Source organism: Protopterus annectens, chromosome 6.part0 (genome assembly GCF_019279795.1).
Source record: "Protopterus annectens isolate FY-2018-M chromosome 6.part0, PAN1.0, whole genome shotgun sequence".
Lineage (NCBI taxonomy): Eukaryota > Metazoa > Chordata > Ceratodontiformes > Protopteridae > Protopterus > Protopterus annectens.
The window spans coordinates 280,947,547-281,019,635 of record NC_056737.1 but is presented as its reverse complement, the minus strand read 5'-3'; positions in this window follow the sequence as shown (position 1 = coordinate 281,019,635).

Genomic DNA, 72,089 nt, shown 5'->3' with positions numbered 1-72,089 from the left:
TCCGGAATTAATTTTATTTTGAGGTCCCAGGTTTAAAGAATTTAATTTTGCCAATGATATGTAAACTAGTGATAAAAAACAGATTTGTACTTGCAATTATTTTCCAATATTGGGAATATAGATATCATTCAGTACTGTTCATCCTGCATGCTATTTTATTGTTAGTAACCAGGTGCGTCCTGCCAGACCAACAGTGTATGCGTGTTTGGCACAAGAAGCCTCTTCAGCCTACGCCGCTAGCCTGAAGCCTGTACAGTTCATTTTATTCATTTCATAAACTGGTAGATGTTTAAATGAGGGCAGTATAAATCAACAATTTACATTTCATTTAACAACACTTTAAGCTATTAGTGCCAGTTTCCTGGGCAGACCTAACATACAGTAAGCATAATACATGTATGAAACTGCATACAGTAGGCAAATGAAAGCACAGTGACATTTTCCATACATTTGGTTAACTCTGTACATGTAAAGCTCATGACTTAAAGAGAGAACAGAAACTAAGTCAGTGATATCAGTGCATCCGACATTTTAGCTGCATAGCTTGCTAACCCTTTCACAGGTTTCTAAACGTAAAAAAAATAATAGTAATAACAATTTCTTAGGACATGCCACTAGAAACTCCTATAACTGCACTAGGCCAGGCTGCAGACCTTGCAAGTAAGGTAGTTAATGATAGCATTGTGTGCAAAAACATTGATAGTAAAACAAAAAAAAAAATAAGTAGCAACACATTGTGCATCACTAGCAAACACAGGGAATGGAAAATAATAATTATATTTTAAATGTTTCTGCAGACCCAACCTAGCTCAGTGCAGTGGAATGGATATCTACTAATACCCATTTGTTAACCAGGTAGGCCCACTGGATGCATAGTTCCTTTTTAGGGGCAACTTGGAAACAATGCATGGTTAAGTGACTTGCTTAGTTTCATACAGTAAGTGGGCAACTGAGGGTTGAGGGAATCAAACCTTGTACCAGACGAACTACAGCTCACAGCCTTAACCTTCTTCACCAAAAGCCCCTCCTATTCTCAAACAAGTATAAATACCCTAACTACTGGGATCTTTGAAAGTATAGGCAGTATACTAGCTGGATGAGGTGTCTAGAAATTATTCAGAGAATGGAATCATAGGACAGAGAGACCAAAGTTGTTGTTTGTCTTTTTGGCTTTTCCGGGTTAGGGGTCGCCACAGCGGAACTCCGGTCTGCTAATGATTGGCAGTTGATTTTTATGGTGCCGAGTTGCCAGCCCGACGTCCAACCTTCAGCGAAGGCACACACATTCACGCATGTCTTTCGGAGGCCACTTGACCACAGGGAGGACATGCAGACTCCACACAGAAGGCACTCCAGCCGAGAATCAAACAGGAGAACCTCTTGCTGTGAGGCAACAATGCTACCGCTGTACCACCACAGCTGACAGGACATAGAGACCAAATTAGTTTGCCTATATTTCAGGAATGGGCAAAGAAATCGATGTTCACTGTTCAGGAAATTTAAATAGTGACTTGAGAAGCCATCCATTATTCAACAATCATATCTAAATAAATATTCTTTGTCAGTGCAGGACATAACATGTGCCAAGTTATCTAAATAAAATGGATAATAATACAGAGTTTGGTCTCATCAAGCACTATATTCAAAATATATGGGTGAGATATGTTTTACAGCAGGTAAAATATAGTGTCTCAATAATGTGGCACCAATGCACCATTTTATTCAGTAATAAATAAAAGAGGGATCAGTAAGTCATACTTCCACTGTGCCATCAGACTGCGAGCTCTAGCTATCAAAACTGGTTCAAGGCAAGTAATGTTATATTCAGCATTGTTGTATGGGTTGCATGATGATGTACAGAACCATGAGAAAAGGACACTCATAAGTGCAGCCATGCAGTCAAAGGAGATTGGAGATTGCACAGGTCAGAAATTAAACCATGATGAGATGAAGAGAATGGGATAGCATACTGCACTTTTAATAGCTGTAGTCATCTTAAAAAAGGAGTCAGAAACTTACCATCTCAGAAATGCAGTCTTCTGAGAAAAAAGACACAATGCTGCATGTCAAAGCTGCATCCACATTGTCATTGTTGACAGAACAATACACGTGTCTTAACTGCATCTATCTGAGTAAAAGACAGCACATTGCACATGTCACAACTACATCCATCTGAGAAGGAGACAACAAGCTACACATGTCACAACTACAGCCATCTGAGAAGGATAGAATGTACTGCACATGTTAGAACTACAGTCATCTGAGAAGTATATAACACACTGCACATGTCCCAACTACATCCATCTGAGGAGACAACACACTACACATATCACAACTACATCCCTTTAAGAAAGGAGACAGCACACTCCCAAAGTTGCAACTGCATCCATCTGAGAAATGAGATATCACACTGCACGTCACAACTACATCCATCTAAGAAAGGAGACAATGCATTGCACATGTCACAAGTACATCCATCTGAGAAGGAGACAACAAGCTACACATGTCACAGCTACAGTCATCTGAAAAGGACACAACACACTGCACATGTCACAACTACAGCCATCTGAGAAGGATTCAGCACACTACACATACCACAACCACATCCATTTAAGAAAGGTGACGGCACACTCCCAAAGTCACAACTACATTCATCTGGGAAATGAGATATCACACTATATGTCACAACTACATCCATCTAAGAAAGAGGACAACACACTGCACCTGTCACAACTACATCCATCTGAGAAAGGATACAACACTTTATCAAAGTCACAACTACAACCGTCTAAGAAAGGAGGCTACATACTGTAAAAGTCCCAACTATATCCATATGAAAAGAAGGCAACACATGGCACGTCACAACTACACACATGTAAGAAAGGAAACAACATGCTGCACATGTCACAACTCCATCCATCTTTGATACAACACACTGCAAATGTCACAACTACAGCCATCTGAGAAGGATACAACTCACTGCACATGTCACAACTACATCCATCTGAGGAGGTGACACACTACACATATCACAACTATATCCATTTAAGAAAGGAGACAGCACACACACTGTACGTCACAACTACATCAATCTAAGAAAGGAGAAAACACATTGCACATGTCACAACTACATCCATCTGAGAAGGATACAACACATGCACATGTCACAACTAAATCCATCTGAGAAGGAGAAAACAAGCTACACATGTCACAACTACAGCCATCTGAGAAGAATACACTGCACTGCACATATCACAACTACATCCATTTGAGAAGGAGACAACAAGCTACACATGTCTCAACTACATCCATCTGAGAAGGATACAACACACTCCACATGTCACAACTACAGCCATCTGAGACAGATACAATGCACTGCATATGTCACAATTACATCCATCTGAGAAAGGAGACAACAAACTGCACGTCAGAATTACATCCATCTAAGAAAGGATACAACACTTTATCAAAGTCACAACTACATCCGTCTGAGAATGGAGGCTACACACTGCAAATGTCGCAACTACATCCATATGAAAAGAAGACAACACACTGCACATCACAACTACACACATGTAAGAAAGGAAACAACATACAGCACATATCACAACTCCATCCATCTTTGATGTTAGCTGAGAGTGTTCATCTCAGCATCCACAATGTGTCCAGATTTGCCTCCTTCTCTAATTCATAAATGGATATATGTTTTGGTAGTATATCTAAGTATGAATGTAAATTCTTTATTACACCTATTCCTCCTACTACTATTAGAACTGCCTGGGAATCTTTCTTCCACATTGCGCTCATTTCTGCTTGCAAATCCTGGTATTTTATGACTTTATGTGTTTCTGTATATAAGACATTGTAGTCACTGGGTCTAGCAATCTCAATGATCAATTCTTCTTTTGTTTTTTTTTATCATGGACTACTATATTAGTTTTGTCACATTCAGCTTTTGAACTTTTTGTAATGGGTGATCTCATGTGATATAAACTTCATCATTCTCTATAATGCTATGTGTTTCAATATTCAAATGCTTCTCAGTTACATCTCTGTTGAAGTGTTTGCACAATCCCCACTGATACAGTCTGTCTACATTATTGTGCCTTTCAGTATACAGACTGTCTACCATGAATGTATCACACTCTATTGGTCCATTGTAAATTCAGTTTCCCTATATTACTCTAGCATGTCCAAAGGTCAGTCAATGGTTTCCTCTCCAGTCCAGCTGGTGAATCTGGGAATTTTGAGGCAATGATACAACTGTCTCATGTACACGGACAACCCTCTCCTCCTCCAAACAGGTTCAAATATATGTGAGAGATGCAACTATTTAGCCAAACTGGAGGCTGAGCTCTCTCATCTCAAAACTGGTGTAACCAGTCAGGAGGAGAAGGTAACCTCACACAACACAATTCCAGTATCACATAGTCACACCACATCAGCAAACCAAACACATAAATACACAAAAACATACTCAGAGGCTCTAAATAAAAATCTACCTAAGCAACAGAGACCTCCAAAGCAGACATCCAAGCAAACGCTACCTCAAAACAAAACACACATAACACATAGCCCACAAAGTCAGTGTGCCAAACAGCCACAGCTCTTAAGGCTGAATAACACACCTGATACTCTTGTAATAGGTGACTCTATTGTCAGACACACTGACATCCCGCTCACCAGGCTGAATAAAGAGAAGGTCATGGTGAGCTGCCTGTCGGGTGCTAGGATCCGCCACATAACGCAAGCACTCAGGTCACTCCAAAGCAAATACAAATATGACTCAGTCATTGTACATGCTGGTGTGAATGACCTGAGACGTACCTCCCTGGACTACATGAAAAGAGACATAGAGGAGCTCTCTGATCATGTAGCCCAGGCTGGTATGACCCTGACCTTGAGCAGCATCTTACCCTCACCTAGAATGATGCCACAGTACAAAGACAAAATGATCGATTTTAACAACTGGCTAAAATTTTGGTGTCATTCAAAGGGGATCCAGTGTCTGTCAGCCTGGGAGGACATGCTCGACAAGCCACGTTGCTTCGCTAGGGATGGCTTGCACCTGTCACCACTGGGCTTTCAGATATTGGCAAAGGCTCTTGCCACCCCCATAGTGCCTTTTTTAGGCAAGGCTCAAAAGTCAAACCCACCCCCATAGACAGCACAAGGAACAAGAAACTAAGGGTAATGCTGCTTAACGCCAGAAGTCTTAACCTCAAGATGCACGCACTTGAAGCTCTCCTCAGTATGGAGAACATCAATATCTGTGCAGTGACAGAAACCTGGTTCAAGGCTCCAGAGAGCACCCCAGCACTACCAGGCTATATCTCATATCATGCTTTTTGGCCCCAAAACCCGGACCGAACCACAAAAGGAGGGGGAGTTTCCATATTTATCAAGGATATCCACACCTCCAGGTTAGTGGCATTGCATGAAGTATTGGAGACCATCCATGTGCAACTAACAGGGGGCAAGACTGCTTTTCAGTTTATAGCATCCTACAGACCACCCTCTCAAAGTCAGGAATCCCACTCGGCTTTCCTGAAAACATTGGAGAACATGAAGATCTCTCCGAACACCATTATATTGGGCGACTTCAACTACCCAAACATTGACTGGGAGCACTACTCAAGCTCCAGCACCTTAGCCCAAAGGTTCCTGGAAATTATAAACTCAAATGCTATGGAACAACTAGTCACCACTCCCACAAGAGGGGACAACATACTTGACCTGATCATTACCAACATGGGGACTCTATGCTCCACACCAGAAGTATATCCCTCATTGGTAAGATCAGACCATAAATTAATTTCACTGGATGTCCACATCCCGACCCCACCCCCAGCCCAGAAAACCACAGTGAAAAACTTCTCAAAAGCGAACTTCTCACTTCTCAAAACTGAAGTGGAATCCTTCAAGGTCCCAGGGCCAGTGGAAACTACGGCCCAAACTGCAGAATCCTATATAAACTCATTCTATGGACATCTCCAGGAATGCATGGATCATGCTATCCCAAACAAAACCAAGACCCAATCATCCAAAGGCAGGCGTCCAGTCTGGTGGACCCCTGCCATAAATAAACTGTACAACAGAACGAGGAAGCTACTACATGATAGAGCAAATTCCCTAATAGGGAAGGCATCTCTGATCAGTACTAGCAAAAAATTACGATCCCTCATAAAATCCTCCAAGGCCAGCTTTAAGAGAAAAATTGCACAGGACACCAAAGACAATCATAAGGCTTTTTTCAGTTATGTTAGGAACCTGGGATGCAACTCCCAGACTTGTTCTGAGTTGATTCTAAATGACAAAAAATACACTGAACCCACAGACATTGCCAATATCCTGGCAGACAGGTTCAGTGCAAACTTCTCCCCCCCCAAAAAGAGCAAGTATCTATCCCAGCAGAGGGCTGCCTCCCAAACATCTCTGATGCTCAGGTGAAGGCTGCCCTCTCCAAAGCAAAAAACACTGCTTCCATGGGACCAGATGGCGTCCCAGGTTGCGTCCTACATGAACTCCAAGAGGAACTAATCCCTCAAATAAAACAGCTATACAATCGAAGCCTCACTATAGGATATGTGCCCACAGAATGGCGTACAGCAACAGTGGTCCCACTCCACAAAGGTGGAGCCTCTATGGATCCTGGAAACTATCGCCCCATAAGCCTGACTAGCTTAGTCTGCAAGGCTATGGAGAGGATCATCATGGAGCTCATAAACAAAGACATTGGGGACCTACAGACACTAGATCCTACCCAGTTTGGCTTTGTCAAAGGCAGATCCTGCATTTTGAACCTGGTTGACTTCTTCGAAACAGTCACCAAAGCCATAGATGAAGGGAAGGTAGTCCACACAGCCTATCTGGACCTTGCAAAGGCATTTGACACAATACCCCACTTGGGCATCATAGATAAACTATCCAGCTTAAATATAAACCCCTATGTCACAAGATGGGTCGCAAACTGGCTCAAAGACAGAACCCACAGAGTGAGAGTTGCTGGAGCCATGTCAGACTCGAAACCGGTCACAAGTGGCATCCCACAGGGTTCTGTCCTGGGACCACTCTTGTTCAGTATATACTTTTCCGAGGTACAGGCAAATGTGGGAGGACTATGGCTCACCAAGTTCGCAGACGACTGCAAACTGGGTGCCATAATTGACTCTCCAGCTGACACAAAGATCCTTCAAAAAGGTCTCACAGAGACAGATAACTGGTGCCAGCGCCATGGTTTAAAGCTAAATGCCAAAAAATGTATAGTCATACCCTTTGGCAAAAACAATGTGCCCACAAATTACCACATAGGTGGAAACCCATTAAGTACAGAGAAAGTTATTAGGGACCTGGGGACCCAAGTTGATAGCAATCTCTCCTTTGTAAACCACATTGCCAAAGTGGTTAGAAAGACCTTCTACATAGCCCACCTCATCACGAAGGGTTTCACATCTAGATCAAGAGAGGTAATCATGCCCCTTTATTCATCCCTCATCAGGCCCATCATAGAATACAATGCCCCTTATGGGATGTACCTTACCCGACACCTGCAGCAATTAGAAAGACCCCAAAAGTATCTCACCAAGAGGATCAAGGGTCTCAAACAGATGCCATATGCTGCTCGGTTCTCCAGCTCTACTCAGTTGCATACCGCCTACTTCGAGGAGATCTATGCCTGACATACAAAGCTATGTCAAATCCAGAATTAATGGACATGCTCCACCTCAGTAAATCTAAATCCCTTAGAGCCACACGCTCAAGGGACTTGAACCTCAGCACAGAAATAAATAGAACTTGCTGGAGGGACAGGTTCATAACCCAGAGGCTCCCTTCGCTCTGGAATAGAATTACAGTTCATGTGAGGCAGAGCACCTCACTGAATCTCTTCAAGAAGAATTTTGATAGGTGGATGGGGGATCGTAGGTTTGTCCCAGGGATTACTCCAGTGTCACTATTAGACAGAGGCACAGTAAACTAAACCTTAAAAAGGGCACAGTATACTCAAATCAAGGGGTGGCGTAAGCCATACAGAATCGGGCTAGGCTTATAATCGCCCCAGGGCAGATAGCCTAGTATGAACCTATGAACCTATGAACCCAATGACAAGGTGTATGACTGAATCCAGTTCTTTTTTACAGAACCTGCATTTGTCTGTTTCTCCCATTCTTTCAATGGATTTTGTAAGCCAATGTGCATGTAGTCCACTGTGCTGAGTTTCCATCATTAGCCTTTCATCTTTTGGGTTCAATTAACCTCTCCTAAACCATTCCTGTGTCAAAACTTGGCCAACATGGGGGCTTGGCCAGGATGAGCCTTGAGAAGTAGCACTTTCTCTCAGCTCTGCCTTCTCAAAACTCTTATGACAGGAAATTTTGATTATAGCTATCTGAATAACAAATTGTTTTATATATTTGGATTCATCTAACAGTTTATTTAGATAGTATCTTGATATTTTTTTTTCCTGTCAAAATATAAGAGATAAAATTCTGACACCTGACTTCAGTATGAGCTTTACAAAATCTTCTCACCAGGAGGCAACATTAAAAAAGGAGCTCCAATCTTTACTATCTACCATCCAAGAACTATCAACAAAAATAGACAGAATGGACCTGAAACGTGATAACTTTAAAGAAAAATGTTCAAAACAAATGAGGACATTACATCAAGATCTCAAACAGCAGAAAGAACAAATTACAGGTATAGAAACATCATTAAATGACATGGACTGTAGAATTCAAGAAAATGAACACAATTTAGAATTTCTTTTAAAACAAAATTCCCTTCTTTAAACAAAAATTGATGATCTGGAGAACAGACCATGAAGAAACAACATCAGGATCTTTGGGTAACTGGACAATATTGAAGAAAATAACATGGAGAAATTTTTAACTTCATGGTTACCTGAGATTTTACAACTTCCTGAAGCCTTTTTCTTTGGTATTGAAAGGGCTCACAGATCCTTGGTTCCATCTAAAAATGGTAAAAATAATTCTACTAAATCTGTAATAGTCAAATTTTTTATCTTCACATGATAAGGAAATTGTATTAAAGTCAGCATGGTCCAATTCACCGATTAAATTCAAAGATAACATCATGCGTTTTGATAATGACTATTCTTCTTCTGTTATTGCCAAAAGAAAACTATTTTTGCCACTGCTCAAACAATTTAAAAAAACACAAATAAAAACACATTTGTTTTTCCCAGCAAGGCTGAAAATCTTCCTTCAGGATGGTCTGAAAATATTTAAAGAATTAGATAGATTTATTACATTTATCAAAACAAATAAAATATTGGAAAAATAGGTGAAATGGATTGGGCTACCTCTAGTCTTAAAAGAATTGTAGAAAATAGATCCTGGAAAATGCTTGAGCACAAGAAGAAACTCAAGAACAAATAAATAAATAACTTGAGTTGGAATATATTATCTTTGTTTTTCACACATGCATAATTCTTTTTTTATGTATAGAAGTCTAGTGAGATGAAAATGGTTCAACAGGTGAGTGTTGATGTTACTTTTTCTTAATGTTTCTGGCTTGTGTTAGTTATTAATTAGTTCATACTCTTTATTCCTTTGTTGTTAATACCTTGCTCTATTTCACACACTTATTAATAATCTTTAGTTTATTCTCTCTTTATAAATTTCTGAATATAATGTATAGTTCATTCTCTACAAGAGCAAGGTTTGAGAATATACTGTTTATCTATAGATAGCCCGTTTGTTGTCCTGTGTTTGCTTATTCTATTGTTAACATTGGCATTAATGCTTAGATAATATAAAGATTTTAGTCACTATAAACATATTTATTGAATTAGTTATCTACTTAAAGTACTTGTTATAATTTTTTTGATAAATAGATTTCATTCATAGTGATTTAAAGCTTGCTTTTGTTCTAGTCTGCTGACTCTGTTCTTTTGGTTTGATGTGCAGCTTATTGTCTTGCAGCTTTGTGTAGCAGTGAGGAGTTCCTGGTGGTTTGGTGGGTGATATATTGCTTTGGATAATAAATGATATGTTTTACTCTTGTTGTTTGTTATTTTCTTTTTATTGGCGTCTATATGGAGTGGTTGTGGTGCTGGTCATATGGTTCTTCTTTTAATTTTGGTTTTGTATAAGGGGATTGTGTGCTGGTGCCACCAGTTTGTGTTTTATTTTGATGGTAAGCTTCTTTTGTTTTATGTTTTGGTTAGTGGCTTGGTAGTGAGACAGGCTTGGGAAATATTTTTGCTTAATATACTTGCTAAAGCTCTGTATCTCTTTGGGTTGTCTCGTGCACATTACAAGGCACCCTAAATCTTTAATTATTGTCAAAATAGTTTACCATTTCATGATGGAACTCACAGAACCTTTTTTTTTGAGGGCAGGAGCTCGGCGATGTGTTCCTTTCATAACTATGAGTCTTTTGTAACTATGAGAGTTATGGAAGTTACAGATCCTTATTCATCTCTTCATTTAACTGTCCTGGGAGCGGAATAAGCTGCTATCGGTACAGCAAAAAGAAGCAATTGATTGTAAGAAATTTCAAAGCCAATTTCTGATTTTTTTCCCCCAAGCATGATTTATATTGATAATTAGCTTTATTATTATTAGAAACTTTCAAACTAAACTAGACAAAGCACGGACTAGGTCACACCCATGCTGGGAAGTGTGCTGTGAAAAAAAAATGCAATGTCTGATTCCCGTTGTTTTTTTACCTTTTTAGTAATACATTTTAATATGCTGAAAAGCGGATCCCATCCAGAAGATTTTCTCTTCTCATTAACTCACTTAATACTCTTATTTTGTTTATAAAGTAAAGAAGTGATTGGTGGAATATTCAGTTACATACATATAATTCCCAACTATGCATGTTTTTATATAGACATATTATATCGAAGAAAATGGTTGTGCTATGCTAGAGAAAGAAATTTTACATTTCATTTACAGTATTCTGCTGACATTAAATATTGGTAGTATTATGGTTTTATATATATATATATATATATATATATATATATATATATATATATATATATCTATATATATATATATATTTTTTTTTTTTTTTTTTTTAAGTATCTTTCTTATATGTTTTCCAGGTCAGCTGTTCTATTAAGTTAGTTTATAGTCACACTACAAAGTAATTATATATTCTGATCTATACTCCTAATGTAGTTTTTAATTTAATAATATTTGATACCAATGATCACTGACATATGAGCTCAGTCTAAGATAGTAAGTGCACTTATAAATGGTATGCTTTTTGATTGAGTTTTTTTAGCTAAGGAAAAGCAACCTTATCATATCTTAGTATATTTACTGTTACAAATTAAGCATTGTTTTGAGTATTTTCTTGTTAAAAATAACAATGGTTTATTTTTGATTATTTCAACATCACCAACATTATATTGTGGTTCTTAAGAAATAAAGGTTTCTGAGAAGGATGGAGAAGAAAAGGGAAAGGTTAAATTTAATGGTAAAAGAATAACAATAAATAAACAAGGTTAATGGAAATTGGTTACAGTAGTAGAGTGGAATTATTATGGCAGCAAAAAACAGTCAAACTGGAACTCAATGTCATAGCACATCCATATAAGCTTCATTTAGAAAAGTGTCTTTTATAATCTTACTCTCCATGCAGACATTCTATCAAGAAATATAATTATTTGAAGATTGATATCCCAAAATGTTGCTGATTATTTTAGTGTCTAAGGGGACTTATTTTTATGATTATTATTGTTGTGTTTATAATTCTTTTCCTAATGTATGGATATTAATGATAATATACAAATGTGATTTAACTGCTCTTAGTATATCATAGTTGGTTTCTAGCAATTTAGGATAGCAAATAGCTTTATATTACTATATATTGCTGAAAAACAATTTTTGACTATAGGAGCAGAGAATTAATTAATAAATACTTGTGTTCAAACATATTATTACAAATACTATTTTACATTCTTCTCCCACTTACAAATACACTTCTTGCAGACTTTAATAGTTATGTTTCATATGAAAACATATAATTAATAAAATTGACTTCCTAAACTTATTATTTTAATTCAGATTTATCTATAACATCCAGTTTATGCTAATCTATAGTTTTGAAGAAACTAAACCTCTATATAGTAATGTCCTATGTTATTAACTATTATAATTTAATACTAGTTAACATATTAATAGTCTTATAAATATATAACCTAAGTAAATTTATTTCTATACATAGAAAAGGTAATTTCACTTAAATGCTATACTTTTAACTATGAATCAATTTATAATTAGGCCATTCCTGATTAAAACTTGCTGCTAGTTAGAATGTTAATTTGAATGATTGATGTCACTCAAATTAGGAGTTTATAACTCCAGATGGGTTTTGGGTGTTTTTTTGTTAATAGATTCTGTTACAATTCTTTGACAACAATGTTTTTGATGTTCACTAAAATTTGCATAGCCGAAAGCTATTTAAACATATCTCTTGTTATGTAAAGTAAAAAAAAATACCTTCCTTACTAGAGGCTTCAGTCTACCAGGAAAACTGCATTTAAATGTAAAACACTTGTAGTCCAAAAAATGGCAGGTAGTTCCAGTGGTAAACAACTCTTCTTTATTCAACCACAGAAGTACAAGCGCTTTCACAGATAACTTCTGCTTCTTCAGATATGTATCTGAAGAAGCAGAAGTTACCTGTGAAAGCGCTTATACGTCTATGGTTGAATAAAGAAGAGTTTTTTACACTGGAACTACCTGCCATTTTTTGGACTACAAGTGTTTTACATATCTCTTGTTATATTTCTTCTTTATATTTCATGTACAATAAACAGTTGTATTCCTTACATCTATCTATTATTTTCCTATAGACAAAAAAATTAATAAAAGCTACAGTCAACATGCATTATTAGCTAAATAAATTACATCATGACTTCCTTACGTTCTATTGCACCTAACATTAATGGTCTAAATACTCCTAATAAGATAAGATCTAAATAAATCTGGGCGACGCAGTGGTGCAGTGGTTAATGTTGTCGCCTCACAGCAAGAGTTTCTCCTGTTCGGTTCTTGGCTGGGGTGCCTTCTGTGCAGAGTTTGCATGTTCTCCCTGCATTCGCATGGGTTTCCTCTGGGTACTCCGGTTTCCTCCCACATTCTAAAGACATGTGTCTGGAGCTTTCCTCCCCGGGCCTCCACTGACAACAGGCTCTGTGGAACCTAGTCAGACTTTCCCAGTCAACAAATGTTGAATAAAAATAAATAAATGAAAATAAATATCTCAAATTACAAAACTCTCAATTAATATTTCTTCAAGAAACTCATTTGATATCAGATGATATTTCTAAATTAGACTCTAAATCTTTTTCTATTCTGGTTAGCTCTGAGCATTCCCAAAAAAGAGGTGTTGCAATACTATGGAATAATAAACTACCTATACCTAAAATAATAAACACATACAAAGATAACAAAGGTATGGTAGCTTCAATTATTATAGAGTTTAACAACACAATATTCACTTTATTCAATGTATACTGGATTCTTGGCTTTGGATTTAATTCAGCACAGCAACATATAGATCATATTACACATTTTTCTAAAGGCAATATCATATTAGCTGGAGACTATATTTGCATTTTTGACAGCACAGATTCTACCTCTATTGGTAAAAGAAGGATCTCGACTAGGGCCAATACTACTGAAATAATTTTCTGACTCTGTTTTGTTAAAAGACATTAACAACTATGAAGACTCTAAATTACTTTTCTATGCATTTTATTCATACAGACATAACTCATACTCAAGGATAGACAGATTTTTTATTTCCAATAATTTAGCAGATTCTTTAATTAATGCAAATGTGATTACATGTCCGCTTTCTGATCATAATTCCATAACCTTTGATATATATATATATATATATATATATATATATATATATATATATATATATATATATATATTAATTCAGTTTCCAATGTTCAGATAAAAAGGATTCCAGCATATATCACTAAATTAAATGGTTTTAATACCTTCATTTCTACAGACGTACATAGAACTTAACACTATTAATGATACATCTAAACTTTTCATTTGGGATGCAATGAAGGCCAGTTTATTCGATAGAATAATTGATTGGTACAAAAAGAAAAGAATTTCATGGGATAAAGAACTAAAAGAAATGCAATCTAATCTTGATGCATTGAATCTTGATCTTTCAAAACACAAAGGAGAGAAAGATAAAATAAAAGAAAGAAATTATTTAAATAAGAAGTATCTTGAGATATTAAATCATAAAACTATGATTAATTTAGAGAAATATAAATGTATTAATTTCTTAATAAATCCTAGATCCATGAATATTCTAGCTAATAAAACTAAAAGACTGAATAAATTCAATCACATTAACAAACTTTATTCACCACAAAAAAAGAAAATGGTCTCTGGTTTAAATAATATATTAAACAAATTTAGAGAATTTTTTTCAAACTAAATCAATCATCTGAGTTAATAAACCCCAAAAAACATATTCAGGCATTTATTAATAAAAATTCAACAAAAAGGTTAACAGAAGAGCAAATTAAACTACTAGATAGCCAAATTACTTTTAAAGATATTCAGGAGCAAATTAATAAACTAAAACAAAATAAAGCACTGGGCAATGATGGCATTATTCCAGAAATATACAAAATTTTACTTATTAAGGCTCTCACAATGTTACATTCTGTTTTCAACATAGTACAAAATAAAAATACTATCCCACCGTCGTGAACATATACCTTTACTACTCCTGTTCTAAAACCTGACAGAGATCCCACTAAATGTAATTCATATAGACCTATTTCCTTATTAAATACGGACTATAAAATGTTTATTCTATATATGCAAATAGGCTTAAAAACCTTCTTCCTAAATTAGTGGAAGCAGACCAAACAGGCTTCATAATAAATAGAATAGAATAAATAGAACATCTTATGACAACATTAAAAGAATAATAACCTTAATTGAATCAGTAAAAAAACTAATAAAATAATCTAACAATAGTTAGTTTAGCTATAAATGTGCTTTTGATACAATTGGGAATATTTATTTATTATTTTAGAGAAACTTAATTTTTCAAAAAATGTTATAAATCTCATTACTCAATTATACAGTGATTATTAAAAGAGGTCCTAATGTCTCTCAGTTAATACCAATTATAAAAGGTACTAAACAAGGCTGTCCATTATCTCCACTTTTATTTATTTTAATTATGGAACCTTGGGCAAATTTGATAACAGATAACAGTAACATTAAAGGATATGAAGTGGGTTTTAATGAAACATCAAAAATTCAAATATTTACAGACGATATATTGATTACATTGGATGGCAAGAATCCATCTCTACAAGATTTATTCAATGACATGGATAATTTTCAAAAAACTCAGGCCTTAAATTCAATTACAATAAAACACAAATCCTTTTAGCTTGTCCAAAAAATTTTAATATACAAGATATTTTTAAAAAATATATAGCACAATCCCAACAAATGACATATTTAGGTATAATTATTACTAACAACATAAACAATACTCTAAAATTGAATTTCAATAAAGGTATTGCAAACATAGACAATTTAATAAATAGATGGTCAAAATAAGATTCTTGATGGATGAGAAATTGTCAGTTATAAAGATGGTATTCCTTCCTAAAATTTTATATATAATTCAGTCTATATCTATACCTCTTTCATACTCAATAATTAAAAAGTTTAATATAATGATTAAAAAATTCCTTTGGCATCCAATTAAACCTAGAATTGCATTATCATACCATATGTATAGTTGGGAAAATGGAGGTATTGCACTACCTAATCTAGAATTTTACTCAATCTCTTCAGTAATCAAATCAACCTCTTACCTTATAGACAGAAAGTATTCAGCAAAATGGAAAGAGTATATTCTAATTTTATCTCAAAATCTAAAAAGTAATAATGATACCTATATGCTAAACTTAATAAACAACTCATTTATCTGTTGACTGAAAGAATTTTTCTCTTACTATCATACCCAGACACTTAAATCTAACTACATAACTCTAATCTTAAAAGCCTTTAAAAATTGTATCCTTAGATTTAAATTATATGAAAGTTGGATATTCCTTATTTATCCCATAGCCTATACACAAGGGATCATTTTTACTACAGATTACCATAAAATGTCACTATTCAAACAAAAGCATCTGATAGCTTGGCATCAAACGATGAACAGTCATGAGTTAAAATCAGTTAATACTCTTATAGAAGAGAATAATTTTGCTTCAACACTATGGCTAGATTTACGGGAAGCTAGGATACATATCAAGGATAAACTTAATCTAATCCCCACTTCATCTAAGACTTCAATCCCTAAACTTATATAGTATTTAATTGTTTTCATTCAGCAAAACAATTCAATTAAAATTAGCCTTTCACACATATATAGAACAAAAAGTCAGATTTGGATATATACACAGATAATTATTGGAAATGTTTCTCTATCACTAATAACTGTAATCCTACAGACAAAGATAAATTAAATATTCTTCAGTCAGCTGGTAAAACTATATCTTCACTCAAATGGAGAATATTTACCGGGAGATTTTTAAATAGATTGTTTCTCACTTCATACAACATTAGTAAGATAACTAAAGACAATGTTCTATGTTGGAGATGTAAAAAGGTAGTAAACGCAGACTGGTCACATATATTTTATGATTACTTATTCTTAAAGAAATTTTGAGAAGATATTAATAAATTCCTACAAGCAATCTTTACTGATAATTTTTCACTCACCAAATCATTAGTGTTATTCAACACCCCAATTCCAAATTGTGTAAAACTGAGTATATATTCAGTTCTATGGTCTGTTCTACCCATTGCCAGGAAAAAAAATCACAAAAAATTGGAAATCTTCACATATCCCCTCTTTTCAACATTTTAAAGATCTTCTGAAGGATGTATCTAAACTAGAATTGTTGACAATTAAATCTAGATCTTCAAGGAATACAACAATATGCAATCATTGGAAGAGTATAAATGAATTATTAGTAAAATAAGTTGAATGTAAAATAAAATCTTATTTTTAACTTAACAGTATTATCTCATGCTTGTACAGTGAACATGTTTATGTACAGCTTATGTTATATTTGTCCTTTATATCAATGTTCTCTTGTTTTGTTTTATCTAATGTACCTTAAAATCTATCCAATGCTTCTTATAATAGTTGTTTACTTCAGCAATGATTTCAATAAAATTTTATTCAAAAAAAAAAAAAAAAACTTGGCCAACATGAGGTTGTTTCAGGATATATCTGTACTTGCTACTATACTTAAGGCTTATCCAATTTCTTTCTTTCTCATCTGATTCTTTTCCTTATATACTTTGTTTTGTTTATTTATTTATTTATTTTTTTTTTTTTGCACATTTAGTTCCTCTCTTTTTTTGTCTGCTTGTGGTTTGTTTTCTATTCCCACTCGATACCAACATGTTTCTGTTAAACTAAGCAAAGATGTCATCTTAGACTTCTTTTCTGCAAGTTTTAAAATTTTCACTATGTTTGGATCCAATGAGGTCAGCAGATATGTCTGCAGTCCGATGATTGCAGATTTATTTTATTTATTTTATTTATTTTGCATTTGTTTACAGGGAAGGTCCAACTGGACAAAATGTCCCTTTTCAGTGGAGGCCCAGAGAGAAAAGCTCCACATTTATAAATAACCATAAGATACATATACAACATACAGATACAAATATTGCTCCCAAAAAAACCCACCAAATACAGCAAGCACCTTTCAGTTGGGACAGTTTTTTTTTTTTTTTTGGTTTCAGAAACAAATATTGATCCAATCTCAGATACAAGTACAAAATGAAAATACATGTTATGCATTTCACTGATGCAATCATTTAGCCTAGATAAGATACAAGAAATAGCAGTACTGTGAATGTAGGTAGAAAACAAGCAATTTAAGTATGCATATTTTTAGTAGGGGTATATTATTCAAACAGAAAAATAACAAGTTGTATTTCTTTATCTGCCTTAAGACGTCTATTTCTTAACCAGGGTTTGTGCAAGAGCAAGTCTATGACTCTGATAGGTGTGATTTGAGAAGTTTTTAAAGTTAGAAGTGCTAGTAGTTGTTCTGATATTTAATGCCAGAGAATTTCAAGTTTGGGCTATGCAGGTGGACTAAAGGGAAACTCCAGCTGTGTTAGGTTTGGCTATATTTAAGAAGGATTTGTTACTGGAATGCAATAACCTGTTATTGGAGTAGTATATTAGTAGATTTTGAAGCACTGTTTTTTTTTCTGTCTGATTTAGTATTTGATGGGCGAAGGCGAGTTTATAAGGAAGTAGATTTGATAGTTCAAGCCAGGATAGTTGTTTTAAAGACAAACAATGATGAGACCTGAAATTTGTTACTGTGGCAAACTTTGTAATTTTATTATAGCAAGTTTTGAGTTTTGCTAGGTCAGATTTCTTAATGCTTGTAAGAATTTGTGGAGTGCATAGTAGTGTAGAGATAAGATGGATTATTGCTATAGTGGCCTTTGAAGATTTACTTAGAAAGTGTCAATTTCTATACAAGGTTCCTATTTTTTTCTGAACATTTTTTATGGTCTTTGATATCAGTATGTCAAATTTTATTTCATGGTCAATGACCACTCCAAGTAATTTTATTTGGGAAACTGGAGATATAATTGTGTGGTTTAATTATGAAATATTGAATGGTGGGTGGGTATCTGCAGCCCTTGATGGATAGAAGAGCATGAGTTTTTGTTTTGGTAGGGTTAAGTATAAGTTGTGCATTGTTTAGCAAAGATTCTACAACATTAAATGACTGCTGGGTGATATTTTTGGAGTTTTTGTAGTGTTGGGCAGCACAAATCAAGGTGGAATCATCTGCATATTGAACTATGGAGGCAAGTGGGGTGGCAGTATGAAGATTTTTAGTAAAGATAATAAAAAGAAGAGGGCCCAGAGCAGATCCTTGTGGAACTCCCAAGGTTGCAGGCAGTAATGAAGACAGAATTTGTTGCTATTTTACAGCTTTTACAGCTTGCTGGCATCCTGTTAGATATTGCTGGAACCAAGTAAGTGCAGAATGTCTACGTTTAAGGTCTGAGAGTGTAGTTAAGAGTTTAGAATGGGGGACAGTATCAAAAGCTTTGGACAGATCAAGAACAATGGAGAAAACAAAATTTCCATCATTGCGATGGTGGTTAATAATGTTAGTAAAGCTAACAAGGGCAGTGGTGATACTATGATTAGGATGGAAAATATGCTTAGTGTTAAACAGAATATTGTTGGATATTAGACAGTTCAAGATTTGTGAATGGATGCACCTCTCAAGTATTTTTGATAATGGTGATAGTATAGCTATTGGCCGGTAATTTGTCAATTCTGTTGAGTTTCCACCTTTATGTAGTGGGAAGATACATGATACTTTCCAAATTTTAGGGACTTGTTGTTCTGAGATGGATCAATTTATTAATATGGATACTGGAAAGGATATTGCTTCTGCAGTGATTTTTAGATATTTGGTGGGTAGCTAGTCAGCAGAAACTGTAGTAGGTTTAAGCCTTTTGAGATATTTACCTTTGGTGTTTATTGGGAAAGGTTGGAAAGAGAAATTATTGGGATCTGTATCTTATATGTGAGTCTGGGTAGGAGAAGAACAATTATTGATTGTGAGGGCTAGTATGGATTCATTGAAGTATCTGCTAAATTGTGAGGCTATGTTGTCTTTAGTATTGGTGAGTATTGGGGAGACAGTACTAGTTTGTCCAGGCTGTAGGACTTTTTTGATGGCAGCCCAGAATTCTTACGGGTTTCTTTGCTTTTTTGATTGGACACTGCTATAGTAATTTATTTTGTCCTGGCTAATGTGTTTTTTTAGCTTTATTTCAAAGTTCTAGATGTTTGTTTGTTAGTTGTAGTTTTGTCGTTGAGCCATTTCTCCCAGGCCTTATCTCTAGTTTTTAACAGAGATCTTGTTCCTTTGGTTAGTCAGGGGCAGAATTTGATTTTATCCTTATTGTTCTAGGGGAGGCCAAGGTGTTTAGGATATTGAAGAAGGCTGAGTTAAAGTATTCAACTGCAGTATCTAAAGGGAGATCTTTGAGTGGTGCCCAGTTCCATTTTTTTAAACTAGTTATAAAGTCTAGGGGATACATTTTTTTCTTATCTCAGGTTTGATGGTAGATGGTAAGTTTATGTGGATTTATTCTGTGTTGGAGAATGTAAGTTGAAATATTGTCACTGAGACTGTCTGGGAGACAGGCAGAGTGTAGGGATCATTGTGGCCTGTTTGTAAGGATCCAGTCTAGCACTGAATGTTTATCTGATGTTTTGTCTACTCTAGTACAAGTTTGGACTGTTTGTGAGAAACTGTAAAGGTTAGTGTGGTCAGAGGGATTTTGAGAGCTACAGGAGAACCAGCCCACATTAAAGCCACCCATTATAATTGTTTCCTGAGTGAGGGATGTTGCTGTCCAAATTAGTATGTGTTCTGGAGTAGTCAGATTGTTCCCAGGTGGGATGTAGGCTCCCACTATGTTCAGATGTTACATGTAATGCATGTTTGATTACATGAATTCAATTTTGAGGAGGTTCAAACTTCCTTCACAGTGAGAAATATATAATCTTGACGTACACTGATTTTTTTTTTATAAATTATTTGATAAGTGTGAAGTGTTTCTCTTGTTTTCATGTCCAGTTGATCGCCCCAAAACCGTAGGTTAGAAAATGAAGAGCAAATTGATTTATAGCTTGGACTTTATTCCTAGATGTTAAGGCAGTTTTCAATCTTAGTTTTAGTCTTCCGGAGTATTCCTTAATGAGCTTTGTTCTCATTTGTTCATGTTTTATTGTCAGTCATTCATTTATTCCCAAATATTTATAGACTCCCTCCTGCTAAAGTTCCTTTATGTCACATTCCTATCCCAGGCTATTTTCTTGGACTTGTAGATTTCCTGTTTTAAATGTTGCTTTTGCACATTTATCACGACAAGTGCCATTCTTATATCATCTGAGAAAGTTCTGTCACTGTGTTTGCAGCTCTTCATCTGATGAACTATACAATTTTAAGTCATCCACAAAACATAGATAAGAAATCTCTAAACAAGTGTGTTAGAAACAACCCCAAGAACAGCACAGACTGAATGGGATTGTGTGTATAAGACCTTTAATAATCTCGTTTAACGCCCAACAACTAAAACACCAGAAGATTAAAATAAGAGAATGTATGAACATAATTATGATATTAAAAATAAAAACAGTAATAGTGCCTTATCCATACATTCCATGACTTGTTTTAAATTTGTTATTTTAGATATAGTTGAATTTCATCTGAGGGTTGAGAAACTAGACTCTAATATAGAGAGCTATATTGGCAGTTGAAGTTGAATGTAACAACACCCCTGGGATAAATGAAATTGTTTCTATTGAACCAGTTTTAAAATTGAGAGCTGAAAAGCTGTAATTATGCATGCAGATTGCCTCTCTCATATTTTTTTTTAACATATTTGTACAAATACATTTACATATTTCATATACACATATAATTATTTGTTTTACCTAGTTACAAAATATAGATTATAATGATTTGTGGAAATTAATATAATTTTGGTATTTTTGATTACTAATTTATCATTTAATAAATTGTCCCTGTGTTTTATTTATACATGCATACTCATTTTGGTTGTATTGACATATGAAATTTAAACTGCAAGATGATAATTTGTCTGCTTAAAAATTTTTAAATATCCTGGGCTGTGCTTGTTTAATCACTTACTTAATCTGAGGTTGAATTATCATTAATTAATTAATTTTGCATGACTCATTAGAAAAGTGATGTCTATAGACAGTCTCTGATGAAGTCTTTTTTGAAGTCTTTTTTAATGAAGACAAAAATGCTGGTGTTTTAATTGCATGATTATTAAAGGTCTTATACACATCATTCCATTCAGTCTCCATTCTTCTTGGGGTTGTTTCTAGCACACTTGGTTTGGTTTTTAGTTTTGGAGGTGTGCATTGTTACTTTTTTTCAGTTTTGGAAATCTTTAAACAAGTTTGTTTTTTTTTCCCTGGGAGACCAATTGTAACTACAGCATAATCTGTTAAGTAAACAGCTTAATTGATTAAGAGCAGGACAAAACAGCAGCAGAGACAAAGAATCATCCTGGAATATCCCCCTTTGAATTTTTATCCCTGGAATAATAATTTGTATTTGTCATGCTCAACTGTAAAGTGGCTTGCCAGTATTGCATGGTCACTGTAATGCAATTGATCAACGTGGATGGTGTAAAATGCTTTCCTGTAATCTATCCATGCTGTACTAAATTCATCCTCCTTTAACAGTTATCTATTATGGCTTTATTTAGTAACACATGATCCTTTGTTCCATATGACTTTCTTTTGTTACCCTTTTGTTCTATTGCCATGATTATTTTTTTTCTAAATGACTACAAACTTTGTCTGAACCAATTCCAGTATAGAGTTTGCATATTATTGGGAGGCAAGTTACTGGTCTATATATTAGTTTAGGATGGCTTGCAGGTTCACTTTTGAGAAGGAATATATTTTTTCTGCTGTTAACCAGGTTAGTGTCTGTTTGGGATATGCATATAAGTAATTATTACTTAAGGCGACATTTTTGTGTAAGTATGTTAATACATTTTGCCAGAAGTTGGATACTGCTTCATGGCCCGGGGTTTTCTATTTAGTAACTTTTCCTAATTTTGTTTCAGTTTCTCTGGCCATTACTTCATCTCATTTCATATCTTCTCCATTAGAGCACCTTACTGATTCTTATAATTCCTCTCTCCATTCAGCATATTTGTTATGCTGAAAAGGGTCTTTATAAATACTTCTCCAAAATGTATCTATTTCGTTTTTTTTTTTTTGGGTGGTGTTTCTATTCCTTTTATTTTGTTTACCATTTCTCTATGTCTTCTTTCTCGGTCATCAATGAGGTGTTTATTTTGCACTTTTCCATTATATTTATTTGCACACCTTCTAGGTTTTTCTGTCTGTGCTGATATGTTAGGTTTATAATTATTATTATACCATGACCCCCCCCCAAAACGTGCACGCTGATTGGCCAGCGTGCACATTGTAAATCGAGTTATACTAATGGAAAAAGGTCTGGTCGCCCGGACTTTTTTCCATTAGTATAACTCTACTTTTAAAACACTGTCTCGCTATGTTAAATGGGTTTAACATAGCGAGACAGCTTTAAAATAAGCAACGGAGATCTCTGTTGCTTATTTTAAAGCTGTCTCACTATGCTAAACCCATTTAACATAGCGAGACAGGTTTTTAAATAAAAGCAACAGAGAAAGCAAGATCTCCGTTGCTTTTTTTACTGTTTCGCTATGTTAAATGGGTTTAACATAGCGAGACAGTTTTAAAATAAGCAACGGACATCTCTGTTGCTTATTTTAAAACTGTCTCACTATGTTAAACCCATTTAACATAGCGAAAACAGTAAAAAAAAAGCAACGGAGATCTTGCTTTCTCCATTGCTTTTGCCCACAGCTCTGATGTACTGCGCAGGCACGCAGTACATCAGAACTGCCGCGGATGCCAGACATCTGCGGAAGGGCAGTAAACAGGCATTATACTATGCCATTATTTAAGAAAAGTAATAGTTTCTTTTCTTAAATAATGTCATTGTATAATAGCAATAACCCACTTCTTGGTGTGGGTAATGCTGTATTTACCCACGGTTGGCTTTGTTTGGTCACCGTGGGTAAATCCAGCATTACCCACACCCAGGCGTGGGTTATTGCTATAATAGCTTATGATAGATCCTGGTCTGTTTTGATGCGGTGCATTAATTTTGCCATGTCTTTCTTTTTGATGATCTGTTTTCTTCTCTATATTCTTCTAACAGTAATACTTCTTGTTTTCATTTCATTATACTTTTCTCTATTCATTGCTTCCATGGTGGTATTTTACGAGTCTCCTTCCTTTCCTTAGTTACTCTACATTTTTGTGGTAACATTTTAGCCATTATTAATTTAGCTGTGCAGTAATATATGTCTTAATAACCCTGATTACCATGTTTGTCTGTTTTACCAATCTTACCACACATTGGATCTTATTTTCTGTAATTTATTTGTTTCACCTATCTTAGTATGTGTATCCATCTCTATTAATTCAAGCAGGTTTTCCCTTAAATCATTTTATTCTGGACTGTGAGTATTTTATTTCCTCTGTGATTGTTCTAGAGAAATTTACAGAAAGTCTTCCTGTGGCATATCCTATTCAGATGCACCCTTCTTCATCTGCAGGCCCTTCATATGGGAACGTATTGGCCCATCAGTCTGTCCAGTATGAACAAGATGACAAGCAGTAGTTGTGGCTTGAGTCAGAAAGGGGAGTATAGGACTGCTTATGATACACAGGGATGGGATATTTGTTCTGTGGTATCTGAACAGACAGTCTGCATAAATGTATATCTATACTAGAAGGCAATAATTAATCAAGAAATGTGTAATCAGTAATTCTTTTCCATGGTAGTTATGTGCTATAGAGTAGGTCATTTATCTGAGAGGACTTGATGATATATCATAACTTAGTCTCTCTAGCATTTAAAGAGGTGCATCCCCAAAGATTAAATGCAAGGTAGAGTTTATGATGTGACATCACTGATGCAGCAGGCAGGTCATGATAACTGTTTACTGTCCTATCATATTTGACTATTTTGGAATTTCACACAGTAATACACAAAGTGATAGTGAACAAACAGGCTAACCTTCAACTGGGTTCTCAGGGCAGCCATCTTCTGATTTATCTTGTATATGAAAAAAATGCATTCTGTGTTACTCAGCTCTGTATTTTAACTCAGTTTGTGTTACTTATTTATGTTCAGGTTTATGTTTTTATGTGATCTGTTTTATTTTATTCTAAGTTACTTTAATTGCCCTTTGATTCATTGTAATTGTCATTTTGTTTAAAGGCACAATAAATAGTTTTATTTGAAGTTAATAGTGGTTGGACAGTAGAAATCAATAGTTAGTACTAAAGAGAATATACTTTGATTTTGATATAGCTCCCAGTGGAGTACCCTCTTTATGTGTTTGGGTGTGTGTGTGTGTGTGTGTGTGTGTGTGTGTGTGTGTGTGTGTGTGTGTGTGTGTGTGTGTGTGTGTGAGTGTGTGTGTGTGTGTGTGTATGTGTGTGTGTGTGTGTGTGTGTGTGTGTGTGTGTGTGTGTGTGTGTGTGTGTGTGTGTGTATATACACACACACATATATATATATATATATATAGAGAGAGAGAGAGAGAGAGATATTTAGATCTATATATAGATATATAGATAGATAGATACAGATATAGATAGATAGATAGATAGATAGATAGATAGATAGATAGATAGATCAATACAAATGTGTGTGTGTGTTTGCTTTTATCTTGTCATTCTAGATGACACTGATGAACACCTGAAAGGATGATTGGAAAAACATGTGTTTTCAAATGACTTAAACTAATGAAACATGATTATACAGAAAAGGAGACAGAAGATATATATAAATATTTCTGATAATGATAAAAGAGCAGACAGGCACACAGGGAATTAAAGAAAAAAACCCCACACTTTTCCCACAAAGTGTGTGTATGAGTGCATCTCCCTCACACTCTCTCTCTCTCTCTTTAGATATATATATATATATATATATATATATATATATATATATATATATATATATATATATATATATGGGTCCATGTTACATGAAAAGCCACGCAAACAAAGAGCAGTTCGCCGAGACAAGATCACCGACAATGGAAATGCCTGACAATGGTGAGTAGAATGTGGTGTGATCTCAGAGTTAGAATATTTAAGTAGGGGGGTGGGGGGCACAGTCCTCCACATGGGGGTGCAGAGGGACTTGCCCCGCTGCTATACAGGTATTTGTGCTTGTGTTTTGGTGTTCTACGGAGATAGAAATAAGTTCAGTGCTGTTATTTGTGAACTTAACATTGTCAGGCATTTCCGTTGTCGGCGATCTCGTCTCGGCGAACTGGTCTTCGTTTATGTGGCTTTTCATTCATGCAATATGGACCCATATATATATATATATATATATATATATATATATATATATATATATATATCTGCAGTATTCTACATCAAATGAATGAAATATCATTGTCTACAAAATCAGTGCTTTAACTTCAACAGGCTACTGTACATACTCTACGACATTTTCCTTCTGCGGAAGGGAAACAATCGAGAATTGGATGAATGTGTCAAGTACATTCACACTACTACTAGTTTTTTGAAATTTACTTATCAATGTTCATACAGTGAAATTAAATTTTTAGATGTATTAGTTAAAAAATCAGAAAAAAAACAGAAATTGAATAGTAGCATTTACAGAAAGCCCACAAGGAAAAATGCTCTGTTGCACAGGTTCAGCATGCATCCTAGACACATTTCTAAGAACGTTGTCAAAGGACAAGTTTATAGGATTTTGAGACTACACAGCGACGACTGAGCAGCACAGCTAGCTCTGGAAGTAGCTAAACAAGACTTTTTAGATAGAGGATATAGTGCACAAGACATTGACAGTGCCATTACTGAAGCCTGGAGGCAACGCAGTGGCAGATGCAAACCATACCTCAGTGAAGGTCAATCTTTGGATTCAGGGCAGAGACTGGAGTGCAACACCAATGGTTTTTGGGTTATTATGCGATATTCCAGTGATATTAATAAATATACCAACATCATTAAAAACATTGGAGTATTTTAGAAGAATTACCTGGGTTGACAGACAAAATTGGAAAATCCCCCTCTTTTACGTTTAAGAATAACATCTCACTGAAACAGCATTTGTGCAATAAAAAGAGATCACAGCATACTGGTAAAAATGATCGCTTTGGCACATTTTCTTGCAAGCATTACATAGCCTGCCAACACATTCATGTTAGTACCAGTTATACCCATCCATCTTTAGGCTTTAACATTAAGAGCAAATGCTTTGCCAACTGCAGAACTTCTAATGTAGTATACTTATCTTTCTGTGTGTCCTGCCATTCATTTTATGTAGGAAAAACGAATAGAATGTTCAAAGAAAGAGTGCTTGAGCATATTAGGGACATTAAAAATAAGAAAGACAGCAGTGCATTAGCTAACCATGTAAGCTGTGAAGATCCTACACATATTTTTAAATTTTTTGTGATACAAGTAATACATCCTGACATCAGAGGGGGGGGTGACACTGAGAATTACACAGAAAGCACTGAGCAAGAATGGATACTGAAGCTTAATGCCGAAAACCCCCAGGTTTGAATGGCATTGCTTCCCTTAAACCTTTTCTCAAAGCACGTCCATTGTCACATAAATTCTAGCAACCTGTCCTTGGAAGCTTTAATGTTTAGCATGATATATACAGAAATGGTTAGCTTGTTGTTATGTGCAGTGCTATCGTTATGTGAAATGCTTTCTCTACTTTTATAAGAGCTTAGTAAGGCTATATAATGCACAGCACTCATGTGTTTTTAATTTAACTAATCATGACAATTTTTATATTAACTATAACCAATGACCTTAGCAGTGCTGATCACCTGACATGTCTTTTATTTATTTAAATATTCTATAGTATTTTACTAGCTGTCTAATGAAGAAACTTGGTTAGTTGCGAAAGCGCTTACTTTTTTGTTTAAATAAAATCTTTGGTGTGTGAGCTTTTGGTGCAGTTTTTATTCTATTTTATTTTATTTTCCCTGCACCTTGCTGTGTTTCCCTGGAGCTGCTTTATCTTTTACCGTACATACTCTGAGGTCTAACCTCAGAGCATGCTAATCAAAAAGCAAAGGTTTTTCAGGGGACAAGCAGCCTGCAACCCCCATGTGTTGAGATGTGCCCCCACACCACCTGCTAATTAGATATCCTAATTAGTAGATTGCACAGTCCCCAGGGAAAGGGAATATTCTTCTACCAGAGGATTGTTGATCTCACATACCTGTCAACTACATCATTATATAAAAGATGTTGCAGGTGGGAATATGTCAAATCACATATTTACTGGCAAAGAGCAAAATGAAAAATGAAATGACAATACAGCCCACTTGTTTTTTCTCATTTTATTTTGCCAACCATTTACAATAAATACAGTAAATTCTATGGCTGGTTACAGCTCTTAGAGGCATCTGTACCATACAGGCTCAGTTCCACACAGCCCTTCCAGCAACTGTCTACCAAACAAAGATCATAATGGCAGGCCTTATCAGACCTCCCGACATCTATAATTTATTTATTTATTTACTTGCTTAATTGCTATTTGTTAACCATGTCAGTGGCCTGGCCTATTTTCCCCTTCACTTTTCAGCCATGACCCAGTCTCGGCGACCAATGAGCCAGACAGTACATACACTGATTATATGTAAAAAATGGTGAGAATCCATACATGTACACACTGTTGTATTTAGACAATGTGCACGAGATGTATGCAAAGTTGGAGTAAGCTTTACATACATTACATAGGTAGGTTTACTGTGTACATTATATACAAAGTTGTTGATACAGTTTGCATTGCAAATATTAATTGGAATTCTTTGTAGGGTGACCTGAGTATTTGCAGCAGAAGCCAGTACTAGAGTAACAGGTTCTATCCAGCTTCAGAAAACCCATAGCTCCAGTTAGGGTGCCTTCTCTGACCCATGTTGAATCTCTAACTGAGGAACCAACATTCTGTCTGCTTCCAGGATAAATCCTTTTTCGTACAAACTTAACTGGGAATCACAGAGCCATAGCTGCTGATTATGACATCCTGTGCTAATCTCAGTTGGGTCTTCCCCCCTCAGTTTTTAAGTCAAGGAGCAAATCAATAAATAAATAAAATATTGCCTTGTACATAAGGGCCATAAAAAGCTCTTTCTTGTTTAAAAATGCATTAAACCACCTATATCTTACATCACACAAGAACCACTAACGAGCATCAGTCCTGACTACAAATGCATTATTGGCTTTTATGAATGTCAGTAGTGTACTACCAACTGACTTGCATCTCCCAATTACACCCCTTAACATTTTGCACAATAATTGCCTGGCTAATTTTCATCAGAATGTAGAAAAGAAAATACATTTATACTCGCATCCCACTTTTTCAAACATAAAATGTTACTCTGTCTTATATATTTTCTGTTTATCTGTCCCTGTCTATCTATATATCCTAGCCAGAAATAAAACTCTCAACTTTAGAAGTGAGTTAAAAACATATAGGAATGTCTGTAACAGGTATAACTAATATGGAAAAGAAAGTGCGATTGACAAAGTCTACAGAAAAAGTTATAAAAAATGACAGTTTGGGTACACATTGTAGCAGCGTTTGACACAGATGTAGAGGCAAATTGTCTTGGCAGATACGGATGCTTAACTATAATAATTAACTACCAGCTTTCAACATCGAAAACTGAAACATGATGAAAGGCACCATTAGTATGCATAAAAGGTTGGCATATATAGAAGCTATATGAGACAAGGACAAATTAAGCACTTATAAAGTAGTACAAAATAAGCTGACAAAGTATGTCCAAGCAAAGGGTCACTTACAATTACACAAATTCAGAAATAGAGTTCACTGGAGAACCGAATCAGTAGACACATAACACATAAGACTGAAACGCCTTGGGAAAAGAGTGATTTCATTGACTTAGATGCAAGGATTAAAGGATTAATAAGACAGTACTGTATATCAGGTAAAGCAAGGAGAAAAAAACACAACACAAGAAATCTTACCAGAAATTAAATAAGATCACTAGAAGCACCGTATAAGGAAGTTAAAAGTATAGATAGCAACAGGGCAAAAAATATCGGAAAGGTAGAAAGTTTCAGTACTGGTAAAAGAAGAAGATATTGAAAAGAGAATTTTAGAATAAAATACATAGGAAAAAAGTGACTTTAGGTGTTAATACAAGCATAACAGCAGTGGATTTGCACAGCTCCCTCGACTCCCCAATTAAAGCATTAACTTACAGGGCTTTATTAAATGTGACTAACTATTATATATGAAGCTTCTCAGTCTTAATTTGGATGCCAGACACTCACTGTGAAAGAAGAAAAAGGAAAAATAATCCCTCTGTCCTGCAATATGGCTTTTCTCTTCTGACTGCTCTGCTCTGCTTTTGACCATGGATTATAAACTATTTTCCCTGCAGGGAATTTGCCCTTGGAAAACTCTACTTTGGTAGCCATAGAAGATGAGTTTGTTAGGATTAGTTTGAAGTTCACTGAGATAAGAGAGAAGACTCCTAAGAGGGAAGGCACTCTCACAAAACATGGCTGGAGAGGTAACTGAGGCCAGATATATGGTAGCAGTAGTCCTCACAGAGCAGATGGAACTGCAGGTGTTTGATGGAGAAGACCAGACATGGTGAAATAACATATACCTTTTATGGGTATGTCTGAGTAATCCAAGCAATCAACCTGCCAATCATTTATGAAACAGAAACTACCATTATGGACAGGAAGAGCAGCAAAACCTAGTTTGGTCGAGTGAGTTTATATAGATTTCTTACCTGGAGGGCCACATTATTTAGTATCCTAGCCCACAACTGCATGTTTCTCAAAATATACATAAAACAAATATATATATTAGATAAGCTTTGGCAGCCAGGTAAGTTTTGCATGAATGATTATCTAGTTTTTATTATGACCATCATTTTTCAAGTGAAATACAGAGACTAAATAGCCATTTTTGGCCAGTTTTCAGGCAGAACAAAGTTCATATAATCAATTTTTATTTATTCTACCCAGCAACACTGAAACAATCTCTTTCTAATCTGGAAAACCTGTGTTTCTCCTCAAGCCATTGTGGCTCTTCTGGAACTTCCTGGTAAGTAGCACACCACTTCACAGAAGTCCGTGGTGACCATGGGAGAAAAATGGGGTAACACTTTTCAAAAATCCAAAAGAAAAAATCCAGCACCAGGAGAAGTTGTAGATACAATCTTTAAATATATTTATTAGGGCAAATCAAAAAGATCCATAAGCACCAAACTGGTTTCAGCTGAGTAATAGCCTTCTTCAGTGCATTAATGTGAATAGACAGTTCCACATGCTTATATAAGAAAAAAGTCAGAAGAATTGGTTGCAATCATCCATTAATTATTTAAACAATTAAGAAAATTAGCTTAACTCATTCAGGCCAGGACTAAATAGTGCACCTTGCCTAATAATCCATCCTGACTCTTTTTGATTTAAAATAGAATGCCATCCTGATTTGCATGTTTTGTTGCATTCAATTCCGTCAATTATAGCAGTTTTGTGTTTCAAATTATGTTTATATCCCAATGGTATCTAAAGAATCAATTAGTATAAATACTAATTAAGAGTTGTCAAACCACTCTAGAAATAGTTTCAATATCCAAACCAGAAAAGAGAAAAGACCAAATGTATATTACTAGGTAGAATACAATTATAAGGTCCACACATAGAGATCAGGTGTAACTAAAGGACCACATCATAAGCCACTCAATAATAAAGCTGTATATAAACAGTCAACCAACATATATTATTGGGTGGCAGAGACAAAGTTCAGTCATCCCTATACAACTCGTGGTTGTTGTTGATGTTGGGCTAAAATATTAATAGGCCATTATAGTCTTTCTTGACTGCATCCATCTACCAATCACTGTTTATTATTGAGTGGCTTATGATGTGGTCCTTTAGTTAAGCCTGATCTCTATGTGTGGTATTTATACTAATTGATTCTTTAGATACCATTGGTTATATTATATTGATTTAGAAAGCCTTGTTTCAGGACATTTTGTTATCCACTTATTGAATAGGAACACGCATAGACATGGATCTCACCAAGTTATTGGAAGGACTGTAAGCAGACCATGATAATTTAGAAATGTTTGGTTTAGCACAACCTAATTCAACAAGTTCCACTCTAGGAAGGGAGGATCCGGACAATCTTTGTGGTATTCTGTTTCAGAAAATGACAAAAAAATATGAGGACACTCAGGTCCAATATATGGCACCTCAAATTATTCAAAGCTTATAAGCTCAAGGATATCACACCAAGAGGCCTAAGAGTCGGGATCCAGCCTTTGGTGAACCAGATAGATGACCAGCTATCTCATGACTGGACCCAAGCACAACATAAAGCATCCATGCTTTTTGTTGATGCCCTAACTGAATATTATGAAAGAACAATTAATAAATGCATATTAGAGGTTACTGCCAACTGTGAAGAGGTTAAGGTTTATGAGGCGGAGCCTGTTTTTAATAAACATTTGAATAATTTGGCTAAAGATCTATCATTATTAGAGGAACAACTGATTAAGGAAAAAAACACAAAAATTTCAGGGAGATACCATGGATTACGATAAGGGAAAGCCCTTTGTGACAAAAAATGTATGCTTTTATGGTTCTGGTCCCAAGGCAACCAATAGGAAGAAAAGACCACGATCTATATTAAGAAATAAAGAGCAGGGATATAGTGGAACATCAGGGGATGATTCATCCTCTATTACTGATTTAGATTCTCTATCCACCCAAGAATCCCCAGCGGCCAAGAGGAAACCAAATAGAGACCCTTTAGGCTTGAGAAACATGGAGGGGGCAGGAAACACAGTAGGCATACACAACATTCAACAGTTATTAGAGAAGATAACATCTCATTAAACATTGATAATGTGCACAATATCTCCTCCTACAATTTGTCGGAAGCTGAAATAAAATTGCTTAATAAGGGTCTCAACTTTGTGCTGTCTTTTTTTGGTTCCTGAACATACCCTGGTCAATAACGTCAATGATTTCTGCAGATTACTTAACCTAAAAATATTTTTTTCTGATACACAGAATACTCAAAGACCTACTGCTTTTCAATTTGGGAAATCTAGCTTCAAGCCTCCCATGGACAAACATGTCGCTGTGTTCAAGAGTGTGTACTTAAAGATCTTCATTTTCATTATGAAACACACCGTATGAAGCATAATTTATCCAGACCTGAACAGTTAGCCCTACAGAATCTTAGCAAGAAACATGATCTAATTATTCTGCCAGCAGATAAGGGAGGGGCGGTAGTTGTCATGGACTGGAAAATGTATCAGGAAACAGTTATCAGACATCCGTTCTTATATACAGATAGTCATAGATCCAACTCCTAATTTCAAGAAAGAAATTGACTCTTTTCTAGACCTAGCCATGGAGGAAGGCATTATTTGTAAAAAAACTTGTAAACAACTTAAGGTTTCCGATCCCCAACCACAATATCTTTATTTATTGCCTAAGATACACAAACATTCTACCAATCCTCTGGTATGACCAATAGTATCTGGGAGGGGTGGCTATTAAATATTAGCTGGATAGATCAGACTTATACACTCCTGGTTTCAATACATTATTAGTCTGTTTGATGGAACATGTGTTGTCCAAAAATGTCTTCTATTTTAATGGGGGTGTTATTGGCAGGTGCAAGGTACGGTGATGGGAGCATCCATTGCTCCCATCTATGCCGACCTTTTCATGGGATATCTGGAGGAACAACTGATATATGATGACAATCACAACATATTCTTGGACCCGATAGATATTTGGAGATGCTCTCTGGACGATTGCTGGATGGTGTGAAGGAGTGATGTGCTCTATGCCAAGGAGTTTATAGAATATCTCAATGAAAACAAATGGGGGGTCCAAGTTACACTCAATATTGAACATCACAATATCGCCTTTTTGGATGTCTCTGTTACCAGACAGATGGATCACACATTGGAAACACAGGTATATCGAAAGTTTCCACAGTATAACACCCTACGACATGCTTCTAGCCATCACCCACACCACATCATCCAAAATATTCCCAAATCTCAATATCTACGTGTTAAACGGATTTGTTCCTCTGAACAATCTCATGGGCCCTGCCAATATGATCTTACCCAAAGATTTCTCAATAGAGGTTATCAGGCAGAATCTTTGAACGAGGTACGAAGTTTTGTTGACCAACAGGACAGAAGTCAACTATTACAATATAAGGACCAAACCATTTCTAAAAAACAAACCTCACAACCCATCAGGCTATTAACTACTTTCAGATGTAACACAAATTGGTTTAGGAACATTATCAACAATCATTGGGATATTTTATTAGCCCATGAAAAATTAGGCAATTGTCTTACACCCCGCTGTTCATTTTCATATCAGAGAGGTAGAACCATGAACTCATATTTCACACACTACAAACATCATAGTGAGCCAACCAAACAACAAACCACTTTGTTTGGAGACAGATTGTCAGGCTGTATAGCTTGTGGTCACTGCTATGCTTGTAAACATATAGTCACAACAAAAGAGTTTGCTAGTAAAAATACGTCCAGAATTTATGACATCAGATGTTTTGGGAACTGTAGTAGTGATTGGGAAATCTATTTAGCTACTTGTTTTTGCTCTGCGTTTTATGTAGGGCAAACATCAAGACCTTTTAGCGGGGTGGCTCGTGCTATAGGACTGTGGGACTGCAGCCCCTCCACCTGTAAAATGGGTCCCCCACCTGTAAAATGGATTAAATAAATTCCCCCCACCATAGAACATATTAAAATAAGAATTCTCGGACTCCGCACTTAGTTCCTGACTGCTGTGTTAGGCAGACCAGAACTCCAAGCACGCATGCTCAGGCATTCCAAGCTCCAGACTGCTCTGTGAGGCAGTCCAGATAGGGAAGGCAGGAAACTCCACCCTTCCAGCCCAGATGTCTGTGGTGTGACACCTGCACAAACCAGAAGGTCACCAGACTGCCTCACCTGCAGGCTTGCAGGCTGGACCAACAGCAGGAGGCTCCAGCCTTCTCACATCTTGTGGGAGACCGAACAGCATGCACAGGCCATTATGGAGGACCAGTCAGGCTGCAGGATCACTATGGAGGAGCTTGTTGTCTGAGGACAGGTAATCACAGGTGATCACTGCGGAGGACATAGCTGAGTACAGAGATGGGTAGGGTGTTTATGGGGGACATAGAAGTGTGTGTGTGTGTGTGCGTGTGTGTGTGTGTGTGTGTGTGTGTGTGTGTGTGTGTGAAATGCTCCAGTTGCTTCATGGTGGTGGGTAGAGAATAAGGCTTGAACCCTGTACCTTGGGCCATGGTGGTGGAGAGAGAATAAGGCTTGAACCCTGTACCTTGGGCCCAAGTGACAAGAGCCTGAATTCCCTACCCACCACCATTTGTAAAACATTTGCAGATTTTTGCCTCATATTTGGTCTGTTCCTCATAAAATCTGTGGTTTCTGTATTTTTGTTACTTTACTTAACACAGCCAGTAATGCGGTGGTGCAGTGGTAGCAGTGTTGCCTGACAGCTATGGGTTGTCTGGTTTTATTCTTGGCTGGGGTGCCTTCTGTGTGGAGTCTGCATGTCCTCTGTGTGTTTGCTCTGGTGTCCTCAGTGGGTATTTGTCCCTATTTTTTGGACTGTATTCCCCCATTATTGGCTTTGTCCAGGTTTTTTGTGCCAAGGTTGAGAGCTATGGACTGATAACTGAACTTGCTGAATATGTTTGGGGGCTGTATTCCCCCATTATTGGCTTTGTTCAGGTGTTTTGTGCTAAGATGTTGACAGCTATGGTGAGAACTGAATTCACTAAATGGTAGCCATTTAAGTTTCAGTCTTCCTTTCTTGTATCAAAATAGGTGATTTGGCATAGTGGTATGTTGCTCTGGCAGTTTTGCACAGGGTCCTGGGTTCAATACTTGGCAGTGAAATGTATGGTGGTAACATAACATTTTATTCTAGCAACTTTCCAACATTATACAAGCAATGTTTAAAATGTGCCCTTGGTTTTTGGGCTTTTGCCCCCCCCAAATAAATTTTGGCTTTTTCCAGATTTCTTGTGCTGCAAAGTTCAGAGATACAGCTGAGTGTCGAGTAGATTTTACAAGGAGCTGAGAGCTGCAGGGGAACAAAAGTTTAGTGCTGCTTATGCCAAGCCTGCTTACATTGAAAATAGCACAATAGGTAGAGTACTTGCTTTTGATGCAGAAGGCTGTGGGTTCTACTCCCACAGTAAGTAGATCCATTGCTGATACTGTACTCTGTTGTAAAGGGGATGGATGCTGCAGTCCTCTTTGGCGAAGATACCTAGTAACTATGAACTTGTTATCAGTTTGCCATCCATTCCCTATTGTGATATTACTAGCATTATCATTTTTTTAATGCAACATAGGCAATGTATTCCTCAAGGGCAACAGGCACTTTATTTGTAGATGAAACCATGACATATAAAGTTGTTTGCTAGTAGTAACCTCTTCATTAGTTAACAGATTTCTTTAATGTGGAATTATTTAGATGACTTTTACTTCTTCAGAGATCGTGCATATTTACTGATACTGGTGGACTGTAGAAGTTTGAGTAGACTTTTATGATGGAAATGTTCTGCATTGGGCAGTTTTGTCATTATTGGTGCATGCATTTTGTTTCATTGTTTACTGGAAAAATGTTCAAAACAATAAATTTAAAATGCCCTCTAACAACTGTACTGTATTGTACAAGGAATATAATTTAATACAGACAGGAAAGTGTATCAAAGAGCATGTGTATGTTTCGCGTTCAAGGGGCCTATGATTTGAAAACAGCCCACAATTAATCTTTATCTGCCACTGGCAAAATGTATTTTTTTTTAATGTGGGTTTCAATGCTGTTTCAATGAATGTGAGTTTCAAAGGCAGAGAAGTTTTAATGCTAAGTCTATTTTCATTGTGAGACTGCATTGCTTTGTTTAGCAGATATCTATTAGGGTTTATGCTGTAAAATATAAAATAAAACTTTCAAATGAAATCCATATCATCACAGAAGTAAAGCAGTATGCACATTACAGTGTTTATGGCAAATGGGGTGAAATAACCAAGGAATGGGACATTGGAATGGCTGCAGGGGGGATGCTCCATTTGACCATGATTTTGTGAGGGGGGGGCAGCAAACTCAGACAGCCCCGGCTGAAGAATACCTCTCAACTGTCCAGAATTTTGCAGAATGAATAGATTTTTGCTTCTTATTTTTGGTTTGTTCCTCATAAAATTTGTGGTTTTCTGCCAAATCATTTAGTAATGAAGTCACTAAATAATGACAGACATTGAGTTTCAGACATCATAACCTTCAGAAAAAAGCATGCTAAAGCAAGACCTGTTATTCTATCAACTGTCTTTTTAGTACTATTTGTATGTTCCCCCAATATATTTGGCCTTATCCAGATTTTCTGCATTAAGAGGTTGAGAGGTACATGCAAATAAATCGCTTTATAGAATTAGGAATATCCAAACCTCTCAACTGTCTGCAATTTTGGCTCAAAATGTTGCTCTCCCCCTAATAATCCCTCTGCAAAATGGCAATTTTGGAAGAAAACGTGGAGGGTTTACAATTATAAATAACTGTAATGATCAGAGTTATAGATTACTTTTGTTTCAGAAATGCATGTTGATGCTCTTATTTTGTCAGCTGCTCAAGTTAACAGTACTAATTTAAAAAAGGTGTCATTTCTTTGACAGGTTTCCAGCTGTATTGTGTGGCAATTTCATATTTTTGCATAACATATTTGGTCTGTTTTTCATAAAATTGTGGTTTTCTGGCAATTTAGTAGCAAATCATTAAAGATTGAAGTTAGAAAATAATGACAGACATTTGAGTTTCAGATTTCATACCCTTCAATAATTCATACTAATGCAAGACCTACTACTATTCTATTATCTTTCTAAGAGCAATATTTAAAATTGTCTTTATTTTTGGGCCTGCGTCCCACTTCTATGTATGGCTTTGTCCAGATTTCTTGCTCTAAGGTTGAGAGGTATGAGCGTCAGAGCCATCACCATCAGCCAGAGACATTTCAAACTGTGATCTACTTGTTGCATTCCACTCCCCATTGTAGTGGCTCTGGATGTGTCCAAGCAAGGCAAGGAGCAGTTATGCAGTGTAAGTGTGCAGAGTATTCCCCCATCCAAGGTGGGCCACAAGTATGACCGTGGCTTTTCATCTGTCCTTCATTTTGCAGAATGTTCTGGTTTTCTGTCATATTTTTATACTGTTGATTTATGCTTCTTATTATTCAGAAAATGCATGCTGTTGCAGTGCCCTGTTGCTCTGTATTAAAGTAGCAATGCTTTAATGACCATCAGGTAAGCTTATCAGAGATTGTAAGATGCAAGTATGCTTTAATAAGAATACTGTTAAAGAATTACCAACATTGAAAGCCTTTTCATTATTGCCATGTAGAAAATATTTACATAACTAGATAACGTATAAGCCATAGGTATTGAAATGCATATGTCAGTATTTGTAATAAAGGACAGGATTACAGTATTTTCAGAAGCTCATTACATTTGTTGGAGACTTGCAGTTATCTTTACAGGCTTTACCCATAAACTAAACAGAATGCCAGTCTATAATGTGTGGTCCATAACTTGTGCAGGAATCCTTTAAGCAATTTATCTTGAGCTTGTTTCTTGTTTGCTGTTCATTTTTTTTACTTTGATCATTTGTTCTCCATGAAAAGATAGTTGTCAGGCAGCAGGTCTTTTTTGGATAAGAAACATTTTTACAAGTGGGGGTATCACAGAGATTGCTACTTTCAGCATGTTACTTGGTAATTTTATAAAGCTGAATATAAATTATAATTAGAACTGCAGTGCAAGGAGAAGTGGTTTGAGCTGAGTGCTGCTTGTTTTTTTTATATACTTGATTTTGACTGGCATTCCAGTAATGTATTTAAAAAGCAATTTATTTTTTCATGCCTCACAACCTTTGTATTTCCATCTAGATATTAAGTAAGTTGTCATGTAGCCAATGCATTTACATATTTTTTTCTTCTACACTTCATTTTGTCTTGATTGGACTCTCGTAATGACAGTTTGGCACCCAGGGCAGCATATTTAATTAAAGTTCCAGTTGTTGTGGTTTTGAGCATAGATCCACCCCTCTCTAGTTGGACACACCCCTTCCCATTGGCCCCACCCATTCAGCTGTCTCCTACAGCCCCCCTTTAATTTGAAGTCACCAGCCGCCACTGCCTTTTAGATTCAGAATTAGTGAACATCTAAGTGATATCAAGAACAATAGGTTATGCAATGCACTATATAAACATACTTTGAAACACAAAACTGCTAAGTTTACATTTACTATAATTGACAGAATTGAATGCAACAAAACATGCAAATCAGGATGGCATTCTATTTTAAATCAAAAAGAGTTAGGATGGATTATTAGGCAAGGTGCACTATTTAGTCCTGGCCTGAATGAGTTAAGCTAATTTTCTTAATTGTTTAAATAATTAATGGATGATTGCAACCAATTCTTCTGACTTTTTTATATAAGCATGTGGAACTGTCTATTCACATTAATGCACTGAAGAAGGCTATTACTCAGCCGAAACCAGTTTGCTGCATATGGATCTTTTGGGTTTGCCCTAATAAATATATTTAAAGATTGTATCTATAACTTCTCCTGGTGCTGGATTTTTTCTTTTGGATTTTACAATATGGTTTAATCCATGCACCCTGTCTCCTTTGTGTGTATTTGGTTTGGTTTGCAATACTTTTGAATCCACAACTGCTTGTCACATGATAATAGAACCATTCATATTATTTAAAACAAAAATTCTAAGTTAGCAAGTTGATTACCCTCCATCCAAAGAATATCAGTGAGACTCTACACGTTTATGCCTCACAATGTATATTTCTGTTTTATTTGGATTCTTTAGTGTTTATTTTAGGACTGCTTGGTAAATGGGTGTACTTCCTGTCAAATGATTTGATTATTATGAAAAGGAAGAGTGTAAGGGTGTTATGTGTAAGTCTAATGAAGTGCAGTTCCTATACATGATAATGTTTTGGGGAAAACAAGGTTATCTCCAGGGCTAGGCTTTATTTCTTAATGGGAGCACACTGTGTTTAAATATAAGCTGTTAATACTCACAGACACGTTCAACATCCCTTTGAGGAGAACCTAGCATTATTATTATTGCATAGTTCTTCAGAGTGGATCAGCATTATAATGGTTGGAGGGATATTACTTACAACAGTCCCATTTATTTCACTAGTTATGCATGGCAGATGGATAACATCAGTGCAAAGTCTGAGTCTGTTGAAAATAAAATTGTTATTGCTGCATTACCCAATGGGAGGATATCTGGGGAAATCTTAAATATGCATAAGTGTTAAATACAGTCAGAATTCTGACTTAGCAATGGAGTTCTCTTAAACACTCTGATCCCAGTTATAGGCTTATCAGTAATTCAAATCTTCCTAGGAGCTCATTCTGTAAGAAACATTGACATTAATTTCTTTGCAAAGCAAGGAAAGAAATAGAAAGAAAATGTTCCCGTGAATGATAAAGTAGATACTCTAGTAGCAAACTTGTCACACGTGAATTTAACTAAGGAACAGTTGAGTATTCTCAACAAAGGAATTACTTTTATACCATCACAACGATCTAATCTGAGTGAATTTAGTTTAGATATTAAGTTCTTCTGTAGGAATATCACATTAAAAAGTATTTTTGGTGTACAACAAAAGGAAGATATCCAAAAGTATAGGAAGCCTATTACTTTCGTGCCTATCAATTCACCGAACATTGAGCTCTTTGGTCGTTTATGCGAGAATTAAATTAATGTGCTTAGACATAATGGGAATACCAATAAACATTTTCATAATATGAGCCCTAATGAAAGAATAGCCCTACATCAACTTAGAGAAAATGAAGTTATTGTCATTAAACCTGCGGACAAAGGTGGGGCTATTGTTATTATGGACTCTACATGGTATGTGAACAAAATGGAAAATATGTTAAAAGATACACAGACCTATCGAAAACTTAGAAAAGAAGAGGTCACTCAAATGATAAAAAATGTGAATGACACACTAGAAAAACTTTTACTGAATGGTTGTATAAGTAAAGATTGCTTTGATTTCTTCAAGATCAAACATCCAAGTGTACCTATCATTAGCGGCTTGCCTAAATTACACAAAGATCGTTGTGACCCCCCCCCCCACTACACCCGATTGTTTCAGGGAATGGGTGGGTAACAGAGCCACTTTCTATGTATGTGGAAGAGACATTGAAACAGTACTTAACCCAGGCCAGAATTATGTTAAAGGACACTGGTAACTTTTTAGAACACCTTTATCTTATGTTAGAAGAAAAAAGCATTCATAGTGACCCACTCTTAGTTACGATGGATATTTGCAACCTTTTTACAGTGATTCCAAACACATATGGAATCGAAGCAATTAGAACATTTTTATCTGGATTGAATGCATGGACAGATGTTATAATTGATCTTCTAGGAATTATCCTAGGGACTAATGTATTCACCTATGGGAATGAGTTCTATTTGTAATGTTGAGGTGTAGCTATGGGCACCCCATGTGTAAATAGTTACTCTAATTTGGTACTTACCCAATGGGAGCTGACAAATGTCCTGAGTGAGTGAAATCCCTGGCTCAATAACCTGGGATTTTATGGTCATTTTGTGGATGACGTCTTTATATTATGGGATGGAAATAAAGAAAATATACTTCATTTTCGTGATTACCTGAATACAACTACTGATTTCCTTAGGTTCACAATGAACTATTCGAAAGAATCTACAGACTTTCTGGATGTTAAATTAATGTATAATCAGGAGACAGGTATTGATACATCTATCTACAGAAAAGAGACTTGGAGGAATCATTACCTCCACAGAAACAGCATGCATCCCAACCATATTTTTAAAAATATTATGAAGCATCAGATCATTAGAGCATCAAGGCTGTGTACCATTAACAAAGATTTTGAAATGGAGCAAAACAGGGTACAAGATTTGCTACAGAGAAGAGGTTATATGAGGGAAGAGGTTAATATTAGCCCAAGTAGGATTAAGACCATAAGGGAGACAAATGGAAGCCCCTTCTTTAAGAAGAAAAAAGGACTTCCAAGTGAATCTAACACAAGGAACAACTAGTTCAATGTTCAAACCATCTTAAAATGTCCTATCACTTACAATACTGACTTTAAGCAAGTTTGTGATGCCATCAAAAAATACTGGCCTGTTTTAACAGAGAACGATAAAATAAAAGGTATTGTAGGAGAATCACCTCACTTTCTCTTTAAAAATAAGAACTTAAAGAGGATTCTTTGTTCTAAAGATGTTTTTTCCAAAATATTTCATGTCACACATAAAAAAGGAACTTTTAGATGCCGCAAATGTAAAGCTTGCCCTCATTTAGATTCTACCAATTCTTTTCTCCATCCAGTATCTAAGAAAGAGTACTGTCTCGATGGTTATGCAAACTGTAACACTCGTAACCTGATATATCTTGCCCGTTGTATGAAGTGATCTGCCTTCTACATAGGCAAGACTAAACAGATGTTCAAGGACAGAATTATACAGCATTTATGAGATATAGTGAATGCCGATAAGAAGGACGTTCTGGCCAATCACATTTTATTAAATCACACATACTCCTTCAAATTTATGGCTATTGATCTTATTAAAGCTGGGCATCGTGGTGGTGATATTCAGAATGTAACAGAAACTCTGGAAACCAAATGGATCATTGATCTCAGAGCTGATAGGCTTCCGGGTATCAATAACATTGTTCCCCTCAAACCACTCTTGAAAAATAAGTGCTTAAGTATTCGATAAACAGTGTATTACTAATGAGATGGTACATTGTTATGACTGAGAATTAGTATATTATTAATACGAAATAAAAATAAGAATGTAAGGTTTCTAGTTGTTACTTCCTGCTGTGACGTGGATTATATTAAATAGTTATTTTGTGTCTCTTTATCAAAGAAAGTTTGTATGTTAACAAAGGAAGTTTTTATGAGACAAGACTCGCTCTAGTTTCTTATATGGACTGTCTTTTGATCTTTAACTTGGACTGAGATGAATACCGTTTCGGTCACTTTTAATTTTAATTTTAACTTTTATTGGTTAACTTTGAAGGTATGTTCACACAGCAAGCTCTATGGACTGCTGAATCCTACAAAAATGCACTCTATAAGCACTTACATGAGTGCATGGACTGTGCTATCCCAAACAGAACTAAGATGTTATCCTCCAAAAAAAGGAAACCAATCTGGTGGTCCCCTGCCATAAACAAACTCTACAACAGAAGGAAGAAACTGTTGCAAAAGAGAGTAAAATCCCATCAGTGGAGGAGTTCCCTGGCAGCCTCAGTAAGAATCTAAGATCCCTTATAAGATCCTCCAAAGCTAGCTACAAAAACAAAATCACCACTGATTCTAAGGACAACCACAAAGCATTGTATAACTATATCAAGAATATCAATGGCAACACCCAGATCTGCTTTGAGTTACAGCACAACTGCACAAAAATTACAAAACCAACTGATATTGTCAACATCCTGGCAGATAGGTTCAGTGCTAACTTTACCCCCCCCCTCTCACCCCCTAAAGGGCCCATATCTATACAGGAAGAATGCAGAGTCCCTGTAATCACAACTACTCAGGTAAAAGCTGCACGATCTAAAGCCAAAAACACAGCATCCATGGGACTAGACAACATCCCAGGCTGCATTTTACACGAACCTCAGAATGAACTGGCTCTCCACCTAAGCACCATGTTCAATCATAGCCTCACATCAGGCTTTGTGCCCCATGAATGATTGTCACAAATGTGGCATCAGGTTGAAATGCTGTATTCAATACAGAGAAGTGGGTTGTGCCTTAATAATGATAGTTTTGGATTACCAATTCCTCAACCCACAGTTAGGTCAGGACCACAACAATGATTTTCCTTCTTCATTTGACTTTCATGACTGGAAAATGAATCATTTCAACATGGACACTAATTCTTTTCGGCATTCCAGGGTGGTCATGGGGGCAGCTTGTGCAGCCATGTTTGCAAATTATGTGATGGCAGAGTGAGAGGATTAGTACACTTTTATAGTGAATATACTAATAGCTGGACACTTTACACATGATTCCTGGACAACATATTCATTTTATGGATTGATACCTCAGATAAACTATGAGAATTTTTATTATACATCAATAACACTGTGGATTTTTTTAAATTTTTCTTCCATATTTAATGAAAATAAAATAGCATTTCTCAATGTGGAGGTGAAGAAGGATGTGGTTAACAATAGGTATAGTTCTAATATATTTTGTAAACCTACTTTTTCAAATTCCTACCCCATTTCTCTAGCTGGCATCCTAGGCACCAAAAAAAGATAGTAGTCAAAGGACAATTAGTACGGCTTGCCAGGATGATTTCTGAACCTGATGTATTTCATAGTGAATGTGACATTTCAATGAGTATGTTTTCAAACAGAGACTACTCTACAGAATTTCTAAATGAAATTAGAGAGGAGGTGTTATTGAAAAGGGAAATGGGTAGATATGCACCTATTCTTTGTAGTAATGTTGCAGAAAATGACATAAAAAAGTAGTGAATCTTTTTCACCTGCAAACAGTAGGAAGTTGTTCATCTCCACCTACACTTTAGACGGTATTGCTAGAGCAGTATGTCTTAGCAATAATTGGAAGCTATTTTCATCAAATACCAGCATATTAAATAAAACTGGGAAAAAACACACATTATATATAGGAGAGGTATAACTTTTAAACATTTCTTGGAGTCCAATAGAATGGTGCAAAGGGATGTAACTAAATGGAAGCATGGAAGAACCGAGTGTGATTGCTGTTCACAATGTTCCAACATTATCTGTGGGGACAGCATCTTTATCAGAAGCATAACCTATAAGACAAAAAGACATTTTCATGTTGTTCAAAAAATGCTGTTTGCTTAGTACAATGCTTGTTTTGTCCAGCTTACTATGTAGGAAATACCTCTAGTAGGTTTAAGGAATGTATACATGAACAAATATTGGCTATTAGGTAAGGTAAATGCCAATTACCAATGCTTTGTATAAATGAATAGCTGAGTTTAATTAACACAAATTTGATTTTATGTTTTTTAAACAAACAAGAAATGACCCTCAGGGCTGGTGAGCTAACGTAGCAGCTCAGATTCATTGCTACAAACCACTCAGGGTTAGATGAAGCTTGTACTATTAAGCCTACAGTATGTAAAATTAATTAGTGTTTAATCATGTGGTTGTTTTTATTGGATCTTATGGCTCATGTGATTTTAACTGGTTTGTATTTTAATTTGCTTTTACCAAAGTTTCATTAATTCTGATGATTTCTGAAAGCAGTAGGAGCAAAATCACTCTACTTTTGTAATAAAGTTTTATTTCTTTGACTGCCGTCTGAAGTTGTTCTCTACAAGCACTGCAACATGTGTTTGTTTTGCTAGTTTGTCTATTCACCTGTCTGGATTCCTATTTTGAAAGGTTAAGGTATTGCAGAATAAGGGGGATCTAACAGAACAAGAAGGGGCAGAAATGCAAAGTCCGAATGAGAAAATAAGTGGGTACCTGTATAATGTGCATGAGTTTATAAAGAATGCTGTTAAGCAACTGTTGTTGATAACTCAAGACCACACAAATATTTAGCACAATGGCCTAGGCAATAGAAAGTAAAAAGAGTTATTGCTAAACTTAGGAAGCCTATGACAAGAAAAATAACCAGACATCCATTAGAGGTATTAGAGATATTTTGGAAATTTTATGAAAATTTGTATAAAGAGGAGGAATATGGAAATCATGAAAAAACACAAAGAGAATTATTTATGGAAGACTTAGATATCCCAAGGTTAGAGGTACATGAGGCTCAACAATTAACAGCTAAAATAGGAGGACAGGAGATAAAAATGACAATGGATAATTAACCTGCAGGAAAGCCTCCAGGAAGTGATGGTATTCCTGAGGAAGTTTGGAAACTAGGAGGAAAGAAAGTGATAAAGATCTGGAGGTTTTTCTTTAACAGTATTTTAAAAGGATGGGAAGCATCAACATCCTGGAAGAAAGCTGTGGTGGCTGTAATATCTAAAGATGGTAAAGGCCTATGAGACCCAGCTTCATATAGGCCCATTTCAGTTCTAAATCATGATTGTAAAGAGTTTATGTCTATAATAGCTAAAAGAATGGCAAAGGTGTTTCAAAAATAGATAAATATGGATCACTGTGATTTTGTGGAAGGGAGGCAAACATTTGACAACACTAATAGAAAAAGTATGATCCAGGACGAAGAAGCAGAATATAAGAAAATACTGCTGTTGTTGTTGATGGGTCTTAATGCAGAGAAAGTATTCATCAGAGTCAGTGGGAATTTTTTTGAGCAGAGCAATGGAAGCATTTGCATTCCCTGATACAATAATAAGGTTAATTAGGAAGATATATGAGGGATTGGAGGAAAAAATTAAAGTGAGAGGGCCCCTCTCTGATATGTTGTGTCTGAACAGAGGAACCAGGGATGGGCGTCCTCTTTCCCTTTGTTTTTTGCATTATATTTAGAGCCATTGTGAAAGGAAATAAGGGACTCAGAAATTCAAGGATATAATTTGTATGGTAATCAAGAAACCTTGTCTTTAATTGAAGACAATATTATCTTGTACCTAATAAAAGCAGAAAAGAACACCTGAGTGTTGTGGAACATTCTTAGACAGTTCCAAGTCTTTTCAGGATATAAAACTAATGAAGACAAAATAAAAGCTATAGCTATAAACTATATACCCACACACAAATGAGTTCAGCAATACCCATATTTATGGGGACATGATACAATGAAGTAATTAGGAGTATGGTTTAAATAAGATTCTGCTATAGCAGCTTAGGATATTTGAGAAGAGACTAAACAAGAGCTAATACAAAACTGAGAAAGTGGAAGCTCTTGTTTATGAATATGTATAGCAAGATACTGGCAGTAAAAATATTTTAATCCCTTTAGTTTTATATACAAGTCAGGCATACTTTTATCAACCAGAAGAGAAGTTGTGGAGACTAATTAATAAAGAGTTGAAGGATTTTATGTGGGAGGGGAAGTGTGCAAGGGTCAACTAGGATAAGTTGATCCTTTCAATAGAGCAAGTTGATTTGAAGATAGATTTTTAGAGCGACATAGTTAAGACTCGTATACATATCACAAGCAGAAAGCTATAGTTCAAATTGGAAAGAAATGATGATGGCAAAGCAGGAGCGGAATTCAAGAAATAAGGAAAGAGTGGAATTTGGGATGCAGATCCTTAAGGAGAATAACAATGACATACAGAATATTATATTTATAAAAATAGCAGTAAGTATTCTAACAACTTAGCCAGCATGAAAATGGAAAAATGACATTCTGTAACTCAGGATGACTGCAGTGAGGGGTACAGAGAATAGACAAGAAGGGGGTGGAATTTACTGGACAAAACTGGCAAAGGAACCATGGTATAGGGAGCAAATAACAAGAGAGAGAAAAGTAATAGAGTGGAAAGCTGCCAAGTAGGCATTTGGACTGCAGGCTACAGACTGCCTTCCCTATCAAGGATTGATATCAGAGTGTAGGCAAAGAGAAAGAGATATGTAAATCTTGAGTGAAAGATCTATTCCAGTACACTTTTTAGCTGAATCTAGAAGAGAAGCTGCTGTTAAAAAAGGGATAATTAGTAGGATATATAAAATATTGCAAAAGAATATCAGAAGAGGGTAGAAAACACTGGAAAGAGAAAACTAATAAGCAATTCACAATCATGCAATGGAAGGACATATATATGGCTCCAAAATATGCAACAAAATCTAGAAGATTTAAAATTTTTGCTTGGAAGTGTTTGCACAGCTATTTTTATACCCCAAGCAGATTCCAGAGAATTTCATGTAGATGTCAAATGTTGGAGGTATGATGGTGAAGGAAGAGGTAACTGGGAACGTTGTTTTGGGACTTTAACGAGCTGACAGACTATGAAAAATTTCCTACAGGAAAGAAATACTGGGTGAGTAAATGGGTGTAACTAAGGAAGTTATTTCTTTTAGCTGGTATATAAGATCTGGATTGCCTAGACACAGTAAGGCCTTGTTAAGTTTAATTCTGGTGGCAGCCAAAAAGCAATTACTGGAAAATGGAAATCAAAGTCTAAACCAACTGTATTTGAAGTAGTGAGTATTGTAACAGAGAAAAGGAACTGTAAGTGTGATCTTTAGAAAAGGGTAGGAAAAAATCACATAGAAAATGGAAATTGTGGGTACAATATATGCTGAATAATGTTTTGCAGGAGGAGGAGTGAGGTTTAAGGGAAGGTAGGAATTGATCAATTTACATAATGTTGGATTGATGTTAATTCATGTGATATATATATATATATATATATATATATATATATATATATATATCTATATATATCTATATATATGGATGTAGGACATTTGCTCGACTGAGCAAATGACCGAAATACAAACGGCCGGGCATACTTACGCGAAAGTGCTTTTCACCGAAGAAGCACTTTCGCGTAAGTATGACTGTTGCCGAGGCTGTACTACGGTGCGGGTAAGGGAAAATTCCTTTTTCTCCACTGTAGTGCAGTCTTGGAGGGAGAATATTAAAGTAGGGAGGGTGTGGGCGGTACAGCCCCCCACATGGGGGGTGCAGGTGGCAAAGCCCCCCATGCTAAAATGTAAATGTAGTATATTTTTTTTGTCACATGCTTTAATGAAAGCGCTTTTTTGATAAAAGCGCTTTCATTAAAGTGTGTTCGGGTTTTATGGATTCGGACATTTTCTCAGTCGAGCAAGCATCCTAGATCTATATATATATATACATATATATATATATATATATATATATATATATATATATATATATATATATATATATATATATACACATATTTATACATTAGCCTTTTAATACAACTCACTTGGCAGTATTACAAGAAGGTGAAGATGGAAGAAGGTCTGGATAAAGTTTTTTTAATTAATAAATAATATTGGCGTTGCAATTCAGTTTATGCTGTATCTCTTCATGTCTCTGAGATTGCTGCTCTCTCATTAGAAGTTACTGCCTGCACATATTTAAGCAAAGAGCCCCTCATTATGGACTTTTTGTATGTGATTGAAATGTTTATATATTTTTTTTTATTTCGACACTATACTCATTTGCTATTGCATATAAAACTGCTTTGCCCTTAACTGAACATTTTCTGAGGGAATAGATGCTGTGTTACAGACATAATGGTCATCAAATTAACATGTTACAATGTTAATGGATAGTCAAGTCCATAGTAAACAACTAGCGTGTTTACATATATGAAGACTTTTCAACCTGACATTGTAAGTTTACAGGAATGGGATCTCATCTGCAAGGAACACCTTAAGTTGCCTAATGGGGGTTATACCAGGAGTGGACGATTTAAAGCCAAGCAGGTAAGATAAGGAGTATGGATATAATTAGCCAGATTTTGGACTCTAGAAGTGATGCCAGATGTAGATATGTAATTCCAAAGTCCTGGTTTAATAATTGTAAATGAACTCTCATAGATATACTTTTAGTTATGTTGACTTTGATAACAGCAATACTGGAGGGGGTAGTGCTTTGGCTAGTAGACTGGACAATAGTCATTAATATACCAAATGTCTTAACTGGGGCCAGATTGTGTTATCTTCCAACTTAAAGTAAGTTTCTTAGAGGTCATGAGATGCAGGTCAAAACAATTTCAGTCTTTGTTGCAAGCCTTCTGGTTTTTTTTTTTTTTTTTTTTTAGAAATACTCCATAACTGGAATAATTTAGCTCTAACTCTCTGCACCATCTTAGTAGTGGGTGCTAACCCTAACACTAATGTTGCCCTACCCTACAATACACCTTACCTTAATAAAAACCTTCTCATAACACTACCAGTGCACAAGATAGATTTGGATACACAAACATGCACAAACACATACTAACAATACTAGATATATCCCCTTACCTAACCTTGACACTAAGCCTAAAATATACACACTCGTGCATAAACATACAAAACTTGTCCCTGATCCTAACCCTGACTCTTACAGACATGCAGAAACTCATTCCCTTGATGTTGTGACCATTGAGCTATCCACAGGTTTGCTATAAAGCACACCCCAGCACTCATCGACCAAATGGACATTTGACAAATTACAAGAAACCCACAGTTATATAAATATGCATATGTGTGCGTGTGTGTGCATATACATACATACATATATATATATATATATATATATATATATATATATATGGGTCTACTTCTGTAGACTGAATTTACACTTTTCCGAAATCCAAAAGAACGTGTCCACACTGCTAAAACAACATTTGCATGAAACTACACTGCCAAACCACGGAACACCATGGAACAGCAAACATCAACTATCAAACATCCCAACAAAACTCCACACAGTTTTCACATCTACGCTTGAACACTTACCTTTCTTGACATTTTTGCAGGGGGGCAAGTCCCCTGCACCCCCCATACCCCATGCAGATTTTATATACCAACTCCAAGATTGTACTAAATTGTAGAAAAGGTATGATCCAGAAATGGCAGCATACTGCCTTGTCCGGTGTTCCGTGGTTCAGTAGAGTGTAGTTTCATGCAAATGCTGGTTATTTTGGATTTCGGCAAAGTGTAAATTCAGTCTACAGAAGTAGACCCATATATATATATATATATATATATATATATATATATATATATATATATATGGATCAGTGGATGGGAATCAAAAATTTACCCCTTGTCTGGCACCTATGTCAGTATTAGACAGAAGCAGCCTGTAAATGCTTGACCACCCATGCCCATACCTATATATACCCCTTAGAATAATGCTAAAAACAGAAGTAATCCAGATGGCTTGAGTCAAGTCTGATATCCCACCTGTGACCCAGTGATTGACAGGACAAACAAGAAACAAGTTTACAAAGGATTAGTCCAGATAAAGTCACTTTAGCTAGCAGATCTAGGAGACCCTCTCTCTCATACCCTCCCATGCATAGAAAGATGCTTCCAAAGTAGAAAATAAACATTGTTTTACCACTTAATAAGCAGTCAGTAAGATCTCCTATGGAGTATAATGTCCCACTCCTGAGAGTTAAGCTTTCCAGAGACACAGGATGGAGGTAGTTTAAAAAACAGAAACAAAAACAGTACCTAGTTTTCATCAGAAACCATCTGTAGGAAATACTACATGAGCTTACTATGTAGACTTGAATATAACAGGAATATCTAAGTATCTGAAATGTATCTGCATCTAGATAGTTGCAATATTATAAAGAAGTGATATATGATCACAAGTCAAAAGCTGAAGATTCAAGGTAAACAGCTCAGTGGAAATAATATGAAGTGCTTTTTCAAATAATTGGTTGTGGATGACTGGAATAATCTTACTAAAGATATATCAGAGTCAAAATTAGTAATGGAATTTAAGAGTGTATGGCCTACCCTTAAGGGAAATCTTACAAGATGTATGAAACATAAGTAGAATCTTCAATTTATCCAGGAAAATAACAGAGAGTATCACATAGAGAGTGCCATGCAAATGCACTTTTTGGTAAGTCTGCACATGTTAATGACACATCCATAAAATATAGCATTTTACACACCCCATCTGCGTTACTAGTCTACAAAGTACATGTGAGAGGCAGTGTAATGTTAAGGTAAAAGGGCAGTCAATCACAAGTTTTTTTTTTTTCTGGAACTCACTTTCAAGATAATTTTAAGCTGATCATTGCAGCAGCAATGTACTTATCAATATGTTGCCACACCTTTTGCTTTTTTACTTTAAAGAAAAATACTCTGTGTTTAGTCATGTAAACATGCTCTTGCAGCTCATGACCCTGCCTTCTTTTACATACATATATATAGTTAGGCCCAGTCATGTTCCAAAAGACACATTCATTAATGCAGGACTTTTAGACTGGAGTATCAGGTAGGACAGACTGTGAACCAGAAAAATAAACAAATAAATAAATAGTTAAAGAACCAGAACAGCTACCATATGAAGCTGTATCAAGGCTGGTGTGACTTTGTGTGTAGGTGGAAGAATATAAAATAAGGTTTCTAAATATACTCTTTCAGCATGATACCAGAAAGTATGAGAAATTAAGTGAAAAAGCATTCACATGGAATACATGATGTATCTACAATGATGTGTATACTGTATATATATATATATATATATATATATATATATATATATATATATATATATATATATATATATATATATATATATATATATATATATATATATATATATATATATATATATATATATATATATATATATATATATATATATATATATATATATCCAGGAGGTAGGTGATGAGGATATTGCAACACGTTTACTACATATCAATTAGCGAAAGAAAAACTTGGTTTCTCGTCATTCTTTCCATCCATCCATTTTTTTATACACCAGTTTATCCTTAACAGAACTGCAGGGACACTGGTGCTTAATATGTATCCAAAAGGCACACAGCATTCAATCCCATTCTGGATGTGTCACTATGTATTACAGAACACACATACGTGCACACATGCTCAGACACATGCACACACACAGACACACACCATATGCACCATAATCTTATCAAATGGTGATATCACATTCATAGCCTATAAATGTGTTTGATTTTAACATATTAAACAGGTTACTTAAGTGTGACATTAATAATATGATGCAATTTGGTATGTTATGGGCCGGTTTCATGAATGTTTACACTAAGTGTACACGATCAGTATTCAAGAACATCCCTACCACATTTTTTGTGCTCTGTATTCTTTCAGAAAGATTAGACTAAGTGTAGATATAGTCTGCACATTCTGGTAACCTTTATGAATCCCCTTCGATATTTAAGGTTGCAAGGAAGTCAGTAGGAAAACTAAAATTAGGAGTAAGAAGGTGGGAGTTATGCTTGTGTTGTCTATTCACTCAGAATGGCATATACTTAGTGTACATGTTAATGAATCTGGCCCATTGTTCATAAAACCATATTCTAACAAAATTTAGATGTCACAGTTTTTATGGTTTGACCATTTGTTCTAGGATCCACATTAAGTGTTCTTATAAAATAAGGTCCAAATATCTTGTTCTTCATTTTAACAGACTTCCTTTCTGGAGTTAAAAAATAAAATGCCATCCTGATTTGCATATGTTTTGTTACATTCAATTCTGTCAATTATAGCAGTTTCGGTGTTTCAAATTATGCTTATATGCCAATGGTATCTAAAGAATCAATTAGTATAAATACTAATTAAGAGTTGTCAAACCACTCTAGAAATAGTTTCAATATCCAAACCAAAAAAGAGAAAAGACCAAATGTATATTACTAGGTAGAATACAATTAGGGAAGGTCCACACATAGAGATCAGGTGTAACTAAAGGACCACATCATAAGCCACTCAATAATAAAGCTGTATATAAACAGTCAACCAACATATATTATTGGGTGGCAGAGACAAGTTCAGTCATCCCTACACAACTCGTGGTTGTTGTTGATGTTGGCCAAAATATTAATAGGCCATTATAGTCTTTCTTGACTGCATCCATCTACCAATCACTGTTTATTATTGAGTGGCTTATGATGTGGTCCTTTAGTTGCCCTGATCTCTATGTGTGGTATTTATACTAATTGATTCTTTAGATACCATTGGTTATATTATATTGATTTAGAAAGCCTTGTTTCAGGACATTTTGTTATCCACTTACTGAATAGGAACACGCATAGACATGGATCTCACCAAGTTATTGGAAGGACTGTCAGCAGACCGTGATAATTTAGAAATTTTTGGTTTAGCACAACCTAATTCAACAAGTTCCACTCTAGGAAGGGAGGATCTGGACAATCTTTGTGGTATCCTGTTTCAGAAAATGACAAAAAATGTGAGGACACTCAGGTCTAATATATGGCACCTCAAATTATTCAAAGCTTATAAGCTCAAGGATATCACACCAAGAGACTTAAGAGTCGGGATCCAACCTTTGGTGAACCAGATAAATGACCAGCTGTCTCATGACTGGACCCAAGCACAACATAAAGCATTCATGCTTTTTGTTGATGCCCTAACTGAATATTATGAAAGAACAATTAATCAATGCATATTAGTGGTTACTGCCAACTGTGAAGAGGTTAAGGTTTATGAGGCGGAGCCCTTTTTTAATAAACATTTGAATAATTTGGCTAAAGATATATCATTATTAGAGGAACAACTGATTAAGGAAAAAAACAAAAAATTTCAGAGAGATACCATGGATTACGACAAGTGAAAGCCCTTTGTGACAAAAAAAATATACACTTTTATGGTTCTGGTCCCAAGGCAACCAATAGGAAGAAAAGACCACGATCTATATTAAGAAATAAAGAGCAGGGTTATAGTGGAACATCAGGGGATGATTCATCCTCTATTACTGATTTAGATTCTCTATCCACCCAAGAATCTCCAGCGGCCAAGAGGAAACTAAATAGAGACCCTTTAGGCTTGAGAAACATGGAGGGGGCAGGAAACACAGAAGGCATACACAACATTCAACAGTTATTAGAGAAGATAACATCTCATTAAACATTGATAATGTGCACAATATCTCCTCCTACAATTTGTCGGAAGCTGAAATAAAATTGCTTAATAAGGGTCTCAACTTTGTGCTGTCTTTTTTGGTTCCTGAACATACCCTGGTCAGTGATGTCAATGATTTCTGCAGATTACTTAACCTAAAAATATTTTTTTCTGATACACAGAATACTCAAAGACCTACTGCTTTTCAATTTGGCAAATCTAGCTTCAAGCCTCCCATGGACAAACATGTTGCTGTGTTCAAGGAGTGTGTACTTAAAGATCTTCATTTTCATTATAAAACACACCATATGAAGTATAATTTATCCAGACCTGAACAGTTAGCCCTATAGAATCTTAGCAAGAAACATGATCTAATTATTCTGCCAGCAGATAAGGGAGGGGCGGTAGTTGTCATGGACTGGAAAATGTATCAGGCTGAGGCAGTGAAACAGTTACCAACATCCGTTGTTATATACAGATAGTCATAGATCCAACTCCTAATTTCAAGAAAGAAATTGACTCTTTTCTAGACCTAGCCATGGAGGAAGGCATTATTTGTAAAAAAAAACTTGTAAACAACTTAAGGTTTCCGATCCCCAACCATAATATCTTTATTTATTGCCTAAGATACACAAACATTCTACCAATCCTCTGGTATGACCAATAGTATCTGGGAGGGGTTATTAGCTAGATAGATCAGACTTATACACTCCTGGTTTCAATACATTATTAGTCTGTTTGACGGAACATTTGTTGTCCAAAAATGTCTTCTATTTTAATGGGGGTGTTATTGGCAGGTGCAAGGTACGGTGATGGGAGCATCCATTGCTCCCATCTATGCCGACCTTTTCATGGGATATCTGGAGGAACAACTGATATATGATGACAATCACAACATATTCTTGGACCCGATAGATATTTGGAGACGCTATCTGGACGATTGCTGGATGGTGTGACGGAGTGATGTGCTCTATGCCAAGGAGTTTATAGAATATCTCAATGAAAACAAATGGGGGATCCAATTTACACTCGATATTGAACATCACAATATCGCCTTTTTGGATGTCTTTGTTACCAGACAGATGGATCACACATTGGAAACACAGGTATATAGAAAGTTTCCATAGTATAACACCCTACTACATGCTTCTAGCCATCACCCGCACCACATCATCCGAAATATTCCCAAATCTCAATATCTACGTGTTAAACGGATTTGTTCCTCTGAACAATCTCATGGGCCCTGCCAATATGATCTTACCCAAAGATTTCTCACTAGAGGTTATCAGGCAGAATCTTTGAACGAGGTACGAAGTTTTGTTGACCAACAGGACAGAAGTCAACTATTACAATATAAGGACCAAACCATTTCTAAAAAACAAACCTCACAACCCATCAGGCTAGTAACTACTTTCAGATGCAACACAAATTGGTTTAGGAACATTATCAACAATCATTGGGATATTTTATTAGCCCATGAAAAATTAGGCAATTGTCTTACACCCCGCTGTTCATTTTCATATCGGAGAGGTAGAACCATGAACTCATATTTCACACACTACAAACATCATACTGAGCCAACCAAATAACAAACCACTTTGTTTGGGTCACTGCTATGCTTGTAAACATATTGTCAAAACAAAAGAGTTTGCTAGTAAAAATACATCCAGAATTTATGACATCAGATGTTTTGGGAACTGTAGTAGTGATTGGGAAATCTATTTAGCTACTTGTTTTTGCTCTGCGTTTTATGTAGGGCAAACATCAAGACCTTTTAGCGGGGTGGCTCGTGCTATAGGACTGTGGGACTGCAGCCCCTCCACCTGTAAAATGGGTCCCCCACCTGTAAAATGGATTAAATAAATTCCCCCCACCATAGAACATATTGAAATAAGAATTCTCGGACTCTGCACTTAGTTCCTGACTGCTGTGTTAGGCAGACCAGAACTCCAAGCATGCATGCTCAGGCATTCCAAACTCCAGACTGCTCTGTGAGGCAGTCCAGATAGGAAAGGCAGGAAACTCCACCCTTCCAGCCCAGATGTCTGTGCGGTGACACCTGCACAAACCAGAAGGTCACCAGACTGCCTCACCTGCAGGCTGGACCAACAGCAGGAGACTCCAGCCTTCTCACATCTTGTGGGAGACCCAACAGCATGCACAGGCCATTATGGAGGACCAATCAGGCTGCAGGATCACTATGGAGGAGCTTGTTGTCTGAGGACAGGTGATCACTGCGGAGGACATAGCTGAGTACAGAGATGGGTAGGGTGTTTATGAAGGACAGAGAAGTGTGTGTGTGTGTGTGTGTGTGTGTGTGTGTGTGTGTGTGTGTGAAATGCTCCAGTTGCTTCATGGTGGTGGGTAGAGAATAAGGCTTGAACCCTGTACCTTGGGCCATGGTGGTGGGGAGAGAATAAGGCTTGAACCCTGTACCTTGGGCCCAAGTGACAAGAGCCTGAATTCCCTACCCACCACCATTTGTAAAACATTTGCAGATTTTTGCCTCATATTTGGTCTGTTCCTCATAAAATCTGTGGTCTCTGTATTTTTGTTACTTTACTTAACACAGCCAGTAATGCAGTGGTGCAGTGGTAGCAGTGTTGCCTGACAGCTATGGGTTGTCTGGTTTGATTCTTGGCTGGGGTGCCTTCTGTGTGGAGTCTGCATGTCCTCTGTGTGTTTGCTCTGGTGTCCTCAGTGGGTATTTGTCCCTATTTTTTGGACTGTATTCCCCCATTATTGGCTTTGTCCAGGTTTTTTGTGCCAAGGTTGAAAGCTATGGTGATAACTGAACTCGCTGAATATGTTTGGGGGCTGTAGTCCCCCATTATTGGCTTTGTTCAGGTGTTTTGTGCTAAGATGTTGACAGCTATGGTGAGAACTGAATTCACTAAATGGTAGCCATTTAAGTTTCAGTCTTCCTTTCTTGTATCAAAATAGGTGATTTGGCATAGTGGTATGTAGCTCTGGCAGTTTTGCAGAGGGTCCTGGGTTCAATACTTGGCAGTGAAATGTATGGTGGTAACACAGCATTTTATTCTAGCAACTTTCCAACATTATACAAGCAATGTTTAAAATGTGCCCTTGGTTTTTGGGCTTTTGCCCCCCCCCCCCAAATAAATTTTGGCTTTTTCCAGATTTCTTGTGCTGCAAAGTTCAGAGATACAGCTGAGTGTCGAGTAGATTTTACAAGGTGCTGAGAGCTGCAGGGGAACAAAAGTTTAGTGCTGCTTATGCCAAGCCTGCTTACATTGAAAATAGCACAATAGGTAGTGTACTTGCTTTTGATGCAGAAGGCTGTGGGTTCTACTCCCACAGTAAGTATATCCATTGCTGATACTGTACTCTGTTGTAAAGGGGATGGATGCTGCAGTCCTCTTTGGCGAAGATACCTAGTAACTATGAACCTGTTATCAGTTTGCCATCCATTCCTTATTGTGATATTACTAGCATTATAATTTTTTAATGCAACATAGGCAATTTATTCCTCAAGGGCAACAGGAACTTTATTTGTAGATGAAACAATGACGTATAAAGTTGTTTGCTAGTAGTAACCTCTTCATTACTTAACAGATTTCTTTAATGTGGAATTATTTAGATGACTTTTACTTCTTCAGAGATCGTGCATATTTACTGATACTGGTGGACTGTAGAAGTTTGAGTAGACTTTTATGATGGAAATGTTCTGAATTGGGCAATTTTGTCATTATTGGTGCATGCATTTTGTTTCATTGTTTACTGGAAAAATGTTCAAAACAATAAATTTAAAATGCCCTCTAACAACTGTACTGTATTGTACAAGGAATATAATTTAATACAGACAGGAAAGTGTATCAAAGAGCATGTGTATGTTTCGTGTTCAATGGGCTTATGATTTGAAAACAGCCCAAAATTAATCTTTATCTGCCACTGGCAAAATGTATTTTCTTTGAATGTGGGTTTCATTGCTGTTTCAATGAATGTGAGTTTCAAGGGCAGAGAAGTTTTAATGCTAAGTCTATTTTCATTGTGAGACTGCATTGCTTTGTTTAGCAGATATCTATTAGGGTTTATGCTGTAAAATATAAAATAAAACTTTCAAATGAAATCCATATCATCACAGAAGTAAAGCAGTATGCACATTACAGTGTTTATGGCAAATGGGGTGAAATAACCAAGGAATGGGACATTGGAATGGCTGCAGGGGGGACGGTCCATTTGACCATGATTTTGTGAGGGGGGCAGCAAACTCAGACAGCCCCGGCTGAAGTATACCTCTCAACTGTCCAGAATTTTGCAGAATTAATAGATTTTTGCTTCTTATATTTGGTTTGTTCTTCATAAAATTTGTGGTTTTCTGCCAAATCATTTAGTAATGAAGTCACTAAATAATGACAGACATTGAGTTTCAGACATCATAACCTTCAGAAAAAAGCATGCTAAAGCAAGACCTGTTATTCTATCAACTGTCTTTTTAGTACTATTTGTATGTTCCCCCAATATATTTGGCCTTATCCAGATTTCCTGCATTAAGAGGTTGAGATGTATGTGCAAATAAATCGCTTTATAGAATTAGGAATATCCAAACCTCTCAACTGTCTGCAATTTTGGCTCAAAATGTTGCTTTCCCCCTAATAATCCCTCTGCAAAATGGCAATTTTGGAAGAAAACGTGGAGGGTTTACAATTATAAATAACTGTAATGATCAGAGTTATAGATTACTTTTGTTTCAGAAATGCATGTTGATGCTCTTATTTTGTCAGCTGCTCAAGTTAACAGTACTAATTTTAAAAAGGTGTCATTTCTTTGACAGGTTCCCAGCTGTATTGTGTGGCAATTTCATATTTTTGCATAACATATTTGGTCTGTTTTTCATAAAATTGTGGTTTTCTGGCAAATTAGTAGCAAATCATTAAAGATTGAAGTTAGAAAATAATGACAGACATTTGAGTTTCAGATTTCATACCCTTCAAAAATTCATACTAATGCAAGACCTACTACTATTCTATTATCTTTCTAAGAGCAATATTTAAAATTGTCTTTATTTTTGGGCCTGTGTCCCACTTCTATGTATGGATTTGTCCAGATTTCTTGCTCTGAGATTGAGAGGTATGAGTGTCAGAGCCATCACCGTCAGCCAGAGACATTTGAAACTGTGACCTACTTGTTGCACTCCACTCCCCATTGCAGTGGCTCTGGATGTGTCCAAGCAAGGCAAGGAGCAGTTATGCAGTGTAAGTGTGCAGAGTATTCCCCCATCCAAGGTGGACCACAAGTATGACCGTGGCTTTTCATCTGTCCTTGATTTTGCAGAATGTTCTGGTTTTCTGTCATATTTTTATACTGTTGATTTATGCTTCTTATTATTCAGAAAATGTATGCTGTTGCAGTGCCCTGTTGCTCTGTATTAAAGTAGCAATGCTTTAATGACCATCAGGTAAGCTTGTCAGAGATTGTAAGATGCAAGTAAGCATTAATAAGAATACTGTTAAAGAATTACCAACATTGAAAGTCTTTTCATTGTTGCCATGTAGAGAATATTTACATAACTAGATAACGTATAAGCCTTAGGTATTGAAATGCATATGTCAGTATTTGTAATAAAGGACAGGATTACAGTATTTTCAGAAGCTCATTACATTTGTTGGAGACTTGCAGTTATCTTTGCAGGCTTTACCTATAAACTAAACAGAATGCCAGTCTATCATGTGTGGTCCATAACTTGTGCAGGAATCCTTTAAGCAATTTATCTTGAGCTTGTTTCTTGTTTGCTGTTCATTTTTTTACTTTGATCATGTGTTCTCCATGAAACAAGTAGATAGTTGTCAGGTAGCAGGTCTTTTTTGGATAAGAAACATTTTTACAAGTGGGGGTATCACAGAGATTGCTACTTTCAGCATGTTACTTGGTAATTTTATAAAGCTGAATATAAATTATAATTAGAACTGCAGTGCAAGGAGAAGTGGTTTGAGCTGAGTGCTGCTTGTTTTTATATACTTGATTTTGACTGGCATTCCAGTAATGTATTTAAAAAGCAATTTATTTTTTCATGCCTCACAACCTTTGTATTTCCATCTAGATATTAAGTAAGTTGTCATGTAGCCAATGCATTGACATTTTTTTTTCTTCTACACTTCATTTTGTCTTGATTGGACTCTCGTAATGACGGTTTGGCACAGGGCAGCATATTTAATTAAAGTTCCAGTTGTTGTGGTTTTGAGCATAGATCCACCCCTCTCTAGTTGGACACACCCCTTCCCATTGGCCCCACCCATTCAGCTGTCTCCTACAGCCCCCCTTTAATTTGAAGTCACCAGCCGCCACTGCCTTTTAGATTCAGAATTAGTGAACATCTAAGTGATATCAAGAACAATAGGTTATGAAATGTACTATATAAACATACTTTGAAACATAAAACTGCTAAGTTTACATTTACTATAATTGACAGAATTGAATGCAACAAAACATGCAAATCAGGATGGCATTCTATTTTAAATCAAAAAGAGTCAGGATGGATTATTAGGCAAGGTGCACTATTTAGTCCTGGCCTGAATGAGTTAAGCTAATTTTCTTAATTGTTTAAATAATTAATGGATGATTGCAACCAATTCTTCTGACTTTTTTTTATATAAGCATGTGGAACTGTCTATTCACATTAATGCACTGAAGAAGGCTATTACTCAGCCGAAACCAGTTTGCTGCATATGGATCTTTTGGGTTTGCCCTAATAAATATATTTAAAGATTGTATCTACAACTTCTCCTGGTGCTGGATTTTTTCTTTTGGATTTTACAATATGGTTTAATCCATGCACCCTGTCTCCTTTGTGTGTATTTGGTTTGGTTTGCAATACTTTTGAATCCACAACTGCTTGTCACATGATAATAGAACCATTCATATTATTTAAAACAAAAATTCTAAGTTAGCAAGTTGATTACCCTTCATCCAAAGAATATCGGTGAGACTCTACACGTTTATGCCTCACAATGTATATTTCTGTTTTATTTGGATTCTTTAGTGTTTATTTTAGGACTGCTTGGTAAATGGGTGTACTTCCTGTCAAATGGTTTCATTTTTATGAAAAGGAAGAGTGTAAGGGTGTTATGTATAAGTCTAATGAAGTGCAGTTCCTATACATGATAATGTTTTGGGGAAAACAAGGTTATCTCCAGGGCTAGGCTTTATTTCTTAATGGGAGCACACTGTGTTTAAATATAAGCTGTTAATACTCACAGACACGTTCAACATCCCTTTGAGGAGAACCTAGCATTATTATTATTGCATAGTTCTTCAGAGTGGATCAGCATTATAATGGTTGGAAGGATATTACTTACAACAGTCCCATTTATTTCACTAGTTATGCATGGCAGATGGATAACATCAGTGCAAAGTCTGAGTCTGTTAAAAATAAAATTGTTATTGCTGCATTACCCAATGGGAGGATATCTGGGGGAACTCTTAAATATGCATAAGTGTTAAATACAGTCAGAATTCTGACTTAGCAATGGAGTTCTCTTAAACACTCTGATCTCAGTTATAGGCTTATCAGTAATTCAAATCTTCCTAGGAGCTCATTCTGTAAGAAACATTGACATTAATTTCTTTGCAAAGCAAGGAAAGAAATAGAAAGAAAATGTTCCCATGAATGATGAAGTAGATACTCTAGTAGCAAACTTGTCACACGTGAATTTAACTAAGGAACAGCTAAGTATTCTCAACAAAGGACTTACTTTTATACCATCACTACGATCTAGTCTGAGTGAATTTAGTTTGGATATTAAGCTGTTCTGTAGGAATATTACATAAAAAGCATTTTTGGTGTACAACAAAAAGAAGATACTCAGGAGTATAGGAAGCCTATTACTTTCGTGCCTATCAATTCACCGAACATTGAGCTCTTTGGTCGTTTATGCGAGAATTAAATTAATGTGCTTAGACATAATGGGAATACCAATAAACATTTTCATAATATGAGCCCTAATGAAAGAATAGCCCTACATCAACTTAGAAAATGAAGTTATTGTCATTAAACCTGCGGACAAAGGTGGGGCTATTGTTATTATGGACTCTACATGGTATGTGAACAAAATGGAAAATATGTTAAAAGATACACAGACCTATCGAAAACTTAGAAAAGAAGAGGTCACTCAAATGATAAAAAATGTGAATGACACACTAGAAAAACTTTTACTGAATGGTTGTATAAGTAAAGATTGGTTTGATTTCTTCAAGATCGAACATCCAAGTGTACCTATCATTAGCGGCTTGCCTAAATTACACAAAGATCGTTGTGACCCCCCCACTGCACCCGATTGTTTCAGGACATGGATGGGTAATGGAGCCACTTTCTATGTATGTGGAAGAAACATTGAAACAGTATTTAACCCAGGCCAGAATTGTGTTAAAGGACACTGGTAACTTTTTAGAACACCTTTATCTTATGTTAGAAGAAAAAAGCATTCATAGTGACCCACTCTTAGTTACGATGGATATTTGCAACCTTTTTACAGTGATTCCAAACACATATGGAATCAAAGCAATCAGGACATTTCTGACTGGATTAAATGCAAGGACAGATGTTATATGTGATCTTCTAGGAATTATCCTAGAGACTAATGTATTCACCTATGGGAGTGAGTACTATTTGCAATGTTGGGGTGTAGCAATGGGCACCCCATGTGTAAATAGTTACTCTAATTTGGTACTTACCCAATGGGAGCTGACAAATGTCCTGAGTGAGTGAAATCCCTGGCTCAATAACCTGGGATTTTATGGTCATTTCGTGGATGATGTCTTTATATTATGGGATGGAAATGAAGAAGATATACTTCATTTTCGTGATTACCTGAATGATCTACTGATTTTCTTAGATTCACAATGAACTATTCGAAAGAATTTCTAGAATTTCTGGATGTTAAATTAATGTATAATCAGAAGACAGGTATTGATACCTCTATCTATAGAAAAGAGACCTGGAGGAATCATTACCTCCACAGAAACAACATGCATCCCAACCATATTTTTAAAAATATTATGAAGCATCAGGTCATTAGAGCGTCAAGGCTGTGTACCATTAACAAAGATTGTGAAATGGAGCAAAACAGGGTACAAGATTTGCTACAGAGAAGAGGTTATATGAGGGAAGAGGTTAATATTAGCCCAAGTAGGATTAAGACCATAAGGGAGACAAATGGAAGCCCCTTCTTTAAGAAGAAAAAAGGACTTCCAAGTGAATCTAACACACAGAACAACTAGTTCAATGTTCAAACCATCTTAAAATGTCCTATCACTTACAATACTGACTTTAAACAAGTTTGTGATGCCATCAAGAAATACTGGCCTGCTTTAACAGAGAACAATAAAATAAAAGGTATTGTAGGAGAATCACCTCACTTTCTCTTTAAAAATAAGAACTTAAAGAGGATTCTTTGTTCTAAAGATGTTTTTTCCAAAATATTTCATGTCACACATAAAAAAGGAACTTTTAGATGCCGCAAATGTAAAGCTTGCCCTCATTTAGATTCGACCAATTCTTTTCTCCATCCACTATCTAAGAAAGAGTACTGTCTCGATGGTTATGCAAACTGTAACACTCGTAACCTGATATATCTTGCCCATTGTATGAAGTGATCTGCCTTCTACATAGGCAAGACTAAACAGATGTTCAAGGACAGAATTATACAGCATTTATGAGATATAGTGAATGCCGATAAGAAGGACGTTCTGGCCAATCACATTTTATTAAATCACACACACTCCTTCAAATTTATAGCTATTGATCTTATTAAAGCTGGGCATCGTGGTGGTGATATTCAGAATGTAACAGAAACTCTGGAAACCAAATGGGTCATTGATCTCAGAGCTGATAGGCTTCTGGGTATCAATAACATTGTTCCCCTCAAACCACTCTTGAAAAATAAGTGCTTAAGTATTCGATAAACAGTGTATTACTAATGAGATGGTACACTGTTATGACTGAGAATTAGTATATTATTAATACGAAATAAAAATAAGAATGTAAGGTTTCTAGTTGTTACTTCCTACTGTGATGTGGATTATATTAAATAGTTATTTTGTGTCTCAAGAAAGTTTGTATGTTAACAAAGGAAGTTTTTATGAGACAAGACTCGCTCTAGTTTCTTATATGGACTGTCTTTTGATCTTTAACTTGGACTGAGATGAATACCGTTTTGGTCACTTTTAATTTTAATTTTAACTTTTATTGGTTAACTTTGAAGGTATGTTCACACAGCAAGCTCTATGGACTGCTGAATCCTACAAAAATGCACTCTATAAGCACTTACACGAGTGCATGGACTGTGCTATCCCAAACAGAACTAAGACGTTATCCTCCAAAAAAAGGAAACCAATCTGGTGGTCCCCTGCCATAAACAAACTCTACAACAGAAGGAAGAAACTGTTGCAAAAGAGAGTAAAATCCCATCAGTGGAGGAGTTCCCTGGTCAGCCTCAGTAAGAATCTAAGATCCCTTATAAGATCCTCCAAAGCTAGCTACAAAAACAAAATCACTACTGATTCTAAGGACAACCACAAAGCATTGTATAACTATGTCAAGAATATCAATGGCAACACCCAGATCTGCTTTGAGTTACAGCACAACTGCACAAAAATTACAAAACCAACTGATATTGTCAACATCCTGGCAGATAGGTTCAGTGCTAACTTTACCCCCCCCCCCCTCACCCCCTAAAGGGCCCATATCTATACAGGAAGAATGCATAGTCACTGTAATCACAACTACTCAGGTAAAAGCTGCACGATCTAAAGTCAAAAACACAGCATCCATGGGACTAGACAACATCCCAGGCTGCATTTTACACGAACCTCAGAATGAACTGGCTCTCCACCTAAGCACCATGTTCAATCATAGCCTCACATCAGGCTTTGTGCCCCATGAATGATTGTCACAAATGTGGCATCAGGTTGAAATGCTGTATTCAATACAGAGAAGTGGGTTGTGCCTTAATAATGATAGTTTTGGATTACCGCTTCCTCAACCCACAGTTAGGTCAGGACCACAACAATGATTTTCCTTCTTCATTTGACTTTCATGACTGGAAAATGAATCATTTCAACATGGACACTAATTCTTTTCGGCATTCCAGGGTGGTCATGGGGGCAGCTTGTGCAGCCATGTTTGCAAATTATGTGATGGCAGAGTGAGAGGATTAGTACACTTTTATAGTGAATATACTAATAGCTGGACACTTTACACATGATTCCTGGTCAACATATTCATTTTATGGATTGATACCTCAGATAAACTATGAGAATTTTTATTATACATCAATAACACTGTGGATTTTTTTAAATTTTTCTTCCATATTTAATGAAAATAAAATAGCATTTCTCAATGTGGAGGTGAAGAAGGATGTGGTTAACAATAGGTATAGTTCTAATATATTTTGTAAACCTACTTTTTCAAATTCCTACCCCATTTCTCTAGCTGGCATCCTAGGCACCAAAAAAAGTCAGTAGTCAAAGGACAATTAGTACGGCTTGCCAGGATGATTTCTGAACCTGATGTATTTCACAGTGAATGTGACATTTCAATGAGTATGTTTTCAAACAGAGTCTACTCTACAGAATTTCTAAATGAAATTAGAGAGGAGGCGTTATTGAAAAGGGAAATGGGTATATATGCACCTATTCTTTGTAGTAATGTTGCAGAAAATGACATAAAAAAGTAGTGAATCTTTTTCACCTGCAAACAGTAGGAAGTTGTTCATCTCCACCTACACTTTAGACGGTATTGCTAGAGCAGTATGTCTTAGCAATAATTGGAAGCTATTTTCATCAAATACCAGCATATTAAATAAAACTGGGAAAAAACACACATTATATATAGGAGGGGTATAACTTTTAAACATTTCTTGGAGTCCAATAGAATGGTGCAAAGGGATGTAACTAAATGGAAGCATGGAAGAACCGAGTGTGATTGCTGATCACAATGTTCCAACATTATCTGTGGGGACAGCATCTTTATCAGAAGCATAACCTATAAGACAAAAGGACATTTTCATGTTGTTCAAAAAATGCTGTTTGCTTAGTACAATGCTTGTTTTGTCCAGCTTACTATGTAGGAAATACCTCTAGTAGGTTTAAGGAATGTATACATGAACAAATATTGGATATTAGGAAAGGTAAATGCCAATTACCAATGCTTTGTATAAATGAATAGCTGAGTTTAATTAACACAAATTTGATTTTATGTTTTTTAAACAAACAAGAAATGACCCTCAGGGCTGGTGAGCTAACGTGGCAGCTCAGATTCAATGCTACAAACCACCCAGGGTTAGATGAAGCTTGTACTATTAAGCCTACAGTATGTAAAATTAATTAGTGTTTAATCATATGGTTGTTTTTATTGGATCTTATGGCTCATGTGATTTTAACTGGTTTGTATTTTAATTTGCTTTTACCAAAGTTTCATTAATTCTGATGATTTCTGAAAGCAGTAGGAGCAAAATCACTCAACTTTTGTAATAAAGTTTTATTTCTTTGACTGCCGTCTGAAGTTGTTCTCTACAAGCACTGCAACATGTGTTTGTTTTGCTAGTTTGTCTATTCACCTGTCTGGATTCCTATTTTGAAAGGTTAAGGTATTGCAGAATAAGGGGGATCTAACAGAACAAGAAGGGGCAGAAATGCAAAGTCCGAATGAGAAAATAAGTGGGTACCTGTATAATGTGCATGAGTTTATAAAGAATGCTGTTAAGCAACTATTGTCGATAACTCAAGACCACAAAAATATTTAGCACAATGGCCTAGGCAATAGAAAGTAAAAAGAGTTATTGCTAAACTTAGGAAGCCTATGACAAGAAAAATAACCAGACATCCATTAGAGGTATTAGAGATATTTTGGAAATTTTATGAAAATTTGGATAAAGAGGAGGAATATGGAAATCATGAAAAAACACAAAGAGAATTATTTATGGAAGACTTAGATATCCCAAGGTTAGAGGTACATGAGGCTCAACAATTAACAGTTAAAATAGGGGGACAGGAGATAAAAATGACAATGGATAATGTACCTGCAGGAAAGCCTCCAGGAAGTGATGGTATTCTTGAGGAAGTTTGGAAACTAGGAGGAAGAAAAAGTGGTAAAGATCTGGAGGTTTTTCTTTAACAGTATTTTAAAAGGATAGGAAGCATCAACATCCTGGAAGAAAGCTGTGGTGGCTGTAATATCTAAAGATGGTAAAGACCTACGAGACCCAGCTTCATATAGGCCCATTTCAATTCTAAATCATGATTGTAAAGAGCTGATGTCTATAATAGCTAAAAGAATGGCAAAGGTGTTTCAAAAATTGATAAATATGGATCACTATGATTTTGTGGAGGGGAGGCAAACATTTGACAACACTAATAGAAAAAGTATGATCCAGGACGAAGAAGCAGAATATAAGAAAATACTGCTGTTGTTGTTGATGGGTCTTAATGCAGGGAAAGTATTCATCAGAGTCAGTGGGAATTTTTTTGAGCAGAGCAATGGAAGCATTTGCATTCCCTGATACAATAATAAGGTTAATTAGGAAGATATATGAGGGATTGGAGGAAAAAATTAAAGTGAGAGGGCCCCTCTCTGATATGTTGTGTCTGAACAGAGGAACCAGGGATAGGCGTCCTCTTTCCCTTTGTTTTTTGCATTATATTTAGAGCCATTGTGAAAGGAAATAAGGGACTCAGAAATTCAAGGATATAATTTGTATGGTAATCAAGAAACCTTGTCTTTAATTGAAGACAATATTATCTTGTACCTAATAAAAGCAGAAAAGAACACCTGAGTGTTGTGGAACATTCTTAGACAGTTCCAAGTCTTTTCAGGATATAAAACTAATGAAGACAAAATAAAAGCTATAGCTATAAACTATATACCCGCACACAAATGAGTTCAGCAATACCCATATTTATGGGGACATGATACAATGAAGTAATTAGGAGTATGGTTTAAATAAGATTCTGCTATAGCAGCTTAGGATATTTGAGAAGAGACTAAACAAGAGCTAATACAAAACTGAGAAAGTGGAAGCTCTTGTTTATGAATATGTATAGCAAGATACTGGCAGTAAAAATATTTTAATCCCTTTAGTTTTATATACAAGTCAGGCATACTTTTATCAACCAGAAGAGAAGTTGTGGAGACTAATTAATAAAGAGTTGAAGGATTTTATGTGGGAGGGGAAGTGTGCAAGGGTCAACTAGGATAAGTTGATCCTTTCAATAGAGCAAGTTGATTTGAAGATAGATTTTTAGAGCGACATATTTAAGACTCGTATACATATCACAAGCAGAAAGCTATAGTTCAAATTGGAAAGAAATGATGATGGCAAAGCAGGAGAGGAATTCAAGAAATAAGGAAAGAGTGGAATTTGGGATGCAGATCCTTAAGGAGAATAACAATGACATACAGAATATTATATTTATAAAAATAGCAGTAAGTATTCTAACAACTTAGCCAGCATGAAAATGGAAAAATGACATTCTGTCACTCAGGATGACTGCAGTGATGGGGTACAGAGAATAGACAAGAAGGGGGTGGAATTTACTGGACAAAACTGGCAAAGGAACCATGGTATAGAGAGCAAATAACAAGAGAGAGAAAAGTAATACAGTGGGAAGCTGCCAAGTAGGCATTTGGACTGCAGGCTACAGACTGCCTTCCCTATCAAGGATTGATATCAGAGTGTAGGCAAAGAGAAAGAGATATGTAAATCCTGAGTGAAAGACCTATTCCAGTACACTTTTTAGCTGAATCTAGAAGAGAAGCTGCTGTTAAAAAAGGGATAATTAGTAGGATATATAAAATATTGCAAAAGAATATCAGAAGAGGGTAGAAAACACTGGAAAGAGAAAACTAATAAGCAATTCACAATCATGCAATGGAAGGACATATATATGGCTCCAAAATATGCACCAAAATCTAGAAGATTTAGAATTTTTGCTTGGAAGTGTTTGCATAGGTTTTTTTATACCACAAGCAGATTCCAAAGAATTTCAGGTAGATGTCAAATGTTGGAGGTGTGATGGGGAAGGAAGAGGTAACTGGGAACGTTGTTTTGGGACTTTAACGAGCTGACAGACTATGAAAAATTTCCTACAGGAAAGAAATACTGGGTGAGTAAATGGGTGTAACTAAGGAAGTTATTTCTTTTAGCTGGTATATAAGATCTGGATTGCCTAGACACAGTAAGGCCTTGTTAAGTTTAATTCTGGTGGCAGCCAAAAAGCAATTACTGGAAAATGGAAATCAAAGTCTAAACCAACTGTATTTGAAGTAGTGAGTATTGTAACAGAGAAAAGGAACTGTAAGTGTGATCTTTAGAAAAGGGTAGGAAAAAAATCACATAGAAAATGGAAATTGTGGGAACAATATATGCTGAATAATGTTTTGCAGGAGGAGGAGTGAGATTTAAGGGAAGGTAGGAATTGATCAATTTACATAATGTTGGATTGATGATAATTCATGTGATATATATATATATATATATATATATATATATATATATATATATATATGGATGTAGGACATTTGCTCGACTGAGCAACGATCGAAAACGAAGGCGGGCATACTTACACGAAAGTGCTTTTCACCGAAGAAGCACTTTCGCAGCATGACTGTTGCCGAGGCTGTACTACGGTCGGTAAGGGAAAATTCCCTTTTCTCCACTGTAGTGCGGTCTTGGAGGGAAAATATTAAAGTAGGGAGGGTGTGGGGGTTACAGCCCCCCACATGGGGGGTGCAGGTGGCAAAGCCCCTCGTGCTAAAATGTAAATGTAGTGTATTTTTTTTTGTCACATGCTTTAATGAAAGAGCTTTTTTGATAAAAGTGCTTTCATTAAAGTGTGTTCGGGTTTTATGGATTCGGACATTTGCTCAGTCGAGCAAACGTCCTAGATCTATATATATATATATATATATATATATATATATATATATATATACATTAGCCTTTTAATACAACTCACTTGGCAATATTACAAGAAGGTGAAGATGGAAGAAGGTCTGGATAAAGTTTTTTTAATTAATAAATAATATTGGCGTTGCAATTCAGTTTATGATGTATCTCTTCATGTCTCTGAGATTGCTGCTCTCTCATTAGAAGTTACTGCCTGCACATATTTAAGCAAAGAGCCCCTCTTTATGGACTTTTTGTATGTGATTGAAATGTTTATATATATTTTTTTATTTCGACACTATACTCATTTGGCATTGCATATAAAACTGCTCTGCCCTTAACTGAATGTTTTCTGAGGGAATAGATGCTGTGTTACAGACATAATGGTCATCAAATTAACATGTTACAATGTTAATGGATAGTCAAGTCCACAGTAAACAACTAGCGTGCTTACATATATGAAGACTTTTCAACCTGACATTGTAAGTTTACAGGAATGGGATCTCATCTGCAAGGAACACCTTAAGTTGCTTAATGGGGGTTATACCATGAGTGGACGATTTAAAGCCAAGCAGGTAAGATAAGGAGTATGGATATAATTAGCCAGATTTTGGACTCTAGAAGTGATGCCAGATGTAGATATGTAATTCCAAAGTCCTGGTTTAATAATTGTAAATGAACTCTCATAGATATACTTTTAGTTATGTTGACTTTGATAACAGCAATACAGGAGGGGGTAGTGCTTTGGCTAGTAGACTGGACAATAGTCATTAATATACCAAATGTCTTAACTGGGGCCAGATTGTGTTATCTTCCAACTTAAAGTAAGTTTCTTAGAGGTCATGAGATGCAGGTCAAAACAATTTCAGTCTTTGTTGCAAGCCTTCTGTTTTTTTTTTTTTTTTTTTTTTTTTTTAGAAATACTCCATAACTGGAATAATTTAGCTCTAACTCTCTGCACCATCTTAGTAGTGGGTACTAACCCTAACACTAATGTTGCCTCTTCCCCAACCCTACAATACACCTTACCTTAATAAAAACCTTCCCATAACACTACCAGTACACAAGATAAATTCGGATACACAAACATGCACAAACACATACTAACAATACTACATATATCCCCTTACCTAACCTTGACACTAAGCCTAAAATATACACACTCGTGCATAAACATACAAAACTTGTCCCCGATCCTAACCCTGACTCTTACAGACATGCAGAAACTCATTCCCTTGATGTTGTGACCATTAAGCTATCCACAGGTTTGCTATAAAGCACACCCCAGCACTCATCGACCAAATGGACATTTGACAAATTACAAGAAACCCACAGTTATATAAATATGCATATGTGTGTGTGTGTGTGTGTGTGTGTGTGTAGATATATATATATACATATATATATATATATATATATATATATATATATATATATATATATGGGTCTACTTCTGTAGACTGAATTTACACTTTTCCGAAATCCAAAAGAATGTGTCCACACTGCTAAAACAACATTTGCATGAAACTACACTGCCAAACCACGGAACACCACGGAACAGCAAACATCAACTATCAAACATCCCAACAAAACTCCACACAGTTTTCACATCTACGCTTGAACACTTACCTTTCTTGACATTTTTGCAGGGGGGCAAGTCCCCTGCTCCCCCCATACCCCATGCAGATTTTATATACCAACTCCAAGATTGTACTAAATTGTAGAAAATGTATGATCCAGAAATGGCAGCATACTGCCTTGTCATGTGTTCCGTGGTTCAGTAGAGTGTAGTTTCATGCAA